Source organism: Sciurus carolinensis, chromosome 9, assembly GCF_902686445.1.
Source record: "Sciurus carolinensis chromosome 9, mSciCar1.2, whole genome shotgun sequence".
Classification (NCBI taxonomy): domain Eukaryota; kingdom Metazoa; phylum Chordata; class Mammalia; order Rodentia; family Sciuridae; genus Sciurus; species Sciurus carolinensis.
In genome coordinates, this window is record NC_062221.1 from 36,814,572 (window position 1) to 36,886,660 (window position 72,089).

Here is a 72,089-nt window from a genome sequence, read left to right on the forward strand (position 1 = left end):
TTCTGGAAATATCATGGAAAGCATTTCATCTTGTTAAAATTTATTAAAAGCATTTTTTTTTTTTTTTTTCAGTACTAAGGATTGAACTTGGGAGCACTGGAGCTCTAAGCCACATCCCCAGCCCTATTTTGTATTTTATTCAGAGACAGAGTCTCACTGAGTTGTTTAGCAAGACTCACTGTTGCTGAGGCTGGCTTTGAATTTGGGATCTTCCTGTCTCTGCCTCCTGAGCCACTTGGATTACAGGTTTGTGCCACCATGCCTGGCTGTCTTTCCCCATGTATTTCCTTTTTAGCACATGGATGGTCTGAACAAATAGGATCAATCCATGAGAAACATGGTATATATTTTGATTTATCGAGCATTGTGGAGCTATTGAGTGTCAGAGTGTGTGTGTGTGTGTGTGTGTGTGTGTGTGTGTGTGTGTGTGTGTGTTTGGCTACTAGGGATAAGAGTAGGAGATAATAGACAGGGAACTTATTTTCAAATCCTTTGCCAACCATTCAATAAAATAACAGACAGATTGCTATTGGGGACATCTAGAATTACTCCATCCTAAAAGTCATTAACTTTGAGGGATCGTCGAACTTTAGGGGAAAGTATTTCAACTGGGCTTACAGAATTTCAATAGACATAAGAGGACATGTAAAAAGAGTTGCCTAGGCTTAGTAAACAGTCGCAAAATACATGGTATTTGGGGACTGATAAATTTTAATTGAGACTTTCTCAGGGAAATTATGATGAATTTGTGGTGGTTATAAAAACATTGTCATCCCTTGCCAAATGTTCTTTCTCAAATAAAGGATTTCCTGTTTACCTTTCAAGGAATATGTCAAAAGACATGTGAAACCACCAAAAGTATAAAATTCTGAAAAACACTCATAAAATAATTTTAAAGGAATAAAAAAAAACCCAAAAATAATAGCTAATGCCATTATCTTAACAGTGTCTTAACAGTTAACAAATGTTATATTTCCTTGAAAAAGAGCAGATTTTTAGCAAAGATTACTGTTAGCATTTGGGATTATATTTAAAGAGTTTAAACCACTAGAGGTAGAAAGTGATGAAGAAAAGAATTTTCCTTGCAAATAAGAAGAATGGGAAATGCACCTTGCTTGGTCTTTTCATGGTTTTTTCCTTACCTGGAGAATACAGAGGGGATAACCCAGATTATTGAAAGTCATGCACTAAAGATGGCAGAGTTACAGTCTTCCTGGGCCCTTCAGTTTATGTGGGGAACATAAATAAAACACTCTTTACCTGGTCTTCATGGTTGAAAAATCTGTGACTATCACATCAGAAAGGATTGAACTTGTGTTGGAAACATGAAATATGTTAGTGTATTGATTAGAACAGAAGTCTGTTCTCACACACAGCATATTTAATTCAAATTGTTTTGCTTTCTAAATAAATACAGAAGATAAGAGTGTGTGTGTGTGTGTGTTGTGTTATGTGTGTGTTTTTTTTAACTTTTTTATTATTATCATTTTTATTTAGCTTTTAATTTTTTATAGACTGCATTTTGATTCATTGTACACAAATGGGGTACATAATTTCATTTCTATGGTGTACACAAAGTAGATTCATATCATTCATGTAATCATGCATGTACCTATGATGTCTCTCATTCCACCATTTTTCATATCCCCTCCCTCTCATTTCCTTCTACATATTCTAAAGTTCCCCCATTATTCTCTCATTCCCCACCCCCTCAACCCCATTATATATCATTCTCCACTTATCAGGGAAAACATTCGGTCTTTGGGTTTTTGGGCTTGGCTTATTTCACTTAGCATGATATTCTCCAATTCCATCCATTTATTTGCATATGCCATAATATTATTCTTCTTTAGGGCTGAATAATATTCCATTGTGTATATATACCACAGTTTCTTTATCCATCCATCTGTTGAAGGGCATCTAGGTTGGTTCCACAATCTAGCTATTGTGAACTGAACTGGTATAAACATTGATGTGGCTGTGTTACTGTACTTTGCTGATTTTAGGTCCTTTGGGTATAAACCGAGGAGTGGGATAACTGGGTCGAAAGGTGGGTCCATTCCAAGTTTTCTTAGAATTCTCCATACTGCTTTCCAGAGTGGCTGCACCAATTTTCAACTCCACCAGCAATGTAAAAGTGTGCCTTTTTCCCCACATCCACACCAACATCTATTATTGTTTGTGTTCTTGATATAAGCTATTCTAATTGGAGTAAGATGAAATCTCAGAGTTGTTTTAATTTGCATTTCTCTAATTACTAGAGATGTTGAACACTTTTCACATATTTCTTAATTGCCTATGTTTCTTCTTCTGTAAAGTGTCTGTCCAAAGTTCCTTGGCCCATTTATTGACTGGGTTCTTTGTATTTTTGTTGTAAAGTTTTGTAAGTTCTTTATAAATTTTGGAGATAAGTGCTCTATCTGAAGTGTATGTGGAAAAGATTTTCTCCCTCTCTGTAGGCTCTCTCTTCACATTCTTGATTGTATCCTTTGCTGAGAAAAAGCTTTTTAGTTTGAGTCCATCCCATTTATTGATTCTTGCTTTGATTTCTTGTGATTTGGGAGTCTTATTGAGGAAGTCTGATCCTAAGCCAACATGATGGAGATTCGGGCCTACTTTGTCTTCTATTAGGTGCAGGGTCTCTGGTCTAATTCCTGTGTCTTTGATCCATTTTGAGTTGAGTTTTATGCAGGGTGAGAGATAGAGGTTTAATTTCATCTGACTGCATATGGATTTCCAGTTTCTCCAGCATCATTTGTTGAACAGGCTATTTTTTCTCCATTGTATGTTTTTGGCTCCTTTGTCTAGTATGAGGTGACTGTATTTATGTGATTTTGTCTCTGTGTCTTCTATTCTGTTCCATTGGTCTGCCTGTCTATTTTGGTGCCAATACCATGCTGCTTTTGTTACTATTGCTCTGTAGTATAGTTTAATGTCTGGTATTGTGATACCTCCTGTTTCACTTTTTCTACTCAGGATTGTTTTGGCTATAGAGGTCTCTTGTTCTTCCAGATGAAGTTCATGATTGCTTTCTCTATTTCTATGAGGAATGTCATCGGGATTTTAATTGGAATTGCATTGAATCTGTATAGTGCCTTTGGTAGAATGGTCATTTTGACAATGTTAATTCTGCCTATCCAAGAACATGGGAGAGCTTCCCATCTTCGAAGGCTGTCTTCAATTTCTTTCTTTAATGTTCTGTAGTTTTCATTGTAGAGGTCTTTCACCTCTTTTGTTAGATTAATTCCCAAGTATTTTATTTTTTTTGAGGCTACTGTGAATGGAATGGTTTTCCTAATTTCTCTTTCAGAGGATCTGTCACTTATGAATAGAAATGCATTAGATTTACGTGTATTGATTTTATATCCTGCTACTTTGTTGAATTCATTTATTAGTTCTAGAAGTTTTCTATTGGAGTTTTTTGGATCTTCTAAATATAGGATCATGTCATCAGCAGATAGTGACAGCTTTAGTTCTTCTTTTCCTATTTGTATCCCTTTAATTTCTTTGGTCTGTCTAATTGCTCTGGCAAGTGTTTCAAGGACGATGTTGAATAGAAGTGGTGAGAGAGGGCATCCCTGTCTTGTTCCAGTTTTTAGAGGGAATGCTTTCAGTTTTTCTCCCTTAAGAATGTATGTGTGGTTTTTATGTCACTCTTCATTACAACTCCAAAATATAAGAATTTTGTAAAACCACAGTGTAATATAATCACTTTAACTTTTGTGATATTTTGGACTTTGCTTTAAGATTATAGAATTTTAATTATTATTCCTTTCAGATGTGCTAATGGGTATATTCTACTCTTACAAACCAAAATATGGATTATTTTGAAAAAAATAATGGATTATTGTATAAATTATGAATTATTTTAGTTTGAAAATTAAGTGTGTCTTTCACACTATTTTAAGAAAAGCCTATTATCTTTATTTTAATCTTTCTGTTTATGTCCTCCAGCAAAAGATATTCTGGAAGAAAATTTAACTTTTTGACTAATCATTTTGCTTGAGAACACATATAATGCACAATTATAGAAATTCTTGGTAAGATGATATTCCAGAAATGAATTGTAGGATTTGGTCTTCTTTTAAATAATGTGAGAATGGGTTAAATTCATCAGGATTTTGCTCTAAATTGATGCTCTCAGAAAGTGCTGGTGATTTTTTTTTTTTTTTTTTTTTGATATCTTAATAGTTTTTCTTAGAAGGTGGGAGTAACAAGGGGGTTAAAACAGTAATTACTAAATTGAGTGAATATATATTACATAAACATATAGATATATATGTTAGTTAGGAATGGGTGTTCAGACAATATGATTGTTTTGTCTGAGCTCAGACATGATTATTATGTTGTTACACTTTTTTCTTTTTCCCTCATGGCCATTTTATGCCTTGTGATGGTTTTGTTTTTTAGAAAGTTTTTATTAGCATCCAGGCATGGTGGTTTATGACTTTAATTACATAAATTCTGAGACTGAGGCAGGAGGATCATCACTGAAATTTAGAGGCCAGACTGGACAACTTAGTGAGACCCTGTCTTAAAATAAAAACTAAAAAGAGATAGGAATGTTGCTTGTTGGAAGAATGCTCCTAAGTTCAATCTCCAATATAAAGAAAAAAATGAAATTTAAAAAATTTTTATAAAGAGGTTTTTATTATCCATGGGATCTCACCACAGCTGAGTTGAGAATCTGAGCAACATCCAGCAATTAATGCCAAGTTGTCAGTGAGGCTCAGTTACCAACTGTCGGGGTTACATTTCTTTCTTTGTCCCTGATATTTTTCCAAGGGTAGATGGGTGAGGATTTAGAGTATTAATCTTTGATATTCAGATCTTCTCTGTGCCAAAATTTTGCTCATTAGGAGGTTTTTCACAGCATGATATTTTTAGTTTGAATAGAATTCGTTTTTTGTATTCATTTTGGTGCATTTGAAATGACAGCAGCATTTAAGAGACTGGACAGAATATTTCACCTAAGTGCAAAAAATAGTTATTAGTCCTTGTGATAGGCCTGAAGTCAGAGGCCTATATTTCCAAATTTATACAATAAAAACTTTCTTTAAATTCTTCTGTGACTTTTCTAGTGATCCAGTCATCTTCTTTTTATTATTTATTTTTTAGCTTAGTCACAGGTTATTCTATGTGACTTGCAATATAAATATATATATGTATAAATAAATATATATATGCAATATACATATATATATGTATATATATACATATATATATATATATATATACACACAAGGTGAAATGTTTGCCATAGCATAATTTTCCCCTTGGCTAGATAAATAGAAATCAAGGGCTATGCATTTGTCCATGACAACTTGCCTAATAAATTCAAGTTGAAATTGGTTTATTGGGTTTCCAGAGCAGAAGTTATGTTTTCATAAGAAGGGCATAGAATCTACTGGGGATATAATATTATTTATCTCATCAGGAGCAAATTAATTATTGATCCTTTAAGGTGGACAGAGTTTTTGAATGGATTTAAGCAGTCTCTGCAAAACAGACTGGAATGTATCTAAACAGAACAATCTGACTCTTAAAGCAAATATAAACCCACTTTTACTTCCCATGGCACATGGGCTAAATTTTTTTTTTTTCTAGTAGGACTCTATTTCTTCAGCACAAACAATTTGCTGATATGAGTTCCAAGTTCATATTTACAGACTAAAGATTGGAACTAATAAGGACAATTTGAGGACTGCAAATGATGTTTCAGTCAACTTTGCATCACTGTAACCAAAAGACCTGACAAGGCCAATTTCAAAGAGGAAAAATTTATTTGCCGCTCAGTTTTAGTGGCCTCAATCCATAGAGGGAAGACTGCATTGTTCTAGGCAGTAGGTGAGGCAGAACATTACAGTGGACAGGTCAGGAGGAGGACAGCAGCTTAGGGCATGGTAATCAGGAAGTGGAAAGAGAGAGCCCCTCAGCGTGAACAAAATAACATCAAATGCACGTCCCCAGTGACCTATCTCCTCTAGCCACACCCTACCTGCTTACAGTTACTACCCAGTTTATCTGTATCAGTGAATTAAGCTACTTATTGGTTACATCTCATAATATGATCATTTCACCTCTAATAATACATTATCTCGCACATGAGCTTTTGGGTGACACCTCATATCTAAATCGTAACAAGAGATATTTTTCTTCTGAAATATGTTAAGGAATTGCTATTGAAACTTCAATCAGGATGGCTAGGTCTTGGATGAGGGATCCAACAACTGGTTAAATTAAAGATATTCACCAAAGGCCATAGCCTTTGAAAGTTATGAAGTGAAAAATGAACACAATGAAAAATTTGCTAATTAAAAGAACATGTCAAAATATAAAACTAGGCATGATTAATGTTTGCATAAGGAGAATTAAGATGATACTGAAGAATCAGAAAATTAATCTTATTCTCTCATCCTTCCCTGAAACTGTTCACCCTTGCAATTGTTAGTTTGTCCTGGTTATCTTTTACTTAAAAGTAGTCAATTTATACAGTGAGTGTGTGAAGAATTTGTAAGAAGAATTTGTTTGTATTTTTCTGACAGAATTGACATTCAGTAGTCAGGGAAAAGTTATGTATGTCATTTTAGTTGGAAATTGTATGTCAAAGTAGAAGAACAACGTGGTTTCACTGTTGTGTCAGTTGTTGACACTAAATGATAGGGTCTTTTCCCTTGCATACATGATCAGTTTTTCTTGATATCTTTTCCAGAAGACTAAATCTCCTTTTTTCAGGGAATGCAGGAGGCTTTTAGGTATCAATTTTTAATATGCAAATTGATTACATTTATATTAAAGTTGGAGATATTATATGGATCTCTGCAAGTATTTTGTCCCATTATCCAGCAATAGAGTAGAATTTTAAAATTCTGAAATGATTAGAATAGGCTGTTTTGACTCAGAAAATGGTATGTGGGGCCTAGGTGTCATTTATCTTATGTTTGTAGGTACTGGCAATATTTTGAGACTTGCAACTCCTCGAATTTTTAAGACTATAATCATAGAATTTCATTACTAATTGTACAGTTTCTAAAGTTTGTGAGTGATAAGGACATTGTATTTTCTGAGTAAATGGTGAAGTTTTATGAAAATTAATAATGAGGTAAACTAAAATCTATTTCTTTTGCTGTAATGATTTGATGGAATACCCAAAGTCAGGAATACAAAATCAGTTTTTCCCTTTGACAACTGCACCCATAGATCTCCAGTAAGGAAAATACCCAAACCATCCCAATAAACAATAATAACCCCATCATTTTTAGAGCACACTGGGTGATACTCACATGGGCTTTAAAAGTTTAGTTCTTGTCCATGTCTTACCTTTGAAGTCTTTCCAGGATTATATGAGAGAAAGGGGAATAAATTCATTGGAAAATACATTTAAAATTATCCCACCAAGTTTGGTTCCAAATTTTTGCCAATTTATGCCTGCTATTTTGGATGTTTTTTAAAAAATAATTTTGCTAGACTCTATTTTCTTATGACAGCTCCATTCCTCAAGGCTCAAGGAGAGGCAGAACATCATGGCAAACAAGTATGGCAGTGTACATGTTGGTCAGGAAGCAGAGAGTCCACTCACCAGATACTAATATATACCCAAAGCCATGCCCCAATTCCCACCTCCAACCACACCCTACCACATCAGTTACACTGAGTTAATCACTATCAGAGTATTAAATCACTATTTGGGTTAAGACTTTCACAATCCAGTTATTTCTCCTCTGAACCTGCTTACATGGTCTCACACGTGAGTTTTGGGGGAACACCACATCTAAGCCATAACACTTGTTTTCCTTCAGGGTAAGGAAAGAGGGTGGCTGAGTTTAAAACAGCAATAGATGGTGATTTTCAGCAGGGACATTAGGAAGAAGAAACACTCTATTGTAGGAGGAAGAACAACTAATGCAGAAGTGGTGTATTCTGTCAATAGAAGAGTCCAGAGAGCATAGAGCACCAGTAAGTTTAGTGGAGATCATCATCCAACAAAAATATCTGAAGCCTTCACTAGTGTGTTAGTGCTACTATCAGATAGGGTAAATATGACTTGTCTTTTGGATTTCATAGAAGACTAAAATAAACAGCAGCTCTTTGATAATTCCTATTTAATGGAGCCAATGACTCTAGATCCTAGTCAATTTTATTCTTCATGAACAAAAAGGGAGAAAAGATTTTGTAAACCAAAGTACTGCAAACAAATATTTTGCTGATAATCTGGACCAGTTATTGTATTTAGTCTTCATATTTTTAACTTGAGAAGAACATAAAATTTAAAATATAGTCATTATATTTTGATAATATTTATATATTTGCACAGTATAATATTTTGGAAGTAATTAAAATTTGGAAATTTCTAGGAAACCTAATTATCATTTCTTCTAATGAGAGGAATGGAGAAATCTTTCTATTATCCAATGATCATTTAGGGCAACTATAGATGATATAGGCATAAAAAATATGTATTATTCAGACTTTGGGCCTGAATTTGGAGAAGTCAACAATAATCATTGGACAAGATATGGCATAATTACATAGATAAAAATATCTAACATCATTAAAATAGCACTGTATAATAAACACAATAATCAAGAGAAACAGTATTTAAAAAAAAAAAAAAAAGAAACACCAATGCTCCTTGATGTACAAAATAAGGTTATGTCCCAACAAACTCATTGGAAGTTGAAAATAGTCATAGGCTAAGACTGCATTTAGTCCACCTAACCTAAGAAGCTTTAAACTTTAGCAACATGATATTTAGTAGATTTTGAGTTGTTCATTGTCATGATCATGGATTGGAAAATGTCCAGCATCACTAGAGAACATTTTATAGAATTTTACTACCCCTCAAAAAATTTCAAAATTCAAAGTTAATTTTTTCTGTATGTAATATTACCAAAGGCATTTGCATGTTTCTTAATTTTAGCCATTGAATAAATATGGTGAATTTGGAAACCGATGCTGTATGTCTATTTCCATATAGAATGTATCCTGTCACCTAAAAATTATGGCTAAATATAGTGTAAAATGAAATTATTTTAAAAATGCCCAGGCCACCCTTGGGCAGCATAAACAGACTCTATCTCAACATAATATAAAGTAAAAAGGACTGGGAATGATGCTCAATGGTGAAGTCCTTGACTAGTATGCACAAGGCACTGGGTTTGAGTCCCAGAAGAGAAAAAAAGGGAGAAAAAAAAAAAAAAAAAAAGGAGAAGGAAGAAAGAAGGAAGAAAAAAGAAATTAGGTAAGTGGGTAAAATAAGAGAAAAACAACAAAAAGTTTTAATAACATTTTTAGCTATATTAGACACTTGCCTGCTTGCATTTTTTTATTTGCATATTCCTCGACTGTAAACATAATGCACGATCTTATCAATTTAAAGTGTTCTTATCAATCTAAAGTTGCAAACAAAGAAAATAATGTGAGGCAGAGCCAACTTCAAAAATATATGAATGTATCACTATAAAAAGCTAACAGCCTTTCTTCTGCCAGAAGAAGGCAAAACGTTTAAATGTAGTAAAAGACCTTATGACATTTAAACAATTTCTCTCTCTTTTTTTTTTTTTTTTTTTTTTGTGGTGCTGGGGATTGAACCCAGGACCTCGTGCTTGCAAGGCAAGCACTCTACCAACTGAGCTATATCCCCAGCCCAATGACATTTAAATTCATAAAAAGTGAAAACACTGGTTGAAATGATGTGAGTCCTTGAAAAATGCTACTAACAGTATGATTAACAAACCAGTATTCATTAATTCCCAAAGTAGAAACTAGAAAGGAGCATCTCATGTGCTAAACAGAATGATTTTCATCCTGAGCAGTTCTCTGTATTTATTTTAAATGGCTCTCAGTAAAACAATTCTGTTCGTCTTAAAACTCTACCAGTTAGCCACTGCGATTTCAAAATGTCTCAATGAATTTGGGCCAATTTGATAAATAAACATGCAATTTAACAAAATAGTAAGAATACTTAAGAAAAAAGAAGATTGGTCTGGAAGATTCAGCCATTTATATCTAAAAGGTAACATAGGAACTATGATGGACTCCAAGAAAAATGCTTCTGTAAACTTGCATCTTTAGAACTAAACTAGCATCAAGTCAACAAACCTGATTATATGCAGAAAACACCAAATGAAATGTTCAGAGCCATAAGGCAAGATTAAGAAATATATTTTCTCAAAATTTCAAAGAACAGAAGACAATGACTTCCAGAGACTTCAATCAGTTTGAGAATAATTTATCAACTCTTCACCGCCCCCACCAGGGTAATTGAAGGAACTTGATCAAACCTAAACTCGCTCCTTCAACCATCTCCCTTTATAAGTTAGAAGCAAACAAAAACATGAGAAAATACACTCAAAAGATAGGTGAACAAACCATATGGACAAATATTAGAGAATTGGGGAAAAAATCTTTAAAAAACAACAGAGATCAGAAAATAAAAATCTCAGAAACTATTTCTTGGCAATCAAACAAAAAAATCAAAATATTAATATTTAATTCAGCATAAGTTTACCATTCAATCTGGGAAGAAACACAAAGATTAGAGATGTATACATTGTTATTGCTCTTGGTCTGTGGCAGCGAGATCTTTATTTAATAGTGATTTTTCTCTTTTTTTTTCCTTTTTTTTTTTTTTTTTTTTTTTAATTCGAAATGGGATCTTGCTATGGTGACCAGACTTGTCTCAAACTTCTGAGTTCAAGGGATCCTTCCACATTAGCTTCCTGAGTACCTAGGACTGCAAACATATACCACCAAGGTCAGATCAAAATGCATCAGAGACGTCCCTATGGTCAGATAAAACTGAATTTATTTTATCATTGAGAAAGGAAAGATAGCCCATCATGGGGATTCATACTACTTCTCATTAAGGAGACTTATGATGAGAGCTGTGCTTGTGTTAGAAAATTCTCTTTATGGAACTAGGAGTTTACTACATTCTGGATGTTGCCAGGAACCAGAGATAATTTTAAATTTCAATCAAGAATCAGAAGAGTTAAAGTTGTTATGGCAAAGAAGCAGAAGCCACTCATATTGGCCAGTTTGGTGATTATTGTAGTTTGCACAACGTTCTTGTATTCCTCTATCATACAAGATTATAGGGTGGTCTTGCTCCATTGTGGTGACAGTTATTCTTCTCATATTAGTGTTCTAGGTTTCTGTGAAATGTTTTTGTGTTCAATCGGAGAATCCATGCATTATCTGTCATTACCAGGCAAATTCCCAGATGTCAGATGTTGCTTTTCTCTTTCTCAGTATTGAAGCTCAAAATAATTTTAATTCAGACGTGATCAATCTTTTGAATAATTTTATTAGATGAATCTAATTGTAACATTTCACATTAAATTACAAAATAAGATTGTCATTGGTATATTAGATTGCGAAGGGACGTTTACCTTCATTTTTGTTTGTGTTTTAGAACAATAACTGCATATAGTAATGGGGTACAAAAGTAGAGTAGAATGGTAGTTGTTAGGATCTGGGGAAATGGTATATGGGGAAAGATGTTCATCAAAGAAATCAATTAGATAGGAGGAAGAGGGTTTAGTGATCTATTGCACAGAATGGTAACTAGGATAAGTAACAATGCATTGTATGTTTCAAAGTTGCTAAGAGTAAAATCAAAATGATAAATTTGCAATTTCCTTTTGCAGATTGTGGAAAATGTATAGGATCTTAGAAAACATAAAATGATGCTTTATTTATACCAGTTACAGATGAGGAGGGTGGTCTTCTTCATTTAAAGCTGTTTGACATCAAACAGGTTAATGGGCATATGACCGTAGGTGATAAATTCAAAAACATTCTGCAGGTTACTTCTCAGCAATGCACAAATGTTGAATTTTTCTAGTTTAATTCATGTGCATGGAGAACAATAGGCAGAACAATGTAATGTGATTCTTCCCTTAAAAGTCATAATATATGTTAAGTGAAGTAAGCTAGACACAGAAAGATAAGTATCACAAATTCTCCCTCATGTGTGGAAACTGAAAAAGGAAGGAACCAAGGGAGGAAAGAAAAAAAAAAAAAAAAAAACGTCCACCTGAAAGCACTGGGAAGAGTGGGAAGGGTCAAGACTAGAAAACTGGATGGCTACCACCAGTGTACAAAGTGTGCATGTGTGGAAAGACCACAGTGAGTCCCATTAGTTCATGGAATTAATATGTATTAATAACAATAAGTCAAAATGCATGTATCTATCCTGATTTTATCTTATATCATTATATGTTGGGTGCATCTCATACTTTTAATGAAGTATTACCTGTTTTCCTTATGAAAATAACTGGAGTTTACTCTTTTATTTTAAAAATTTATGTGATTTTTATAAAAATCCCAAATGTACTTTTTAATTTTTAAACTTTTGTACTTTGGAATCTCTCTACAATCACCTGTAAATTAACAAACCACTCCATGTCTTAAAGCTCAGACTGATTATAATGTTCTGAAAACAGATTTCTATTCTTCATTATCATAAAAATCCTTGTGTTGGTGGTAGATTTCCCTAGAGAACTTTGCTTAATTGACCTTTTAAAATTTCAGGCTTAATAATACTTTCTTCGAAAATTAAATTGTCTCCAATAGTAGAACTCGGAGAGACCTTAAAGTTCATCTAATTCTTGTTTTTCCTTTCATGGATGGGTTTAATTTACTTTTGCAAGGTTACATGGCTAATAAATGCAAAGTACGGACCAGAATTCATGTCTCATCATTCCCAGAACATGTTTTCTGTTTATTTCTCTCCTAAACCCTCCAAACTTTGCTTGTGGGTTTCTGTGTGTGCATGCATACAAGTGTGTTTCTATAAATTAATCAACTCCAGTACAAGTCAATGTCTTTTTATTTGTAGCATATCTCTTTTCCAACTTTTTTTTCAAACTAGTAGTTGGAAGGAATATGTCAAATCCTAAATTATATTTTAGCATTTTTTTCTCAAAAACCATCAATTGTCTTTCTCCATGATTAAGATGAAAGCTATAATCACTAACCCTTCCTTCAAGATCCTTCTAGTTCTGGTCCTTGATCCATATTCTTGGTTCTTCTGATAGTTTCACCCTCAGTCACTTCTTTCCAGGTGCACTACCCTTCTTTTCATCTTCAAAGATGTCAAGTTCTCTTCTGTTCTCTATTTGGAATGTCTTCCTCACCCCACTACCATTCTGTACCTAAATAACTGGTATGGTTTAGATATGGGGTTCCCCCAAAAGCTCATGTGAGACAACGCAAGAATGTTCAGATGTGAAGTGAAGAGATAATGAGGTGTCACCTAATCAGTGGACTAACTCACTGGTTTGGATGAACTGGGTGGTAACTGTAGGCAGGTAGAGTGTGCCTAGAGGAGGTGGGTCACTGGGGGTGTGCCTTTGGGGTTTATATTTTGTTCCTGGTGAATTGAGCTCTCTCTCTATTTCCAGATGGTTATGTTCTGACCTGCTTTCCTCTTCATACCCTTCCGCCAAGATGTTCTGCCTCACCTCTGGCCAGAGCAATAGAGTAAACTGTCTATACTAAGACCTCTGAAACTGTGAGCACTATGTAAACTTTTCCTCCTCTACATTGTTCTTGTCAGATCATTTTGGTCACACCAAAGAATAGTTGACTAAAATAATAACCACTTTATTTTATATCACAAGTGCTTATTCAATTTCTATTTCTTCATGTGACATTTAAAATGTGGTCTTAAGATAATGTTATTTGTTTAGTACAGTGGTGCACTCTAGCAACATGGGAGAATTGCAAGTCTGAAGCCAGTCTCAACAATTTACAAGACACCGTCTCAAAATTTAAACAATTAAAAAGGACTAAGGATGCCACTGTAAGGTAAGGCACCCAGAATCAAAAAAAAAAAAAAAAAGGTTTCTTTTTCTTTTCTTGTGTGTGTGTGTGTGTGTGTGTGTGTGTGTATATGTGTGTGTGTGTGTGTATTATCTTGTGGTGTTCAATAACATTGGCCATAGTACACATGTTATGTCATTTTTGTTTTCTATATTTAAAAGAATTCCCTTGACAATAACAAGGAAAACATCATAGATACATCTGAAGGTTACCATATTTCCTTTTATTATTCTGAAAAGCTAATGAGTATGATAATTATATATTATGAATTGTTTATGTCCAGCATATTAAATCTTTGGAAGTATATAGTTGTGATTGCTTTTGTTCAGCCCTAGTTCAAGTACTTCAAGAGATCTTCTGAAAAGTCGTCTGATTTGTATGGATCTAAGCCAATTCAGACAGCCTCTAATATTGCAGTTTTTCTGTAATGAATTTCAACATCCTCCAATAGTTAGTTAAATCTGTTGTACTTCAAGACAATAGATTTTTTTTTTAATCTATAGCCTTATTCCCATGTGCCAATGAAAGCAAGTTAAAATACAAAACCAAACTTCGTTTATTAGCAGGTATGAATAACATTCACTTTGCTAGCATGGAGAAGTCAAAATTGTGTGTCAGTGAGGATTTTCCAGAGAAACAGAAACAGATACCCTTTTTTTGTATCTATGTCTATCTTCTGTGTATATATTTACCTATCTACCTATCAGTCTATGTAAAACATGCACAGAGTATGGCACTGATCTGTAAAGAAGGTCAGAAAACTGGAAACACCAGTAGTATTTCTATGTTACCATGTTAAGGCAATACTTTTTCTTTCAAGGAAAACTCAGTTTTTACCTTCAAGGTTTCAATTAATTGGTTGATCCTGCCTACATTATTAAAATTGACTTTTATAGGTCAAGTGATTACAAGTGTTAATCACATCTACAATATATTCTTATAGTACCATTCAGACTAGTGTTTGGCCAAGCAACTGGCTACCCCAGTGACACACAAAGTTAATTATCACAGGTGCAAACAGCTTCCAAAATACTTAGCTTAAGGCACATGAAACCAATAATTAATAACAGGATTTAGATAAATATCTAGTAGTAGTCAAATAAGCAAGACCCTTCTGTAATCCGTGACTAAGTTAGTCCATCGTATAATATGCGCCTGTTATATCAGTAAAGGTATAGTCAGAAAGAGAGAAAACATAATTATGTTTGAAAAAGAGGGAATTCAGTGTAAGAATGTGGACATGCATATGTTACAAATGGTAGAAGAACAAAAGGACCACAGAATGGAACTACAGCTGAAGAAAGAAGGAGTGCTTACTGAGATATGTGATTATAAAGATCAGCTACCTTAGTTATAGGTATCACTATATATATATATATATACATATATATAGTTATATATATATATATAATATAATATATATAGTTATCACTTCAGTGGAGGTAGAATGACATGCAGGGGTAATACCAGAGCCCTGATATGTACTTGTTACTTAACCACTGAGTGTTCTTTGGTGGAGCTAAAACCATAGAGGAGTAGTCCTGAAGCCAGAGTTAGGAACACAGTCACTTCCAGAGATGCAACCAAGAGGCAAAGGATGAGAGAGCTAAAGAATAACTTTCATGTGGGGCATGTTACTGTATGTCTGTAATCCAGCAGCTTGGGGGGCTGAGGCAGGAGGATTGTGAGTTCAAAGACAGCCTGAACAATTTAGCAAGACCCTAAGGAATTTAATGTCTCTAAAAATATATAAAAAAAAAAAGAGCTGGGAATGTGGTTAAGTGCCTTGGGTTCAATTCCCAGAACAAATATATATATATATATATATATATATATATATATATATATGAAGGCTATAAAGATATATATATATATATATGAAGGCTATAAAGATACATATATATATATATATATATATATATATATATTTCATCTGCTCATCATTTCACAGTCTCGTCATCCAAACACATTTCCTTTCCTTCCGTGAAAACCTAACAAGGGAGTGGGGAAAAATGGCAGACTTCTAGCTCTAATAATTCAGAAAAGCACAAATGTGGTTCCGATGCATTAGTGGCATATAACTGGAGCACCAGTAATATAATTTAGGATATGAAGACCTGTAAAGGTCTTTCAGTCTTTATGGGAATGACTCGAAGGTAATATCACAAATTTCATCAGTGAAATCTAATTTTGACTTTCATTGTGTTAAAAATAAAGATAGTTGAAGTGTATTTGCTGCCTCTGATACACGATCATCAAACCCTGTGATGTTGTATTCCTCATTAGGGCAACAGAGTGTCTGAAAGGTTTATATGAAAACTCACATATATTTACATTACACTGTCTGCACTGAAGTATTCTAAAATAAATGAGAAAGTACTTATCATTATGACTAGAACCAATTTTAAGTTTACTACTTTACCAGAGGGATAAGAATATAATTATGTAGCACAACTACTGGTATCTCTTTAACAGATATTTGTAAGAGTTCAATATATTTTTCTAATACTTTACCAGTATTTCACCAGCCTTCTCTCAAGAGACTTTAAAGACAAATATCTCATGTCTACTTTCAAATATTTATTTAAATTACAGTGTAACAAATTCCCAGATCCCAAATTTGATATCTGCATTGCATCAAAGCTACCAATATCATATCTGTGATAAAATATATCATTGTTAAGTGACTTCCTATGTCTGGTGAAATATTCAGCTTCATGCTGCAAAATCTATGAATGTTGATATGTATTATTATCCAATGGAATATTAACAATATCACTCTTTTTTGACATTCCATCTTAAGATACAGGCAAGAGCCAATAAAGGGAAATATGAAGGACTGAGGTGTCTAGATATGTTCATTCATGACTTGAATCCAAAACCAAATTTAGTTTAGACTGAATTTGAAATCCCTGATATATTTGTGTCCCTAGCTTGTTGTTCTAGAAAAATTTCAAGTAGAAGTAAAGTTGAGTTGTTTGTGGAATTGGCTATTTTCAGCAATTAATTAAAAATACTAGCCTAATTATATTAGCAGTATGCTCAAAAGAATAAAGAGAAATGCACAATTACTAATAGAAAAATAGGAGACATAAGGACCATAAAACATCAGAAGAAATTGTATATTCTCTCCCACGCTGTACAAATTACCTTTATTTTTATTCTCCTTGTGGAGAAGGGTTAAAGCCAGAATTTGAGGGAATTTCCATGTGGGACTTTTTGTGTTACTGTAAGGTCCAGATGACAAATGCAAAACCAGAATTGAGGAAGGGCCATTAGACCTCTCTACAGAACTCTAATTCAAATGAAACAGGGCAAAAAATGTGGCACTCTGCCCTGGCTATTGTGGTTTCCTTCAGTTTTTGATGATGTCTTTCACACAAGACACTGACTCGGTAGGCAATTGAAAGCCTCCTAGTTTGAACAGCAAAATGGAAGACTATGAATGAACTTGCCCAAGAGTCTTTGGAAGACACCCAATATAGGGTATGATGATGATGTGGATATAATAATAACATCAAAATTAGTGGGACCTTGCTTTTCCCATTTACAGATACAACCAAATGAATGGATTTCCCATGTAGGAATGCATAGTAGATACCAATTATAGCAATTCTAAGAGCTGTATGTCAAACTTCTTGTTTGTTGCTGTGTTCCAAAACAAAATGTTCCATAATTTGTGCACAGAGTGCCTCCTACTGGAATCAAAACCTACTAAATTAATTTATCCTAGACTCTCCTTGCAGAAAAAAACCATAGAATTAGAAATCTGCAGTAAGGTCTCTACAAAAGACATCATTGACGTGCAATGAGGCAAGAAATAAACAATAGTCACTGAAGAAATTAGTCAATCATTATGCCACAAACACATAATAGGATTTTTATTTCTAACCAATTTACTAATCAAATTACCCAATTAACAACTTCTGTAGGAAGATATCAAACTATTTTTGGAACAACTGTAGAAATGTTTAAGGAAAATCTACGTTTTAAAGCAATTTAGCAAGAAATGCTGTTCTTTTCAAGCATACAAATGTGGTCTTTTATTAGAATCTTCCTTGTTTCCTAAACTACTTACAAGACTTTTAAAGATAATTTAATAAGAAATGCTGTCTTTTCCTAGTATATAAATGTGGACTTTTGCTGCAAACTTTCTTATTTTTTTAAGATGACCTATAAGAAATTACTTTATGGATCTTTAAGATTGGTGTTAATTAAAAGCATTAACAATACTGATTTCATCTAAAATAACATTCTTTTCTTCTATTTTAGAACTCCAAACCTTAAGAGAGATAATACAAATACAAATTAATTAAGCTGACTAAGAGTGCCTAGGGAAGTATACCTGGGAAGGGAGTATTTTTTTGTATGAAATTAGGCAAAAGTGATTTTATTCCACCAAACACTCTTAGGAGCATTTTTGTGTTTGTGGTTTCATATGTGAGATAATTATGCATGTGTGTATGTATTGTCATTTGAATTTTAAAAGAGAGAGAGAAAGAGGAAGGCATTTGCATTTATTGACATCCTATCATAGCTCAGATACTGTGATAGATGCTTTACATATATTATCTTCGTTAATTTTAAAGGACTGTCCAGCAAGGAAATGTGGTCTGTCAGTGGTCCAGGAGACTAAGAATCAGTGGTTAACATATTGTTGAAAATGTGTATCTCCCTTTTTTAAATTTCATGAAATAGAATTATTAGTATTCATGCTTTAACCTTAAACAAATCTCCATTAGACAAAATTTTGTATTCCAGGAGGGATTGCTATGAAACCGGATATCTCCTTCATATCTTACAGAAATTTAAATTGTTCCAAAGTGTTTTTGGAAAACAAAGACAATTTGGAAATAGTATCTCATATATAAGATTATGCACATTTTAATTTAATTATTATCTTTCTAGGAATAATTTGAAGGAAATAATACAAACCAGATAAGTGTCTAATTTTCATGTGTAATACAATAAAATTGCAAGCAGGCTTGATATGTAACATGAAAAAATTATTTTAAAAATATATTCTTCACATAAGTTTTAGCATGAAAACTAAAGGATTACATTTAAAAAGTGGTAGTTTTGCAGCCCATGAAACACATGTATCTTATCAATAAAATAATCCAATTTTAAGATTATAGTTTATATACAAAACTTGTATTTCAAAGTTATTTATAATGGTGAAAATATTGTGGCAAATATAAACAAGTCTGTAATCCCAGCAGCTCGGAAGGCGAAGGCAGGAGGATCATGAGTTCAAAGCCAGCCTCAGCAAAAATGAGGTACTAAACAACTCAGTGAGACCCTGTCTCTAAATAAAATACAAAATAGGGCTGGTGATGTAGCTCAGTGGTTAAGTACCCCTGAGTTCAATCCCCAGTTCCAAACAATAAAAAATAAATTAGAAAATAAAATAAACAAGCTTAAAACTTCTATATTTCAAGAATATGCTATAAAGTCCTTTTAAAAAATATATTTCCTGAAAAAACCATTATATTATTATATTTAAATTTAAGATTCAAAAATGCGTTACCCTGACTTTAATAAGCTTATTTTTTAAATGCTAGAAATAATTTATTATAACAGTTTGACTCAACATTGCTTAACTCGACACTTCTCAGATTGATTTGATACAAGTAATTTTTAAAAACTACTTTTGAGTCATGATGCTAAACATGTTTATGAACATAAGCTCAGTTTCATGAAATAATGCTATTCCCAACTTAGACACATATGAAAGTCATATTTCATAAATTTTTGTCCACCTTCTGTATATTCTTACACAAGGAACTAATCCCTAAAGCCCAATCAGTTGATATCATATTTTATTGGATATTTATTCAATTATTGTATGCCATGAGTTTTTGTTCAAGATTCTAAAAAGGAAAATAATAGCTTAGTCTTAGGATAAGAAAATATAAATTTTTAATTTCAAAATATATGTACAGTTCTTTGATCATAAGTCTGTGCCATAAAATATCTTGATAAAATTCTCACTTTCTGAATTCATATTGTAACATCAAATCTTTAAGGATAATATCATTGATTCATATACTCTTTTATCCCTAAATCCTTATACAACACATATAACAGGGCAAGCGTACAATACATTTTGATAAATAGCTATTGCCATATTACATGGTAGAAGGAGGATTAGAAGCAGAGAAGGCATTATTTCTAATTATTTATGCATCTACTAAAACTGTGGGCATGACTAAATTAATTGCTTCTTTTTGTATTCAATTTAGTCTTACATAGATACAGTTGGTGTTAGTTGTTTTTTTGTCACTGTTTTTGGTCAAAATACCTGACAAGAACGATTTACACAAAGAAGGATTTATTTTGACTCACAGTTTCGAAGGTCTCAGACTAGTGTCAGCAGACTCCATTGTAGAAACTTCATGGTAGGAGAATATGGTGGAGGAAACCTGTGAGTTCATGGCAGCTTGAAAGTAGAGAGAGAAGGGAAATGGAGGAGGGACAGATATAGTCCCTAAGACACACCCTGAGTGAACTACTTGCTCTGACCTAAACCCACATGCCCACAGTTTCTATATTCTAATTATTAATCCATCTAATGGTTAATCCACTGATGAGGTTACAGCCTGCTTGATCAAATGATTTCACCTTTCATCATTGCTGTATTGCTAACCACATGAACTTTAGAAGGACATTCCAGATCCCAAACCATAATTATTGTCATAAATCAAAGGACAATATTAAAAGATATTTAAATGATTAAAAAGTTGACTAAGGTACAAGCATTATTTTGATACACCGAGTCTACCACTTAAATGGCTTATTTAAAAACTGACAAAATAACTGTATCTTACATTTTATAAAAGTCAAGTTATTCTACAGTACTTTTCCATCAAGTAAAATGATTTTTCTTAATTTTTACCATTATTCTTTTTATAAATTTATTATTCTGTTGAATATACAGTGAGCTGATCTACAATTGCTTTGTCATATAATTATTTTAAATATTGCAAATTAATTACATGCCTACTGAATGTAAAGTACTTAATAAATGTTAAGTTTTTAACAGTAAAAAATTCCCTTCATTCACTGATTCAAAAAATTCATTACAGGGACAGTTGAATCAAAATGGAGCTGAGATTTGTCTTCTCCAAGACCAAAATAACATTGTCAAAGTAGTAAATGGTTAATTGTGGATTCAACAGACAATATACACCCCAAATTTGTAGCATGCAGTCATCTCAATAAACTCTACTAGCTTAATTAAAGTTGAGAGAGCATTGAGGACTCTGAGCAAATATATTGAATAAATGGGGAGATTTAAATAAGAGAATAATGCAGTCTAATATCACATAGCAGGGGCAAAGTTCTATTTTATAAACTGCAACTGAGCATTTGAAATGCGCCTGGTGTGATTGAAGAACTGAATTTTGTATTTTATTGAACAACATTTAAATTTAAATAGCCACATGTAGCTCATGATTACTATATTAAGAGCAGAGTTTTAGATGCTTAGTCTAATTTCAAAAAATGGAAAATGAGGAAAAGTTAAAGAAACAACTACTTAAAAATTCATGCTGAATAAATTAATGCTTTTCCCATACGTAATTAGAACAAATACTGACACAATATCAGAAACATAAGGGTCAATAATATTAATGTGACTTACCTCTATGTTTTCATAAAAAGTGTTTTAACTTTAATGTAATTTAAAAAGAAAATGTTAAATGCATTCCAAGATATAATAGCTGAATTTTCTTAGAAATAAATATTAAAACAAATCTATGTAAAGAAACTGTATTTTAAAAATCTGATACAAATGTTGTGTTTCTATTTAAAAAATATAATGAAAATAATTCAGATCAAATTTCATCCTATTCATTCTTAAAAGTAGGGAAATGTGGGGAACTAATTTTATTGCCAAAGCACTGAATTCAATAGATACATCTTTGCTATAAGTTAAAATTTTAAGTCTTTATCAATGAAATCATATATTATAAAATAGAGTATATTTTCCTCCTAGTAAAGTTAAATTATATAAAATCATTACACAGTAAATATTACATATCTCATTTTATAAGTAAAATTTATTTGTTTATTTTCTTATTTATTCCTAGATATTATGCATAAAGAAAGGTGGTTTTTCAGTCATAGCTTCAGAGGTTGGATGTCCAAGGATTGAATGGCCATCTTTTGTTGGCCTCTGGTGTGAACCTCTTGGCCATAACAGAACATGGCAGATGGCATCACTCAGTGGAAGTGCATATAAGTGAAATCACATTTCAAGACAGAAAGCAAGGCAGCAAAATGAGAAATCTGAACTCTTTATAACAGCCTTTTGTGAGAGAAGTCAACCCAGTTTCACAGCAGTGAGAACACAACAACAAGAAAAGCAGAAATTCTTACTAAGGATCGCTTTGGCTATTCTGGTCCTCTTATTTTTCCAAATGAATTTCATGAGTGTTTTTTCTATTTCTGTGAAAAATGTCAATGGAACCTTAATAGGCATTGAATTAAATCTATATAGCACTTTTGGTAGTATGGCCATTTTCCAAAATATTAATTCTGCCTCTCCAAGAACATGAGAGATCTTTCCATCTTCTAAGATTTTCTTCAATTTTGTTCTTTAGTGTTCTGTAGTTGTCATCGTAGCAGTCTTTCACCTCATTTGTTAGGTTGATTCCCAAATATTTTATTTATTTTGAAACTAGTTGAGTGGGGTAGTTTTCCTACTTTCTCTTTTAGTTAATTATCACTGATGTATAGGAACATAATTGATTTGTGAGTATTAATTTTATATCCTGCTACTTTGATGAATTCATTTATAGGCTCTTGAAACTTTCTGGTGGAGTTTTTTTTGGGGTCTTCTAAATATAGAATAATGTTGTTGGTAAACAGGGATAGTTTGAGTTCTTTTCCTATTTGTATCCCTTTAATTTCTTTCTTCTGTCTAATTGCTCTGGCTAGAGTTTCAAGGAAAATGTTGAATAGAAGTTGTGAAATAAGAAAAGTGAAGCAAGTTGCATCACAACACCAGACCTTAAATCATACTACAGAGCAAAAGTAAGAAAAATGCCATGGTACTGGCACCAAAACAGACATGTAGACCAATGGTACAGAACAGAAGACATAGAGACAAAGTCACATAAATGCAGTTATCACATACTAGAAAAAAGGTTCCAAAAACATACACTGGAGAAAAGAGAACCTCTTTAATAAATAGTGCTGGGAAACTGGAAATTCATATGAAGTAAAATGAAATTAAACCCCTATCTCTCACCCTGCACAAAACTCAACTCGAAGTGGATTAAGGACCAAGGAAATTAGAACAGAAACCTTGTGCCTAATAGAAGAAAAAGTAGGCACAAATCTATATCATGTTAGCTTAGGAACTAACTTCCCTAACAAGCTCAAGAAGTAAAATCAAGAATCGACAAATGGAATGGAATCAAACTAAAAAGTTTCTTCACTGCAAAGGAAACAAACAAGAATGTAAAGAGCCTAAAGAATGTGAGAAAATCTTTGCCACATGTACCTCAGATATAGCATTAATCTCCAGGATTTATAAAAGAACTCAAGCAGCTTAACACCAAAAACACAAAGAACCCAATTAATAAATAGGCAAAGGGACTGAACAGACACTTCACAGAAGAAATAAGAATTGTCAATGAATATATGAAAAAAATGTTCAACATGTCAGTAGTTAGAGAAATGAGAATTAAAACTACACTGAGATTTCATCTCACTCAATCAGAATGGCAAATATCAAGAACACAAGTAACAATAAATATTGGTAAAAATGTGGGCAATAAGGTAAACTCATACTTTGCTGGTGGGACTACAAATTGGCACAACCACTCTGGAAAGCAGTGTGAAGATTCCTCAGGAAACTTAGAATGGAACCATGATTTTACCCAATTATTCCACTCCTGGGTATGTACCCAAAGCACTTAAAGTCAGCATACTATGGTGACGCTGCCACATCAATGTTTATAGCAGTTCAATTCACAATAGTTGTTTTAGTCAGCTTTTTCCCTGAAGCAACTAAAAGAATTTGACCAATTGTAGAGGAGGAAGTGTTTATTTGAGGGCTCATGGTTTCAGAGATCTCAATCCATAGACAGCTGACTCCATTTCTCAGGGCTCAAGGTGAGGCTGAACATCATGGTGGAAGAGTGTGGCAGAGAGAAGCAGCTCACATCATCAGAAAGCAGACAGAGAGGCAGTCTCCATTCTCCAAATACAAAATAAATACCCCAAAGCCATGCCTCAATTCCCACCTCCTCCAGCTACACCCTACCACTCCAGTTACCACTCAGTTAATTCCTATCAGGGAATTAAATCAATGATTACATTAAGACACTTACAACCCAATGATTTCTCCTCTGAACCTTCTTGCATTATCTCACATGTGAGTTTTTCCCCCGAAAAACTTACCCAAACCTTAACAATAGCTAATCTATGGAACCAGTCCTTCAAGAGATGAATGGATAAAGAAATTGTGGTATATATACACTATGGAATATTACTCAGCCATAAAGAGAAATGTAATTATGGCATTTGCCTGTAAATGGATGGAACTGGAGATTATCATGCTAAATGAAATAAACCAATCCCTCTCAAAACCAAAGGCTGAATATTCTCTGTCATATGCAGATGCTAACTCACAATAAGGGAGAGGGTGTTGGGAAAAATAGAAGTATTTTGGATTAGACAAAGGGGAATGAAGGGAAGGGAGGGGGAATGGGTTTAGGAAAATTAGTAGAATGAATTGGACATTACTTTCCTCTTTCCATTTATGTTCATATGTGAATTCACAATGTGTTAATTCCACATCACGTACAACCAGAAAAATAGGAAGCTGTACTTCTTACATGTATAATATGTCAAAATACATTCTACTGTCATGTATATAAAAAAGAAAAAATAAAATGCTGTAACAAAAAAAAAAAAAGGAAAAAGAAAAGAAAAGAAAAGAGAAAAGCACCTATTCCTCTTAATGAACTAATCATCTCTTAAAGGCTCCAACTTCCAACACTGCCACGTTGAGAACCAAGCTCCATCACAGATTTTGTGGGAACAGGAAATATTCTAAAAATACTGCTGGATTTCTTATTCTGTTTCACTGATGTGTCTCTATTTTTATTTCAGCACCTCACTACTCTGATTAGTTTTGTAATTTAAAATTAGAAATTGTGATTCCTCCAAGTAAGTTCTTCTTACTCAAGATTGTCTTAGTTATTTGTGGTCCTTTGCAGTTCCATGCAAATTTTAGGACTGTTTTCTCTACTTGTGTAAAAAATGTCATTGTAATTTTGATAGAGACTGCATTAAGTTGGTAGATCACTTTGAGTAATATGGACATTTTGACAATAATTCTTTTGAATTTATATATGTCTTCGTCAGTTTCTTTCATCATTGTTTTATAGTTTTCAGTGTACAAATCTTTTAACTCCTTGGTTAAATTTATTTCAGGTATTTTATTCTTTTTTTGGCTATATTGTAAGTGGAATAGTCTTCTGATCTTTTTTGATAGTTCATTATTAGTGTATAGAAACTCAACTGATTTTTATTTGTTGATTTTATAACCTGTAATTTTATTGAACTCTTTTATTCATTTTAACAGATTTTTTAAGAATTCATTAAGATTTTCACTATACAAAACCATGTCATTCTCAGAAAGACAATTTAACTTCTTCCCTTCTAATTCAAATCTTTTTTTTGTTGTTGTTTATTTTTGTGTCTAATCGTTCTGGTTAGGTCTTCTAATACTTCATTGAATTAAAGGGGCAAAAGTGGTTATTCTCCTCTTCTTCCTGATCATCACTGAGTCTGATGTCCATTGAAAGTTTGTCATATATTCTTTAAACATGTGGACAAATTAATGAGTGAGCCTCTTATCCTGGCTTCTTCTCTCTTAGGATGTTTTAGTTACTGCTTCACTCATCTTACTTGTGGTTCTATCTAGATTTCTGATTTCTTCAGGTTTCAGACTTGGTGGGCTGCATGTTTCTAGGAATCCATCCCTTTCTTCAATATTGTTCATTTCATTTGCATAATTGCTGATTCTGTAACAGGCCCTAATGATCCTTCATATGATATTAGTCCTAATGTAATGTAAACTCTTTCAATTCTAATTTTATTAATTTGAATCATATTTTCTTAGTCTACTTAGGTTTTATCAATTCGTTTATCTTTTCAAAAAAAAGGAAGTTTTAGTTCTCGATCTTCTGTATTATTTTCCTAATCTATATTTTATTTTTTTTCCTACTCTGATCTTTTTTATTTACTTCCTACTACTAACTTTGGATTTAGTTTGTTCTTATTTTCTAGACCCTGAAAGTGTACATTTGGATTGCTTATGTCAGTCTTTTCTAGTTCTTTTTTTTTCTTTTCTTTTTTTTTCTTATTGTAAACAAATGGGATACATGTTGTTTCTCTATTTGTACATGGAGTCAAGACATACCATTTGTGTAATCATAAATTTACATAGGGTAATGTTGTTTGATTCATTCTGTTATTGTTTTTTCCCTTCCCCCCAACCCCTCCCACCCCTCTTTTCCCTCTATACAGTCCTTCCTTCCTCCATTCTTACCACCCTCCTTAACCCAAAACCTAAACCAAACCCTAACTTTATGCTAACCCCTCCCACCCCCCATTATATGTCCTCATCAGCTTATCAGCGAGATCATTCGTCCTTAAGTTTTTTGAGATTGGCTTATCTCACTTAGCATGATATTCTCCAATTTCATCCATTTGCCTGCAAATGCCATAATTTTATCATTCTTCATTGCGGAGTAATATTCCATTGTATATATATGCCACAGTTTCCTTATCCATTCATCAACTGAAGGGCATCTAGGTTGGTTCCACAATCTGGCTATGGTGAATTGAGCAGCAATGAACATTGATGTGGCTTCAACTCTGTAGTATACTGATTTTAAGTCCTTTGGGTCAAGGAGTGGGGTAGCTGGGTCAAATGGTGGTTCCATTCCAAGCTTTCTGAGGAATCTCCACACTGCTTTCCAGAGTGGCTACACTAATTTGCAACCCCACCAGCAATGTATGAGTGTTCCTTTTTCACCACATCCTCGCCAACACCTATTGTTGCTTGTGTTCTTCATAATTGCCATTCTAATTGGGGTGAGGTGAAATCTTAGGGTAGTTTTGATTTGCATTTCTCTTATTACTAGAGATGTTGAACATTTTTTCATATATCTATTGATTGCTTGTACATCTTCTTCTGTGAAGTGTCTGTTCATTTCCTTAGCCCATTTGTTGATTGGATTATTTGTATTCTTCATGTAGAGTTTTTTGAGTTCTTTATAGATTCTGGAAATTAGCGCTCTATCTGAAGTATGGTTGGCAAAGATATTCTCCCACTCTGTAGTCTCTCTCTTCACATTACTGATAGTTTCCTTGCCTGAGAGAAAGCTTTTTAGTTTGAATGTATACCAGTTGTTGATTCTTGCTTTTATTTCTTGTGCTATGGGAGTCCTGTTGAGGAAGTCTGATCGTAAGCCAATAATTTGAAGATTTGTACCTACTTTTTCTTCTATAAGATGCAGGGTCTGATTCCGAGGTCCCTGATCCATTTTGATTTGAGTTTTGTGCAGGATGAGAGATAGGGGTTTAATTTCATTCTGTTGCATATGGTTTTCCAGTTTTCCCAGCACCATTTGTTGAAGAGGCTATCTTTTCTCCATTGCATATTTTTGGCCCCTTTATCTAGTATGAGAAAATTGTATTTATTTGGTTTTGTGTCCATGTCCTCTAGTCTGTACCATTGATCTACCTGTCTATTTTGGTACCAATACCATGCCGTTTTTGTTACTATTGCTTTGTAATAGAGTTGAAGAACTGGTATTGTGATACCCCCTGCTTTGCTCTTTCTACTGAAGATTGCTTTAGCTATTCTGGATTTTTTCTTCTTCCAGATGAATTTCATAATTTCTTGCTCTATTTCTGTAAGGTAAATCATTGGGATTTTAATTGGAATTGCATTGAATCTGTATAGCACTTTAGGTAGTATGGCCATTTTGACAATATTAATTTTGCCTATCCAAGAACATGGGAGATCTTTCCATCTTCTAAGGTTTTCTTTAATTTCTTTCTTTAGTGTTCTGTACTTCTCATTGTAGAGGTCTTTCACCTCTTTTGTGAGATTGATTCCCAAGTATTTTATTTTTTTCGATGCTCTTGTGAATGGGGTAGTTTTCCTAATTTCTCTTTCTGAAGATTCATCACTTATGTATAAAAATGCATTGGATTTATGAGCATTGATCTTGTAACCTGCTACTTTACTGAATTCACTTATAAGTTCTAAAAGTTTTCTGGTGCAATTTCCAGGTTCCTCTAAATATATAATCATGTCATCAGTGAACAGGGATAGTTTGAGTTCTTCTTTTCCTATTCGTATCCCTTTAATTTCTTTGGTTTGTCTAATTGCTCTAGTTAGAGTTTCAAGGACGATGTTGAATAGAAGTGGTGAAAGAGGGCATCCCTGCCTTGTTCCAGTTTTTAGGAGAAATGCTTTCAGTTTTTCACCATTTAGAATGATATTGGCCATGGGCTTATCATAGATGGCCTTTACAATGTTAAGGAATGTTCTCACTGCCCAAATTTTTTCTAATGTTTTGAGCATGAAGGGATGCTTTATTTTATTGAATGCTTTTTCTGCAACTATTGAAATAATCATGTGATTCTTAACTTTAAGTCTGTTGATATGGTGAAGGACATTTATTGATTTCCGAATGTTGAACCAACCTTGCATCCCTGGGATAAAACCCACTTGATCGTGGAGCACTGTCTTTTTATTATATTTTTGTATGCGATTTGCTAAAATTTTGTTGAGAATTTTTGCGTCAATGTTCATTAAGGATATTGGTCTGAAATTTTCTTTCCTCGATGTGTCTCTGTCTGGTTTAGTTATCAGGGTGATATTGGCTTCATAGAATGAGTTTGGGAAGGTTCCCTCATCTTCTATTTCATGGAATAGTTTGAGGAGTATTGGAATGAGTTCTTCTTTAAAAGTTTTGTAGAACTCAGCTGAGAACCCATCTGGGCCCAGACTTTTCTTTGTTGGTAGGCTTTTGATGACCTCTTCTATTTCATTGCTTGAGATTGGTTTATTTAAGTTGTGTATGTCCTCCTTGTTCAGTTTAGGTAATTCATATGTCTCTAGAAATTTGTTGATGTCTTTGAGGTTTTCTGTTTTGTTGGAGTATAGGTTTTCAAAATAGCTTCTAATTATGTTTTGTATTTCACTCGTGTCTGTTGTGATATTTCCTTGTTCATTCCGAATTTTAGTAATTTGAGTTTTCTCCCTCTTTCTCTTTGTTAGTGTGGCTAAGGGTTTATCAATTTTGTTTATTTTTTCAAAGCACCAACTATTTATTTTGTTAATTTTTCAGATTCTTTTGTTTTAATTTCATTGATTTCAGCTCTCATTTTAACTATTTCCTGTCTTCTACTACTTTTGGTGTTGGTCTGCTCTTCTTTTTCTAGGTCTTTGAGCAGTAGTGTTAAGTCGTTTATTTGTTGATTTCTACTTCTTTTGTTGAATGTGCCCCATGAAATAAATCTTCCTCTAAGTACTGCTTTCATAGTGTCCCAGAGATTTTGATATGATGTGTCTTTGTTCTCGTTTACTTCTAAGAATTTTTTATTTCCCTCCTGATGTCTTTTGATATCCATTCATCATATAATAGTGTATTATTTAATCTGCAGGTATCGGAGAAGTTTCTGTTTTTTATTCTATCATTTATTTCTAATTTCAATCCATTATGATCTGATAGAGTACAAAGTAGTATCTCTATCTTCTTGTATTTGCTAACAGTAGCTTTGTGGCATAAAATATGGTCTATTTTAGAGAAGGATGCATGTGCTGCTGAGAAGAAAGTATATTCGTTCTTTGTTGGATGGTATATTCTATATATGTCGGTTAAGTCTAAATTTTTGATTGTGTTATTGATATCTATGGTTTCTTTACTCAATTTTTGTTTGGAAGATCTATCCAGTGGTGAGAGGGGTGTGTTAAAATTGCCTAGTATTATTGTGTTGTGGTCTATTTGGTTTCTGGAATTGAGAAGGGTTTGTTTGACTTACGTGGATGAGCCAATGTTCGGGGCATAGATATTTATGATTGTTATGTCTTGCTGATTTATGCTTCCCTTAAGAAGTATGTAATGTCCTTATTTATCCCTTCTGACTAGCTTTGAAGTCCACATTATCTGAAATTTGGATGGATACTCCAACTTTTTTGCTGTGTCCGTGTGCATGGTATGTTTTTTCCCATCCTTTCACCTTTAGTCTATGGGTATCTCTTTCTATGAGATGAATCTCTTGTAGGCAACATATTGTTGGATTTTTCTTTTTAATCCAATCTGCCAGTCTATGTCTTTTGATTGATGAGTTCAGGCCATTAACATTCAGGGTTATTATTGTGATATGATTTGTATTCCCAGTCATTTGACTCATTTTTGTTTTTGACATGATTTGGTTTCTCCTTTATTTGGCTACTCCTTTAGGCTAGTTCCTCCCGTTGCTGATTTGCATCGTTGTTTTTCATCTCTTCCTCATGGAATATTTTGCTGAGAATGTTCTGTAATGCTGACTTTCTTTTTGTAAATTCCTTTAGCTTTTGTTTATCATGGAAGAATCTTATTTCATCGTCAAATCTGAAAGTAAGTTTTGCTGGGTATAAGATTCTTGGTTGGCATCCGTTTTCTTTCAGGGCTTGGTAAATGTTGTTCCAGGCCCTTCTAGCTTTTAGGGTCTGGATTGAAAAATCTGCTGATATTCTTATTGGTTTCCCCCTGAATGTAATTTGATTCTTTTCTCTTGTGGCCTTTAAAATTCTGTTGTTAATTTCTATGTTAGGTATTTTCATAATAATGTGCCTTTGTGTGGGTCTGTTGTAATTTTGTATATTTGGAGTCCTATAAGCCTCTTGTTCTTGGTTTTCCATTTCATTCTTCAGATTTGGGAAATTTTCTGATAGTATTTCATTGAATAGATTGTTCATTCTTTTGGTTTGTTTCTCTAAGACTTCCTCAATCCCAATAATTCTTAAATTTGGCCTTTTCATGATATCCCATAATTCTTGTAGATTCTGTTAATGATATCTTACCATCTTCTCTCTTTGGTCAACTTTGTTTTCAAGGTTAAATATTTTGTCTTCCATGTCTGAGGTTCTCTCTTCCAGGTGTTCTATCCTATTGGTTATGCTTTCTATAGAGTTTTTAACTTGGTTTATTGTTTCCTTCATTTCAAGGATTTCTGTTTGTTTGTTTTTTTTTCAGTATCTCTAACTCTTTATTGAAATGATCTCTTGCTTCCCGTATTTGCTCTTTTAACTGTTGATTGGTGCAATCATTTAATGCCTGCATTTGCTCTTTCATCTCCTCCTTCAATGCCTGCATTTGCTCTTTCATCTCCTCATTTGCTTTCCTGATTGTTTTAATCATGTACATTCTGAACTCCCTTTCTGACATTTCTTCTGCTGTGCTGTGATTGGGTTTTATTGATATAGTATCTAGGTTTGTTTTGGACATTTTCTTCCCTTGTTTTCTCATATTGGTCAGATGTCAGTGGGACTCTGAGATATTGCAGATTTCTTCTATTGGCTTATAGTGACCCTATAGATTTTCAGTGTATCACCTCCCAGCCTTTAGTAGCCAGAAGTCTGGGAGGAACTTGATAATGCAGTGCTTCTGAAGAAAACTGTCCCTTGCCTGCTACTGGTTCCAGGGCTTGTAGCTGGCTCTGTGCGTAAATGCTCTTACTGTGCGGTCTGCTCCGAGAAGCGAACTTTGAAAGTCGCCTCCCACCGGAGGGAGCCAGGCTGCTTGGGGAAGTCCCCGGCCGCCCTGTCCTGGTCCCTGAAGCTGCATGCGGGCCGGAGCTCGCCTCTGGCTCCGGGACTTGGAGCTGGTTCTGTGCAGAAAGGCTCTCACTGGGTAGCCTGCTCCAAGAAGCTGGCTGTGTGGGAAGAGTGCACCGCTGGAGTGAGTCAGGCTACCTGGGGAAGAATCTAGCTGCCCTGCCCTGCTCTGATAAGCTGCCCTTATGCGGGCCTGCCGCCCAGGCCGTGCTTCACCAGTGGGGGAGACTCACCCCGTGGCTCTATTTTAGTCCAAATCTGTCCATGCCTCCCCTTCTTGAATCCTGGGTTCTGGAGTGACTGAAGATGCAGTCACCCTCTAGTCTGCCATCTTGGATCACCCCGTGGAAAGAGCCTGTGGACGCGGGGCCAGGGCCACCTGGAGAAGTCTCTGGCTGCCCTGCCCTGGTCCCAGAGACTGCCTGTGTGTCGGAGCTCTCCTCTGGATCCGGGACTTTTGGCTGGCTCTGTGTAGAAAGGCTCTCACTGGGCGGTCTGTTCTGAGAAGCTAGCCTTGAAAGGTGTCTACCGCCGGAGGGAGCTGGGCTGCTTGGGGAATTCCCTGGCTGCACTGTCCTGGTCCCTGAAACCGCCTGTGGGCCAGAGCTTGCCTCTGGGTCTGGGACTTGGAGCTGTTTCTGTGCAGAAAGGCTCTCACTGGGTGGCCTGCTCGGAGAAGCTGGCTGTGTGGGAGGAGCCCACCGCCGGATTGAGCCGGGCTACCTGGGGAAGACTCTAGCTGCCCTGCCCTGCTGTGATTAGCTGCCCCTATCCAGGCCTGCCACAGGCCAAGCTTCACCTGGTGGGGGAGACTCACCCCGTGGCTCTACTATAGTCCGAGTCTCTCAATGCCTCCCCTTCTTGAATCCTGGGTTCTGGAGTGACTGGAGATGCAGTCACCCTCTAGTCCACCATCTTGGATCCTTACTAGTTCTTTTTTTTTTTTGTAACCATATGTGTGATTGACTTTATTTTTTTTTATTTTTTTATTTTTTGTCTTTCTTTTAAATTATTATAAAAATGGAATACATGTTGTTTCTCTATTTGTACATAGAGTCAAGGCATACCATTTGTGTAATCATATGTTTACATAGGGCAATTATGTTTGATTATTTTTTTCCCTTCCCCCCTACCCCTCCCACCCCTGTTTTCCCTCTATACAGTCCTTCTTTCCTTCATTCTTACTGCTCTCCTTATGCCTAACCCTAAACCTAACCCTAAACCTAATGCTAACCCCTCCCACTCCCCATTATATGTCCTCATCCGATTATCAGCGAGATCATTTGTCCTTTAGTTTTTTGAGATTGACTTATCTCACTTAGCATGATATTCTCCAATTTCATCCATTTGCCTGCAAATGCCATAATTTTATCATTCTTCATTGCGGAGTAATATTCCATTGTATATATATGCCACAGTTTCCTTATCCATTCATTAACTGAAGGGCATCTAGGTTGGTTCCACAATCTGGCTATGGTGAATTGAGCAGCAATGAACATTGATGTGGCTTCAACTCTGTAGTATACTGATTTTAAGTCCTTTGGGTCAAGGAGTGGGGTAGCTGGGTGAAATGGTGGTTCCATTCCAAGCTTTCTGAGGAATCTCCACACTGCTTTCCAGAGTGGCTACACTAATTTGCAACCCCACCAGCAATGTATGAGTGTTCCTTTTTCACCACATCCTCGCCAACACCTATTGTTGCTTGTGTTCTTCATAATAGCCATTCTAATTGGGGTGAGATGAAATCTTAGGGTAGTTTTGATTTGCATTTCCCTTATTACTAGGGATGTTGAACATTTTTTCATATATCTGGTGATTACTTGTACATCTTCTGTGAAGTGTCTGTTCATTTCCTTAGCCCATTTGTTGATTGGATTATTTGTATTCTTCATGTAGAGTTTTTTGAGTTCTTTATAGATTCTGGAAATTAGCGCTCTATCTGAGGTATGGTTGGCAAAGATATTCTCCCACTCTGTAGGCTCTCTCTTCACATTGCTGATAGTTTCCTTGCCTGAGAGAAAGCTTTTAGTTTGAATCTATCCCAGTTGTTGATTCTTGCTTTTATTTCTTGTGCTATGGGAGTCTTGTTAAGAAGTCTGATCCTAAGCCAACAAGTTGAAGATTTGGACCTACTTTTTCTTGTATAAGATGCAGGGTCTCTGGTCTGATTCCGAGGTCCTTGATCCATTTTGAGTTGAGTTTTGTGTAGGGTGAGAGATAGGGGTTTAATTTCTTTCTATTGCATATGGTTTTCCAGTTTTCCCAGCACCATTTGTTGAAGAGGCTATCTTTTCTCCATTGCATATTTTTGGAACCTTTGTCTAGTATGAGAAAATTGTATTTATTTGGGTTTGTGTCCATGTCCTCTATTCTGTACCATTGATCTACCTGTCTATTTTGGTAACAATACCATGCCGTTTTTGTTACTATTGCTTTGTAGTAGAGTTGAAGATCTGGTATTGCAATACCCCCTGCTTCGCTCTTGCTACTGAGGATTGCTTTAGCTATTCTAGGTTTTTTATTCTTCCAGATGAATTTCATAATTGCTTGCTCTATTTCTGTAAGGTACATCATTGGGATTTTAATTGGAATTGCATTGAATCTGTATAGCACTTTAGGTAGTATAGCCATTTTGACAATATTAATTCTGCCTATCCAGGAACATGGGAGATCTTTCCATCTTCTAAGGTTTTCTTTATTTTCTTTCTATAGTGTTCTGTAGTTGTCATTGTAGAGGTCTTTCACCTCTTTTGTGAGATTGATTCCCAAGTATTTTATTTTTTTCGATGCTATTGTGAATGGGGTAGTTTTCCTAATTTCTCTTTCTGAAGATTCATCACTTATGTAAAAAATGCATTGGATTTATGAGCATTGATCTTGTAACCTGCTACTTTACTGAATTCACTTATGAGTTTTAAAAGTTTTCTGGTGGAATTTCCAGGTTCCTCTAAATATATAATCATGTCATCAGTGAACAGGGATAGTTTGAGTTCTTCTTTTCCTATTCGTATCCCTTTAATTTCTTTGGTTTGTCTAATTGCTCTGGCTAGAGTCTCAAGGACGATGTTGAATAGAAGTGGTGAAAGAGGGCATCCCTGCCTTGTTCCAGTTTTTAGGAGAAATGCTTTCAGTTTTTCACCATTTAGAATGATATTGGCCATGGGCTTATCATAGATGGCCTTTATAATGTTAAGGAATGTTCCCACTACCCCAATTTTTCCTAGTGTTTTGAGCATGAAGGGATGCTTTATTTTATTGAATGCTTTTTCTGCAACTATTGAAATAATCATGTGATTCTTAACTTTAAGTCTGTTGATATGGTGAATGACATTTATTGATTTCCAAATGTTGAACCAACCTTGCATCCCTGGGATAAAACCCACTTGATCGTGGAGCACTATCTTTTTATTATATTTTTGTATGTGATTTGCTAAAATTTTGTTGAGAATTTTTGCGTCGATGTTCATTAAGGATATTGGTTTGAAATTTTCTTTCCTCAATGCGTCTTTGTCTGGTTTAGGTATCAGGGTGATATTGGCTTCATAGAACGAGTTTGGGAGGGTTCACTCCTCTTCTATTTCATGGAATAGTTTGAGGAGTATTGGAATGAGCTCTTCTTTAAAAGTTTTGTAGAACTCGGCTGAGAACCCATCTAGTCCCGGACTTTTCTTTGTTGGTAGGCTTTTGATGACCTCTTCTATTTCATTGCTTGAGATTGGTTTATTTAAGTTGTGTATGTCCTCCTTGTTCAGTTTAGGTAATTCATATGTCTCTAGAAATTTGTTGATGTCTTCGAGGTTTTCTGTTTTGTTGGAGTATAGAATTTCAAAATAGCTTCTAATTATGTTTTGTATTTCACTCGTGTCTGTTGTGATATTTCCTTTTCATTCCGAATTTTAGTAATTTGAGTTTTTTCCCTCTTTCTCTTTGTTAGTGTGGCTAAGGTTTATCAATTTTATTTATTTTTTCAAAGAACCAACTATTTTGTTAATTTTTCCAATTGTTTCTTTTGTTTCGATTTCGTTGATTTCGGCTCTGATTTTAAATATTTCCTGTCTTCTACTACTTTTGGTATTGGTCTGCTCTTCTTTTTCTAGCGCTTTGAGCTGTAGTGTTAAGTCATTTATTTGTTGATTTCTACTTCTTTTGTTGAATGTGCCCCATGAAATAAATCTTCCTCTAAATACTGCTTTCATAGTGTCCCAGAGATTTTAATATGATGTGTCTTTGTTCTCGTTTACTTCTAAGAATTTTTTATTTCCCTCCTGATGTCTTCTGATATCCATTCATCATATAATAGTGTATTATTTAATCTCCAGGTATCGGAGAAGTTTCTTTTTTTTATTCTGTCATTTATTTCTAATTTCAATCCATTATGATCTGATAGAGTACAAAGTAGTATCTCTATCTTCTTGTATTTGCTAACAGTAGCTTTGTGGCATAAAATATGGTCTATTTTAGAGAAGGATGCATGTGCTGCTGAGAAGAAAGTGTATTCGTTCTTTGTTGGATGGTATATTCTATATATGTCTGTTAGGTCTAAATTTTTGATTGTGTTGTTGAGATCTATGATTTCTTTATTCAATTTTTCTTTGGACGATCTATCCAGAGGTGAGAGAGGTGTGTTAAAATCGCCTAGTATTATTGTGTTGTGGTCTATTTGATTTCTGGAATTGAGAAGGGTTTGTTTGACTTACGTGGATGAGCCAATGTTCGGGGCATAGATATTTATGATTGTTATGTCTTGCTGATTTATGCTTCCCTTAAGAAGTATGTAATGTCCTTATTTATCCCTTCTGACTAGCTTTGGCTTGAAGTCCCCATTATCTGAAATTTGGATGGATACTCCAACTTTTTTGCTGTGTCCGTGTGCATGGTATGTTTTTTCCCATCCTTTCACCTTTAGTCTATGGGTATCTCTTTCTATGAGATGAATCTCTTGTAGGCAACATATTGTTGGATTTTTCTTTTTAATCCAATCTGCCAGTCTATGTCTTTTGATTGATGAATTCAGGCCATTAACATTCAGGGTTATTATTGTGATATGATTTGTATTCCCAGTCAATTGACTCATATTTTTTTTTGACATGATTTGGTTTCTCCTTTATTTGGCTCCTTTAGGGTAGCGCCTCCTGTTGCTGATTTGCATCGTTGTTTTTCATCTCTTCCTCATGGAATATTTTGCTGAGAATGTTCTGTAATGCTGGCTTTCTTTTTGTAAATTCCTTTAGCTTTTGTTTATCATGGAAGGATCTTATTTCATCGTCAAATTTGAAGGTACGTTTTGCTGTGTATAAGATTCTTGGTTGGCATTCGTTTTCTTTCAGGGTTTGGTAAATGTTGTTCCAGGCCCTTCTAGCTTTTAGGGTCTGAATTGAAAAATCTGCTGATATTCTTATTGGTTTCCCTCTGAATGTAATTTGATTCTTTTCTCTTGCGGCCTTTAAAATTCTATCTTTATTTTGTATGTTAGGTATTTTCATAATAATGTGCCTTTGTGTGGGTCTGTTGTAATTTTGTATATTTGGAGTCCTATAAGCCTCTTGTTCTTGGTTTTCCATTTCATTCTTCAGATTTGGGAAATTTTCTGATATTATTTCATTGAATAGATTGTTCATTCTTTTGGTTTGTTTCTCTAAGACTTCCTCAATCCCAATAATTCTTAAATTTGGCCTTTTCATAATATCCCATAATTCTTGTAGATTCTGTTCATGATTTCTTACCATCTTCTCTGTTTGGCCAACTTTGTTTTCAAGATTAAATAATTTGTCTTCAATGTCTGAGGTTCTGTCTTCCAGGTGTTCTATCCTATTGGTTTTGCTTTCTATGGAGTTTTTAACTTGGTTTATTGTTTCCTTCATTTCAAGGATTTCAGTTTGTTTTTTTTTCAGTATCTCTAACTCTTTATTGAAATGATCTCTTGCTTCCCGTATTTGCTCTTTTAACTGTTGATTGGTGCAATCATTTAATGCTTGCATTTGCTCTTTCATCTCCTCCTTCAATGCCTGCATTTGCTCTTTCATCTCCTCATTAGCTTCCCTGATCGTTTTAATTACGTACATTCTGAACTCCCTTTCTGACATTTCTTCTGCTGTGCCGTCATTGGGTTTTAGTGATGTAGTATCTAGATTTGTTTGGGACATTTTCTTCCCTTGTTTTCTCATATTGGTCAGCTGTCAGTGGGACCATGAGATATTGCAGATTTCCGCTATTGGCTTATAGTGTCCTGGTAGATTTCCAGTGTATCACCTCCCAGCCTTTAGTAGCCTGATGTCTTGGAGGAATTAGATAATGCAGTGCATCCGAAGAAAGCTGCCCCTAGCCCCCTACTGGTTCCAGGGTTTGTAGCTGGCTCTGTGCGGAAAGGCTCTCACTGGGGGCCTGTACTCTGCAGCTGGCCGTGTGGGAGGAGCCCACTGCCGGAGTGTGGAAGGCTACCTGGGGAAGACTCTAGCTGCCCTGCCCTGCTCTGATAAGCCACTCTATCTGTGCCTGCCACCCGGGCCGAGCTTTACGCAGTGGGCAGACTCACCCGTGGCTCTGTTTCAGTCCGAGTCTCTCAGTGCCTCCCCTTCTTAACTCTTGGGTTCTGGAGTGACTGGGGATGCAGTCTCCCTCTAAGCCACCATCTTGGATCACCCTGTGGAAAGAGTCTGCGGCCGGAGTGGGCAGAGCCGCCTGAAGAGCTCTCTGGCTGCCCTGCCCTGATCCCAGAGGCTGCTTGCGGATCGAAGCTCTCTGTTGGCTCGGGGACTTGTGGCTAGTTCTATGTAGAAAAGCTCTCACTGGGCGGTCTGCTCCGAGAAGCTAGTCTTGAAAGGCACCTCCCACTGCTGGGGTCCAGACTGCTTAGGGAAGTCTCTGGCTGCCCTATCCTGGTCCCTGAAGCTGCTTGCGTGCCAGAATATGCTGGGAGTACGCTGCGCTGGCTCCGGACATGGAGCTTGTTCTGATCAGAAAGGCTCTCACTAGGGGGCCCGCTCCGAGAACCTGGAGAAGCTGGGTGTGTGGTCGGGTCCCACCGCCAGAGTGCACAGGGCTGCCTGTGGAAGACTCTAGCTGCCCTGCCCTGCTCCGATTAGCCACCTCTATCTGGGCCTGCCACCTGGGCCGAGCTTTACCCAGTGGGCAGACTCACCCGTGGCTCTATTTCAGTCCGAGTCTCTCAATGCCTCCTCTTCTTAACTCCTGGGTTCTGGAGTGACTGGGTATGCAGTCACCCTCTAAGCCGCCATCTTGGACCGCCCCTTGGAAAGAGCCTGCGGCCAGAGTGGGCAGAGCCGCCTGAAGAAGTCTGTGGCTGCCCTGCCCTGATCCCAGAGGCTGCTTGCGGATCGAAGCTCTCCTTTGGCTTGGAGACTTGTGGCTGTCTCTATGTAGAAAAGCTCTCACTGGGCGGTCTGCTCCGAGAAGCTAGCCTTGAAAGGCACCTCCCACCGCAGGGGTCCAGGCTACTTGGGGAAGTCTCTGGCTGCCCTATCTTGGTCCCTGAAGCTGCTTGCGTGCCAGAGTATGCTGGGAGTATGCTGCGCTGGCTCCGGGACTTGGAGCTTGTTCTGGTCAGAAAGGCTCTCACTAGGGGGCCTGCTCCGAGAACCTGGAGAAGCTGGCTGTGTGGGCGGGTCCCACCGTCGGAGTGCACTGGGCTGCCTGTGGAAGAATCTAGCTGCCCTGCCCTACTCCGATTAGCCACCTCTATCTGGGCCTGCCACCTGGGCCGAGCTTTACCCAGTGGGCAGACTCACCCGTGGCTCTATTTCAGTCTGAGTCTCTCAATGTCTCCCCTTCTTAACTCCTGGGTTCTGGAGTGACTGGGGATGCAGTCTCCCTCTAGTCTGCCATCTTGGACCGCCCCCTATGATTCCTTACTAGTTCTTTACGTAGCTATTTCTATAAATTTCAAGAAACGCTTTCTTAGAACCACATTTTGCTGCATTCTGCAATTTTGATATGTTATAGTTCTTTTTCCATTGGTCACAGGATTTTTTTTTATTCCTATTTTGATTTCTTCTTAAACCATTTGTTTTTCTGAAACATGTTGTCTAATTTTCATATATTTGTTAATTTCCAAATTTTCTTCCTTTGGTTGATATTTAGTTTCATACCACAGTGATCAGAAAAGAAGCCTGATATGATTTCAGTCTTCTTAAATTTGTTAAGACTAGTTTTGTGATCAATGTATGACCCATCATAAAAATATTTGACTTGCACTTGAGAAGAATATTTTGTATTGCTGTTGGATGACACGTTCTTCATTTAACTATTAGGTCTCTTCTGAGGTGTTCGAGCCAAACATTTCCTTATTAATTTTATATGGGATGATCTATTTATTGTTGAAATTGAAGATATTAAATCCCCCTATGATTATTGTAATGCTGAACTAAAAAAAAAAATTTTGTTTTTCCTCTCCAAGAGCAATTCAGTGACTGGCACACTAAGTGTTGCTTATACATGGAAGTGAAGAAAATCACATTAATTTCTGGGAGAAAGTTTAGAGCTTCATCAACTCAATTGATGTTGCTGCTCCTGGCATATCATTTACTGTTTTGAATATAACCAAGTTTGACATTGAAGACATCCTTAAAAAATTTAACCAATTAAATGCTGCTTTGTAATGAATTTGGGTATTATATAGGCAATATGGATTCATTGATATTACTTGTGTCCAAAGTTCTGATCGTCTTACCTCATTTCTCACTGTTATTTAGTGCATGTCCTCACTCCAGAAAGGCAAAAGACCAGTTTTAGCTTTAATCTTTCATGCTTACTTTAAAATGCAAATCATTATTTCTGCTCTTGCCTGTGCTGAGATGTTTTTATCCTATCCCTCTTTATATCGAATTACATACTTAGTCATCAGTTTCTGTAAAAGATTCTGTCTACTGATTTTTTTCTAGGCTGTGCAGGCTGACATTATTGTCTCATTCCCTGTACCCTATGATATTCCTTTGAATTCTGTCATGCCCACATAAAATAGTAGACACATATCTCTAATTGGTTGTAAGCACATAGAAAGGAAGCACTGCATTTAGTTTGGAAAATGAAGTCTTCATGCTTAGAAAAGACTAGACAGTACATATGAAGAGACTCAGGAAATCCCTGTGCAGTGAATGGATGCTCAAACAATTGAGGGGTATGGAAATGTATTCTTTTTACTTTGTCATTTGTGAATATAGAAATGGCTTAGGTTTCATCTAATTCCGAATGCATCATTGCCACTGGGACTAGTGCATTCTAATTCCCATGCTTATGACATTTAATATTTTGTCTCCTAAATTAATATAACATTTCACTACACAAGGTATCATTAGAATATTTTTATCTTAAATAGAAAGAATACTTTATTTTTGAATTTTAAAAGGTCATTTTCCTTAACTGAATAAACCTCATTCTGTTCAAGTAATGTTATTTCCAGTTCCTTCTCCTGGAAATTGAATTAATTGAAGCACTGTTCTTTTTAATATATGATAGGCTTGAAAGAAATGAATACAACTTTACTGCAGCTGGGGGAAAAAATCTGTAAATGAATTTGTGACAGCTTCCCCAGCCAAATATAGCTGTATGTCTTTTAAAATTTTAGTGGAAATTAAAACTTTGTCATTTCAGTGCATCACTCAATTTAACATGTAGAATAATGTTCTCTGGTGAATGATGCAGGATAATGATATAATAACTGGAAAGATGTAATGACAATGCCTAGGATAGAAACTCTCTTTGTTTGAATTAGTTCTTCTTTCCTTTTTAAAATGCAAGGGGCTTATTATAAACAGAGCCTTCTGAATATTTTTCTGTGATAACTAGCTAATAAAAGTAAAGCTCCATCTGTGATCTGAGGATACTTCTGATGAAAAGTTAAAGATCCCTACTCTGCTGATATATATTCAATAATGGAAATAACTCATTAATTTTACAATTTTACACTGAAACTAAACTGGATACTGAATTTACCTGACTGTATCTAAAAAATTAATATCAAAAATTGAGCTGAATGAATCTTGAATCACTTGTGAGAATATATCTCAAAATCACTTCTATTTTGAATATGTTGAAAATTTGGTGTATGTGTGTGTGTGTGGGTACCCTTTCAAAAAGAAAATTTTGATTATGCAAACACTAAATTTAGAATAGTTGGTGGAAAAATCTGTTTAAACACTCCTGCTATGATATCAAACAGAGTTTTGTTTTTTTCTCACCTAATATATCTTGTGAGCTCATCCTGGGGTGTGCATAGGACATTATTGAGTGATAGACTGAAAACCCATTAAGACTCAATATCTTCCTATTGTAAGAGAGATATTCAATTAATATTAATTTTTCACAAGGTCACAAAATTTAAATTGTTGCTGATCGATGATGTTACAGTTTGAAGATTCATTTCATGTGTGGAGAAGCATGTCCTTCCATACTCACACAGTCATCCCACAGGGAATTGTATTATTGTTCTCTTTCTGATTTGCTTATCAATTCTTCTTCTCTCTTCTCACATTTCCCATTTCAATATCCACAGATATTTGTCTTTCACTAATACTCTAAAACTTTATAAAAATTATGTATCAAAAACTAAGAGTGAGTTTTCCTGAAAGATCAAAGTGAGACACAGATGATTACTGTGTTCCCATGTCTTCAGGTACACAAAATGCTTTTGACCCTTTTTACTGCAGAGAATAATATGTCCTTTCCCACTGGAAAGTGATCTGAAGCATACAATATCATATTTTACTCCTATAATGTACTTTACCTGTGACAACAGCTAAGGATCCTAGAGAAACTGTAGCTGAACCACAGTGACTCTTCTTCTGCCTTTCACCTTGGGATGTAATGGTGTATGATGGTCATTTATGTTCCCTACTAATACAGTGTAAGACATATATAATCTCAACACCTGACTGATATGAGACCAGTATTGAGATTCAGCAAACAGTAAATGAAAAAAATTGTTTATAATAAAAATCAGAACATAGAAACATTAAGTTTAAAGAAACTTGGATAAAATTTAGTCCAAATTACTCCAAGTGCGACTTACATGGGTAAAGTAGGTAAATTCTTTCATAAGAGATCATGAAGCATCCAAACCTACACTAAGGAGAAAGTAAGTGTTGGTGGGAAACTGCATGAAAATACGACTGTCTAATGTTGGCTTATGAATATGTGAGCTATTATGAGAAATGCATACTGGACATAAAATTTATTTCATGAGTTTTTGAGTGAGTGAGACAGAGAATGTGTGTGTGTGTGTGTGTGTGTGTGTGTGTGTGTGTGTGTATGTAAGTCATAAGACAAACTCCTATTCAGCACTTTCCATTTGAAAATAACAATCTTGTTGATTATAATATTTAGAAGTCTTATCTTGGAGAAGGGTGGAACTAGAATAATACAGAACACTCTGCCTCTTTATAATTCTAAGTGAGAGAATATTCAAAATCTCTTGTAATTCAGAAGAATTCACAGTAGAAGGCATCTTATAAATGAGATCAAATGATAAGAAAATGGTTGGTGATGAAGAGATATTAGAAAACTTGAGAATCTTATGACACCCAAAGATGCAGCTGGTAACTCTCTAGAACGTTGCTATAAACTCTCATTACCACAGCTTGATGACAATTGTTCACACTCTGAACAGCTGTTTGGATTGCCAGAGCAGCTGTTACCTGCAAAAGATTATTTGAAGAGATTAGTCTCCTGTAGTCTATCTAATAGTGCTATTAAAAAGGGACACATACATGAAATAGAACAGAAGTAAGAACAGATACTAAGTTAGGTCTGAGATGTCAATTGAACATTGGTGATTTATGAAGATGAGAGTTTGCTTTCTCAGACATCTTTCTCAAGCCATCAAAATTTCTGTAGTCCATTGCTTGCTTCCTACAAAGGAAAATAACTTTGGCAATGTTTTAACTAATAGTAATTTGGTAGTCTTATGTACATAAATTGTCTCAATTATTTCATATCTTTATAACTTTTACAACTCAACACTGACTTTTTTTAGGTTTGTGAAAGAAAAATTCTGCAAAATTATTATTAGCTAAGGCTTCAGAAATATTTGTCAATTCTTTAATTTAAGACTTTTATCATTGAACAGATGTTAACAGTCTGCTAAAAATTCACTGGTAATCATCCACCTGTCATGGAACTCTATTTTGAAGAGACTGCAAAAGGCTAATTGTATCTGATAAACAATATTTTTAATTTAGATTCTTTTAGATATTGAATTTATTTGAATGACACTAATGAAGTTCAAAACACTTCAGGCAGTATTATTGTTTGAATAATACTCCCAAAGATTATAGTACATCTTTGAAAAAAATTGTACATAAAAATGTTGAAAATAATACTTACCTGAAAATAGATGTTCTTGAAGTTCTAAAGATGTAAATTTAAAATCTGCTGTTGTAAATAATCCTTTAGACTTTTAAAATTGAATTTACTTTAACTTGTACATAAAGATATAAAAACTGTACATATTAATGTGGCAGCATATGCTGTTTCAATAAATGTACATATTGCATAATGTTTACCTCAGAGTAAATGCTTCAATCTCAAGCATTTGTCATTTTTTATGGTAAAAACTTTTTATATCCTTTATAACAGTATTTTCAACTGTACAGTGCATTATCATTACATAAACAGTCATCCCACTTGGGCTAACTACAGCTCACCAGAATCTATTGCCTCTACCAAAATATAACTTAGGAGCTGGGATTGTGGCTCAGTGATAGAACATTTGCCTTGCATGTGTGAGTCGCTGCGTTCGATCCTCAACACCACATACAATGAATAAATAAAATAAAGGGATTGTGTCCATCTACAACTAAAATAATTAAAAACAAAATGACTTAGAACCCATTGATCAAACCTTCCCCATCCTTCCCTTGGTCTGACATTCCCTAGCCACTGGTAACCACTTCTCTACTCTTAAATTCTATGAAACAGCCTATTTTAGAATATGTTTAGAAATATCTGTTAGAATTAGCTATTTATTGCTGTTTTATAGACACAAGAAAGACAAAGATCTCAATAAATTTTATAATCAATTGAAGTCATGCCTACTATATAATGGTGGAGATATAAGTCCATGAAAATGCATAGTGCATCATTAAATAGGCTTTGTTTTTTGAATAAATTCCTTTTCCAAGAACAAACAGGAAAACAATTGCAATTATCATAATCTTGTATTTTGAAGCTATTTTATTTGAAGTTTTAACAAAGGTTAAGACAGATCATATTATTATTACTTTCTATTCAACATGAATTATTTTCAAAAGGGGACTCTTTTTCTCCCCACCACGACTTTCCTCCTGTGTTTTGACTCTTGATTAATGATAGTTTCATCTAAATCTCACAAGCTTTACTCTTCTCCTTCCCTTTTTCTCTAATTCAATGAATTATTGAATCCTTTTTACTGTACCATATAAATCTTTCTTAGATGAATTCCTTTTTCTCCCTCACCCCTTTATTACTTTCAACCAATTTTTTCCTTAACTTTTAAGATATATACCCAAAATACCTTATAATTACGCTATTTTTTCACAGTGTTACCAGTTACCATTTGAATCTTGTCAGTTTTCCTCTAAAACCTTCAATGACTCTCTACTGCAACCAACATCAAGTTTAATCTTAGTGAAACCTGATATTACTTTCCTTGATTATTGTGATATTTTCTTTAGATGTGCCTATCAAGTTGTTTATTCCACAAGAGGCTTTTAATAAGGAAAATAGTCAGATTTATTTCTGCATAATGGACAAGAAGAAAACTACAATACTTTCTCTCTTCACACCTCACTTTGACCTTTGGCTCCAAAGTAGGCTGACTTCAGAGTCTAGTTTCTGCTCCAGGTACATACAGTAATAGATGTAACATTAGAGAATTTGGCTAGACCATGTCTTGATTGAAACAGGGATTCAGCTTTAGTTTTTATTTCAAAAGTGAACCTATATTTCTAGTCTGATCTCAATATATCACCTGAGTACAAAATATGTGTATGGTCACTGGGTTCAATCTTCTCTCATGCAAGTTCTGAACTGGTAACTCATTTATTACTAGTGCTTTCACTCAAGAAAAGAAAATTTATTATTGGCATATTTACTTATCTATTCTTATGGTTTACACTTTTTAAGTGAGATTCTATTTATTTGACTCACTTAACTTGCATAATGAGACAATCTTAAGAAAATTTGAAAGTGGGATATCTTCATAGCTGACATTAGCTGATCAGATTGCATACTTAAATTTTACTATCAGTTAGAAATTAGCATATTCACTTGTATGTTAGAAACATATTTAGTATCTATTTAATACAAATTTCCAACAGGAATAAATGTGAAATAGTTGTAGGAAGGTAGAAAAAGGGATGCCCATAGCTCATAAATCCTAACCTAAAGATGCATGCTAGTCATCTTTATAGTTTTTGAAGATTTTTATTTCATCTCTTTTTAAAAGACATCTCATATAGTGATTATTGTTTATCCTTGTTAATAGGATATGTTTTCATCTGATTTTAAAAGTTTGTAAATTTTTTTCAGAATTTGTTCTACAGCACTAGTACTGATGGATTGTTATAGAAATAAGAATTTTATAGTGTGAAAGGAAAATTTTAAATTATAAGAAGAAATATTAAAATAACAGCAAAACATTTACTAAAATTGTGGCTGAAATTCTGATTCACATAAACAGCAACCTGTTTTAGACTGGCTCTGCATAGTTTGGTTGCTATTTTATGTTTGCCAGCTGAAGTTGGATCTTAATATGGCAATAGTGTATCTACTGCTTCCAATTTTTTGGTCTGCCAAATTTTATATTATGCAATTAAAGGCGAAGTTTAAAAAAAAAAACTTTTGGAATTGCATCGGTTTCAGATTTGGTGGGAAGAAAGAGAGATATTAGACCTATAACACTTTCAAATACTAGGTGTTCGATATTCTCTAAATGTAGCTGTCAAATATTCCTCTCCTTTTATTTTCATACTGCCTATTCTAATCTAGGAATAGATTTGGTTTCCTATTTTATTTTATATCCTAGTTGAACATGTTCTGACAATTAAAATGGGCAGAAGTGACAGTGTGTCTGTTTAAGGTCAAGTTTCTATGAGATCTGATAGTTTTCACTGGAAAACCATCTATCCTAAAGGAGGAAGAGAGACCTTATAGAGAAAAATTAAAGCTCACTGAGAACATCAACTACCAGTCATATGAATGATATCTTCTTGGATACTCAACTCCAGTCAAGTTCCAAGTTAAGTGCAGACTCATGAATAGCCCTGAAATGAATCAGAGAGAACAAAATTCTCCAGATGAGCAATGCATAAATTATTGACCCGCAGAATTATGACAATTGATATATAGTAATTTAAAGACTCTGAGTTGTGGAGAAGTTCTCCATAGAGATCTGCTGTTCACATAGCAAGTATTTGATCACATCAAACCTATTTTGTCTCTCCAATTAGTAAACACATTATGTTCTTGAGATTCTCTTTAGTGAAAATAGTGAGAAAAAAAAAAATAAGAAACCCAATGTCTATTTCATCTTTTTACTGATTTGTAACATTGTCATTCTTTGAAGTGTTTCTTTGTTTCTCTTTTACATTCTTTTTGTTTTCAATACAGATTTCTGCATTTTGCAGGATATACCCTACTTGTCTTTCTTTAACTTCTGTTTCCGAATTTGGTTACACTCTACTGCTCAACAATTATTTTCTTAATTTACCCCCCCCCCCACATCAAAATCATTCCCTGCTTCTCTATCCTCGCTATGTCTAGAGATGTTAATTATTAATTACACTTTTTTGTTTAGCTTGACTTCTTTGATAATTCTCCCCTTGTGTAAGCAGCGAGACCTTGTTACTTCCATAATCCATCTCAGGAATCATGTGACTACCTAATTAAAAAACAAGTGATTGATTTTTAACCTTTCTGACATTCTTTATATGCACAAAATTTATAGAAACAGTCAACAAACTGTAGAGACTCTGCCCATATTGGATGAAAAAATTATTCATAGAAGCTGGGCATGGTGGTACATGTTTATAATCCCAGTGACTGAGGAGACTGAGGCAGGAGGATCGCAGGTTGAAGCCAGTCTCAGCAACTTAGCAAGCAATCTAGGGAGAACCTGTCTCAAAATAAAAAATAAAAATGGCTCGGGATGTGGCTGATTAAATGCCTATGAGTTCATTCCTGGTGCCAATAAATAAATAAGTAAATAATCATTCATAGAAGTATACCACACTTTCCAAAATAATTTCACTGTTCATTTTGTTAATTCTCTGTAGGCAATAAATTACTTCTTTCAAATCCCATTGAAGAGATTTAATTATATGATTTTGCATATATGCATAGCATATATCCTTTTTATAAACTTGAAACAAAAAGGCAGGTGAATAAATATTGATCTGCTACTGTCTCCCTAAGAGATTTTCATTTGTTTGTCTTGTTATTTTTCAATGTGGCTTAGCTGCTGGAACAACAACACTTATTCATGAAAATCATTTTATTGTATGCAGGTAGGTGATTAATAAACAAATATACAGGATGATATATATATATATAGAAGTATCTTTTAAACAGTGAAAGAAGGATATTATAAAAGCCTAATGATAGTGTTATTGCTCTTATTATAGCTATTTTATAGGAAATGCTAAGTTAAAATTTTAATAAAGTTGACACCAATACAGAAAAGGGGGGGGGCATTTTAGGAACAGATTATTGATGAAAATTTCTAAAACTAGAATTATTTAAAAATAATTAATTATTTAAAAACAATCCTGCTTCTCCAGATAAGAAACAGGAGACTAAGAGAACAAGCTAGGGTGTGTGTATATAGTCTGGCTTCCACATTCACGTAGAATTTCATTCCAGAGAAACAATCTCCAGCTCTAAAATCTGTATGTACTGGATGTCTGTGACCAGTTTTTCATCCTTATCTCCTGTTTATCTACTCCTTACCTATCCTTACAATTTGTATGACCATTTTCATTTTATGGCCTAGATGTTGGATTTGCTAACTGTAGAAATACATTTATGGGACTAAAATAATATGATTTTAAAGACAGATATATGAATCACATTTCAGAATCTGCTACATCAGAGTTCTGCAGTAAAGTCCAAGCAGCAGCATTTTAAATGAGCCCCCTCAAGGGATTCCATGCATGAAAATTTCATATAATTATTTTCCAGAATCTATACAGAAAAAAATTATCAATTTAGGTGGCTATCCCTATGTGACAGAAAAATTAAAGTAAGGAATAATAGTATGAATATACCGCAATGAAATTTGCAAATATATGTATATAATTATAATCCATTAATTAAAATAATAATAGTAGAAGGGAAATTGGTAAGTGGGTCAGGAGAAGTGAGAGAAGGGAAAGGCAAGGTCCTGGGAAATGAGATTGGTCAATTATGTGCATTTGCAAATATGGCATACTGGAATTCCACTCTTATGTATGATTACAAAACTCCACACAAATAATAACTACATTTAAAAATGGAATCAGTAAGGATAAGAATTAAAAGGTTCAATTCATTGAGGATAAAGGGAAAAAATCCTCTGTCTGTTTGACTTCAGATTGCAAGCCTGTAGGATAGACATGCTTAACAGTATCAGAAGGTTTCTGATTTTTGATTCATTTTTATAGAAGAGCGACAGATTCTTTAAAGATACTAGGTTAGTAATAAATCATCAAGTTATTTTTTGTATGATGCCTTGACCTACTAAACTTATTAGAAATGTGTCTTTTCTCTTTTTAGATGTTTATTTTTTTCTATTTTCTGATTTATTTCTTAAAAGGTATACTGAAATTTCCCTGTTAAAAGTTTTCTTTAAGTAATTAAAATTATATTGACAAACCTTATTGGTAAATTTATTTTTCATATTTTCTTCAATTTCAAGAACAGCAGTCATTTCATATATTTTCAATATCTTTCAAAAAATGCCATCTTTGTCCAGGCACGGTTCATGGGCTGGGAGTCCCAGTCACTTGGCAGGATGAGGCAGGAGGACTATGAGTTGATGCCAGCCTGGGCAACTTGGTGATAGGCAAGGTTGGTATGTAAAATTTAAAAAAATACAATTTCTATAAAATGTTTTCTACATTGCCTTATCCAACCCTTCTAAAATGTTCCTTGAACATTACAATTGATATAAAGTGAAATGCTGTTTTCCACCATTCTATATTGTATCATTTAGGGATGCAAATGTCAAGGTTGACCTTTTTAGTCAAAATTAAGGGAACTAAAAAGGAATAGTGAACATGTTGGCATCAGAAATATCCAAGTGCTTAATGATCAGTCCCTTCCATTGTTACTTCCACTTGGATTATAACAAGGTCTAGTCTGAACTGTAGCATTGGAACAGGGTCTTCTCAGTGGAAGATGTGACCACAACAAGAGAAGCAGGTCATTGCTAACATGGTGGCCACATTGAAAGGGGTGGAGTTGGAAGGTGTTACTACCTCTACCTCCCTACTCCCTCAAATCTCATCCTTGTAATTTTCGTTGTTGTCAAAATATTCTACTGTCATGTATATCTAAAAAGAACAAATGGAAAAAAAGAAAAAAGAGAAAGCCAACCCATCATTAAAGGGAAAAAGAAGCTTTAATGGAAAGTTCCTGGAGGGGACTCTTCCAGGACACAGAGCAGATCAGAGAATAACAGTGGATGATTGTGGGAAGGTAAACTGTACATTTCCTGTGTTTACATAGAAGAATGTCAGATAAACAACACAGTAGATACATGAAAATTTTATTAGTCTTTATATCTTTGCAGGGGGATTTAATTCAGTCATAGGTGTTATTCAAGGAAACATAAAGAAGTGGGAGATGCAACAAATAAGAATGCAATCCCAACTTCTGTCCTTTGTCTTGAAGCCTAAGATAATAAGGCTAACCATGATAGAAAGTGATTATTTCTCTAAGGCCCAAAGAAACAAAAGCAAAGGAGTGATCTCACCACCAAATTAGTATATCTTTCAGTCATGGAAATAGTTTCCTACTAGAAGATATAGTCAAATGTGGAATAATCAAAGAATTGCATAATGAATATCCTGGAAGGAGGAATGCTGGAGAGAGCTGACTTCTCTCACCTCCTTCCCTCTACTTTCCAAACCAGAGAATCGCAAATGCTGAATGGAAAATAGATCTGAAGAAAAAAAAAAGAATAATCAGCATAAAAATAAAACCAATTATATGCAACCAGTCCCCCTCTTCAGTGTGAGATGGAGAATCCATTTCAGCAGAATAAATGGTTAAGAGAGACATCTACAATTCACAGAACTGCTAACATTCATAAGCCCTCCATAAGTGAGAAAATTATTTTGTTAAATTGCTAATAAATGTTTCAAATATGGAAAAACATGCATTTTTATCTTTAGTACTATAAAGATTAAATGTTGTGTGATAACTCTATTAATGAGAGTAACAATATTACATGCCATCAAGAATGAAATATAATCTATGCACAGTTAAATTGTTTCATTTCTATTAAAAATTCTGCAAAACTTGCACTGGTTTCTCAGTATCATCTTCGTTTAAAAAGAGAACATATAGGCTCTCCATTTTTTCTCATTTTAAAATAGAACTTAGTGGTATAGTGGTCTTATTGTGACAAACCCACTGTCCTTACTGTGTTTATCTCTTTTTAACAATATGTCCTAATTTTACTGTTTTTTTCCCATATATTTTAACAAGCATTCTTCAGTATATTTAAAAAAATCAGTCTCCACTACTGTTCCTGATATTCACAATTTCCCGTAATTTGTAATGTCACTAGTCCCATCTAGAAAACATGCAAAATTTTACAAAATATGTTTGACTGAAATTTGACATAGAGACTTGGATTCAGGTGTACCAGAGCCGTGGCCTGCACCAGTGATTATGGAAGAAAGAGGCTTGAAGTGAAACAGAACAGATCTGGCATACACAGTGATTCATGACATGACTCAAAAGTAAGAAAAAACGTATAAATCATTCTCTTTCCTTCTAAAAATAAGTGTTAGCAGACTTTTATTGATGCCATTCGAAGCCCTCCTTGTGACATCCTTATCTAGACTTAGAAACTTGATTCCCACAGGTGAAACAAGGGAAAACGGCAAAGTATTTTTCACTGCATTTGGTTCAATGAGCCCAACTGAACCACAGTTTGAACCTTTGGATTTTTTTTTAACAGTCCTATAGGCTGGAAAATGGAGCCCAGCAAGGACCTAGGCTGAGCTCCTGAACTAAGGTACCCCTTAGATCAATATTCTGGCAGCACTTTTCATTTCAGCTTTGGAGTCACCATTCAAGCATTTAGATTTATTTTTCTTGTCTGTGCCCCTGGCTTTTATCCTAGTATTGCTCCTAAATCCATGGAATCTACTGTTTATATAAATCTGCAACTTCAATATTTTACAGGGGGAGATTTAATCATTTTCAGAATGAAGATCATTTTTCCCACTTAAGTAAAATATATATGGAATTATTTGTCTATGCCTAACGTTAAATGTGAGAATCTTTACATTGCTGCTTGAAAAAGAAACTTAAAAAACTGTTGTAATCCACATCCCTATCTATCCATACTGGTCTAAATTCACGAGAACATCTGCCGTCTTAAGATTTTTTTTTTTTTAAATCTCTACAGTCAAAAACTGTGGTGCTCAGTTTTTCAGAAAGCAAGAACAGGAAGGAGAAAGTGGGGACAACTGACTTTGCTTTTAAAGATGTGACTCAGAAGTTGCATACCTGCCCTGAATTTGGTCACATGCCAAGGGTAGCTGTGAGTAGAAAAGGAAGTGTCACCAGTCCAAAGACCATGAACCCTGATAAGTCAGAAGGAAGGAAAGACAGAGTAGAATGGTGGATGGATATAAGATAGCTCTCACACATTCTGCATATGATGACAACAGGTTATTGTTACTCTTTAATTCCATCAAAAAATATAGATACTAATGACCTTATATAAAAACTTATTTTAATATTTACTGAAATGCACCAAATTACAAGTTACATGAATAAAATCTCAGAATTTTACAAACAAATTTTTAAGGGACTTGAATTAAAGTAGTGCACTATATGTTCTTGGATTTTCTGACAAAAACATATGCCAATTGGTATATTCTTTTAATATATCTTTTCTTATTTAAATATATTTTGTATGTATGCATTGAAAATATATTTAATACATTTATTATTATCTCCCTGCTCTGTTACTTCTTTGCATGATGGCTAAAATTTCACAGGAAGTATTTTTGACATGTTTTTATAGAACTTCAACTTAAAATTTATAGAAGAAAGGCTTTTTAATTAATTTGGGGTTACTATCTAAGAGAACATAGGGAGTAGATTATAAAATTAATACTTTTTATAGGTTATATTTTTGCCAATTGAAAAGCTTAAAGTCCAGATCTGATACATTTCTGCTGCAGAAAATTTCTGGTAAATTAAATGTTCTTAGAGGTAGCTTTAAAATTTTCATTTATCACTTGCATAAAGATTCAATGAGACATGGAAAATAGACCTAGGAAAAAATTCCAGAATCATCTTCGGTGTGCAATTATTGAGAAAAACCATTGTCAAAAATACATTCTGCGATTAATAGTATTATAGAGAAAAATGTTTTAGATAATCAGTAGAATAAAAAAAATGTGAAACTAACTTTAAAACTTTTAATACTGGTCCTTGGAATATGACTGTGGCCACCTTTTGTGCCGAGAGAATATTCTATTGAATTGGAAAGTGAGCTGGAGTACTTAGGAACACATTGGATCATGTACCTGTATGTGAGATAGGTACACGTTTCCCATTTTTCTATAAACTTCTCAGAACAATTGGAACAATTCAGGCTTTAAGTTGTGTAAGACCAGAGAAAGGGTTTGGGACAAAAGTAAGAATTTTGGTTTTCTTCCTTTCACTTAGTAATTGTGTAACCTTGAAAATCACTTCGGCTCTTTAAGTCTAACAGAAACACTGAGTGCTTCGGACAAGACTATTTCCAAGGTCCATTCCAGTTCTAATAGCCTATGATTACAGCTGTCTGCAGCAGCTCTAGATTCCAGCATTGATTTTCTTGCCAAAATTCTTTGGTGCCTTCATTTTTCTATGTTCTTTTTCTGAAAATTTCTTTGGATCTTTTATTACATGTACTAGAGAAAAAAATATACTGTCTGTTTCTACCAATGGATTTTCCCAGACAAGAAATATATCTAATTACACTTTCTTTGTATAGGAAAGTGAAAAAATTTCACAGGAACATATGGGTACATTCTTCCTATCACTCTGGATTTAAATCTATTCTGTATAAATTGTTTCTGTGTATTTGTTTTAAACCTCCCTAGAAACATCTTTACATTCCTAACATTTTTATGGCGCTATTTTTCAATTACTTTTTCCCCTTCTTTATTATTTTTTCTTGTGTTTAAACTACATTTTAATAAAAAAAAGTGACTGATTTTTCATTTCAAATCCTTGGTTATCATTAACACTATTCTTCTTCTCCTTCTGAATTAATTAATTTATTTTTCACTAAAAGTAAAAATTGATTTATCAATGAATCATCACATATTAATTTGTTAGCTTTCATCACAGTCAAGTTCCTGTATTTATTATCTTCAGTCTGTGTTAGGTTCGTCATCAACCTGAGGGCTCAATTTTCTCTGTAACTCCTAACCAAGGTGGGCTAGGCCAAGCAAATCCCCCTCTCAGCTGATAGGTAGGTATTATGGGATTACCTCTTGCTATCCCTGCACTGTGCTCCTTCAACTACCTGACTGAATTTCTTTCCCAGATCTTCTTCCCATCACACTTTAATGATGCTCTGAAGCTATAAGCCTTAAAAACAAATATTTATTTTCCTCAAGCAAGCTTTTGATGCAAAATATGAAAAAATAATCTTATAAGAGAATTAGGGATACTCTCTCATAGTTCTAAAATTTAAATTTACTTGTATTTTGATCAGTGCTATATATATCACTCAGTGGATATTTATATTAAATTTTCTGAGGTTAAATTTTGTGAAGATCCTATAGAGTGATAGATCTTTATGTTTTTGAGAGGAAAGAACGTTTAAGCCTTCATTTTATTCTTGTGGGTTGCTAATGCACTAAATTAAATGCAGGAAAATTATAGTTGGCCCTAACAGCATAATTTTCATGCCAATTGTACATTCAAGCAACCACTGGATATAGGTTTCCCCCAGGAAGGTCCAAGAGCTTAGGACATTCAGCCTGGAACACCACAGTATCTGGGAGAATCAGTATGGATAATGGATAACCATTAAAAGGAACCTCAAGAGTCTATCACAATATGAAGGAGATGTTTACTGTGTTTAGAAACAGGTTGTATTTTGTTTGTTTTTGCATACTGGTGATTGAACCCAGAGACACTAATCATTGAGCCATGTCCCCAACTCTTTCTACTTTTTATTTTTTGAGACATGTACTCGCTAAGTTGCTTAGAACCTCACTAAGTTGCTGAGGCTTGTCTCCAACTTGCAATCCTCCTGTCTTAGTCTCCCATTAGGATTACAGGTACGAGTCACTGTGCTGACTTGGACTCATTTCTTTATGAAAATTTCTGAAAGTACAGTAGTTGGATCCTATTGAACTCTTTTTCCTGAGGGAAATTTGTAAGTGGAAATTGGTACAAACCACAGCATCTATCACTGTAGCTGACTTTGAAGACAACATTGATAATTACTTCTTCTTCAGTTTTATTATCCAGCTAAAATTCCCCTCACCTCAGCAAACACCTCTGCTGGTCTTGATAGTTGTCCTGTATGTTAATCTCAAGCCCTCATCTCTGAGGGGTATTGTCATTGTCCCCTATGTCGTGAGAATCGTAAAGTACAGGGACACTTCTGGTTTGACTCATCTTCTCAAAGTTGTGACTTTTTAAGAAAGACATTTGGAAGAGTGAAGGGAAAACATTAATATTTTCAGATTTCAGTTTTGTAGATACTAAGCTATAAAGATATGAAACTAGCATCAAAATAAAAATTAGTGCTAACTGCACAAAATCAAAAAGTCCATATTAATGGAACAGTAAACATTAAAGGGTGTTTAGGTAGCTTTAAAAATGATAGATTAGTGAGTAGGAGGGAGGAAGAAAAGTTAAGATATCAGAAAAGTATTGTGGGATGACTACTGGATTCAATGAAAACACAGATATTTGTCAATTTGATATTCCATTTTAGACATTTGACAATGATTTTTTCATTTATGTCTAAAAAGATATATTTTGTGTATAGAGCCATAGCTAGTATCCTTATTTGCTAGATCAAAATTGTTTTCTGAAGTTTTGTTATTTTGTTCTCTGCCTCCTTGGTGCTAGCATTTAACATTTAAAATGATCTGAATCTTTGTAAATACATGTGGTTCAGAAAGACTTTTAATTTTGTATTCAAGCTTCTAGCAAGGTTAGTAAGTTCTTGAGTATGTAATGCCATCAATGGACATTATTGCTCTAAAATGGAAGGAGTGTAAAGAAATCGTGTGTTCCAAAGGAGGTAAAAGAAAAGTTTCCATTTTATTAAAACATTCATTAGGCAACATCATTTTTTAAAAAAAAACATTACTGGAAGACGCAGAAGATGTAATTGTAAAAATAGCTTAAAAGAATTATGGGGAAATTACTTTGGGAGCAAAAGTTCTACTGTATGATTAGCACATCAACCAACTACTTATAAAATGCCAAGTATAGCACAGGGAATCTGAAGTCAGGGCTTGAGTAAAGAGGATTTGGAGTTCTTTTTATGAATGATTCATATAATGAAGGGAATGTGCCTTTTAAATGGAACATCTAAATGCTATACATACAATTTTTTTTTACATTGTAGGATATTATGCAAATATGTAATATTATAGTGTGCTACAGACTAGGCAAAGTTCATTGTCCAGCTAAATGGACGTTGCCTGACAACTTTCAACATTATAAAGTCAACCAAACAGAAAAGATACAAGAAACAATAGGATATTCATGACATCTTCATACTGGCCAAATAGACATAATGCTTACTAAAGTAAATAATGTTCATAAAATCAAAAGCAAGATTAAACTTTGAGGGAAAAAAAAAAGGACAAAAGATCTTTTTTTTTTGGTAAAAAAGATAATAGAAATCACTTTGTATAGAAACTTTATTATATCCATAGCTATTAAGAATCCCAGAGCTCCTGATAAGCATATAAGTACAGAATCTGGTAAATAGTTAATATCATAAAACTTGCATGATACTCAAATGGCTTTAAGACTAGTAGTTTCAATGTCACTCATGTATCTATCTGGTGAGTGCCTTATCTTCCTGGACCTGCAATGTCAATATATTTGTGTTAATTTCATGTAGTGTCTTTTCTTTCAGTGAATAGAGTATTTTTTAAATTGGTTCCTCTCTAGATTTAAATTTAGTTTTGTATTCATTTATACTTTTGTCTTTTCTTCATTTCTTACCATTTTTACTGTTATTCAATTGTTATTTTTTCATTTCTTCTTGGCAGACTGAAATCAATCATAGGTATTTTCTGTAGTAGAGTATTTTGATGCATTTGATGATGAAAACTTTGATATCATCCACAACCTACTCGGATGCAGGTACATTTCTGTCTGTTGAATAGTAAATGCCCTAAGGTGTAAGTCAACATGTAGGGGTCAATGAAAAGTAAACTCTTTCAAAAATTATATCTGCTGTCTAAGATCACATGCTCATTTTCTCCTGCCTAGTGTTCCCAGTCTCCAAGTTCAACTTGACCTTTGGTTCTGGAAATGTAGAGCTAATTGATGACCTTTGATAAGGGCTAACTAAACTGGAAATTCAGAAAACAGGAAACTAGCCAGCTTCTCAGAAGATTTGGTTCTAAATTAGAATCTAGCATTTTCATGAAAGAGAGAAAAGGTCAAAGGAGGTTTTTGTTTTGTTTTGTAATGAGATCTCTTAAGTATGTTTGTACAGGAGACTAATGTAACTGAGGAGAAAACATAATGATTTTTTAGTGAAAGGAGATGTTTCCAATAGTAATGTCTCTAAGCCTGGATGAAAATTGAGATTTATCAGGACTAGAGGGGATGGACTTGAGAATTTGCAAGGCCAATTTAATCATTAAATGGAAAAGAGAATTGGCAAGGAAGAGAACATGTGGTTTCCAATGTAGTTTTACTTTTTCTTTTCCATCTTTTTTTTTTTTTTTTTGAATCTTCATGTGTCTAGAGGTTCTTAGAGTTTTTCCCAGAGTTGCTTATGTTAATTGCGACAGGTAATTTAGTACAGTTCATTCAGATAATGGACTCCAAAACTGCCTGCTGGCTTCAGGGATGTGTGTGAAGAGTCTTGACCTGAGGTCTCAGTGAATGGGTGCTGTCTTAGAATAAGCAGGTCACCTGCTTCCCACTGTTTCCTCATAGAATGGATAAAGAGGGGAGCAACCATCTTGCCTGTTGATCCTCATTCTGGGCAATCTTCCCAGCACACTGTTCATTGTCTTTAGATGCGATGTGATTTTTCAGTTTGGGATGATATCTACCAAAAGAGAGGAAACGTGGGAAAAGAATATTGACACTCCTGACCTTCCACCCTAGAATTCCTCTCAGTGCATTGTGTGTCACCGTGCTGTGGTGTGACAGAACTTAACAATCACATTTTCAGAATTAAGGCTTACCTGGGGGTGTCTTTTTCTCCAAAACATCTTTCTCCAATTTTCTTTCGCTAGGCTAGTGAATCTGATTTGTGTTGTTCTGAATGTAAAACTTGATTGCAAATTTGAATAGACTGGTTATAATGTTGCAAAATGACCATTTTCTCTTTTAAAATATTGCAATATATTCCTTGCTTCTTTTTCCCCTTTCCTCCTGAATGTATTTTAAAAGTGATTGTGTTTTGTTTCATGATATGCTTTAAAATCACTGAGTTTGTTCACCCTTTCTTCATGTTGCTTTTGTTTGATTCTTTGCTTACATGTAGATATGGCAGCATCTTCTAAGAAATTCATTATTTTTTAGATAATAAGATATAATATGAAAATATCTTTAATATATTCAAAAATTTTTGCAATTGAAACAAAAAATCTGCATTCTAGGTTTTGACTTTTTAATATATTTTTAAAAGCTCAACTGATTCTTTGTGTATGTGTGTAAAATAATTGCTAAGAAGCTTTTTCAAAATGAAGCAATTCTTACCCTTCATTCCCAACAAATGCTAAAAATGGCAACTGTCCCTAGAGTCAGTAGAAGTTTTGCTTTTGTAAACTGCCAAATCAGGTCCCGTGGGTGGAATTTGACAGCTGTATAATGCCAAACTGCAAATTTCTCGACAGCTGAGCACAGGGAGAAATTCCATTTGAAGATTTGAAGGTTCAGGAGAAATTTTAGTTGAGTAAAAGGAAATTTCACAAACTGGAATGTACATGGACTTTTGAAACTATTTTTATTTATTTTCTTGGTAAATTGTCAATGACCATAAATAGTTAAGTTGTTAAATTCATAAGGCAAAGCTTATATTGTTTTCTGACCTTCTAGTTTGGTCACTGAAATAGTTCTTGGTTTCGATAATAATCCTAAAACTCCTTTGTTGTCCAAAATTGATTACATAAGAGAATGCCTTTGTCTTTATATATTAATGTAGAATTTTAGATCTTGGAATATAGGCCAAGATAATGCTCATATTTTGAAGTTAGAATCAAAGTTCCCCCACATGTTCCTGTTTTGGAATGAACTCCATTTGAGCATTCAATTCTTTCTCTGAAAATACTAAAAGCAATTATATTGTTCTTTAATTTGTTAATTAATTATTAAATATAAGCTATCTGTCAGGAAATAGTCTAGACACTTGTAGTGAAAAATCATTAGTAAAGTTTCAGCTGTAGGATTTTGCTTTACTTTTTTATTTAAGGAAAGCTAGGCATTAAACAAATTTTCAAATTAATGTGCCATATGAATTGATACATTGGTACATTTAATTGTGTATTGGTGCAGTGTAGGATTTTTAAATATCAGATAAATCTTCACTGAAATAATAACTCTACCACTTCCAAATGTAATAATTATACCTATTCAATAAAACTTTCTATTAAATGAAACAAGATACTGCTTTTTGTGTGCTTATAAATAAAAGGGCTTCAGTAAGCTTTATCTGTTATCATTAGCATCAGCTATATTTTCTCAGTTATGAACAATGAGCTATGGAGAGACAAAAAGAATACCTATAGTTCTCTTGGAAATCTTGAAAAGTTAGTTATTTCCCTGGAATTTAAAAGAGTAATAAAATATTCCTAAGCATTCATAGGTATAGATTTTCTAAAACTTGTTTTAACCCAAGAAAGGTCTTAGTGGTATTAAAGAGCTTAACGTATTAGTTTAGGAATTACATGTGTTCATTATAGCTATGTTTAACATATAATCAATATGTCAAAGTGTTCAGCAATGAATCAGCAATGTTAGTTAGGATTAAGATCCATTAATTAATTGATATTACATGATTACAGGAAACCCCAGTTACTCTAATAAAAGAAAGTCTTGAACTTCCACTTAGCTACTTAGGGTCTTGAGGCTAAGGACTCAAAATACTAGATTTCATGTAAAAGTTATTTGTTAAAAAAGAAGTTTGGGAAGGAATGTTGCAACAACAAAAGTGAATTACAGTTTATGCAGGAAAATAATAAAGTTTTAATACACAAATTTAAAAAGATAGAATATATTCCTATATTTACATATATGTGAAATAAACAATAAAAAGGAGAACTTTAGGCAAGTTATAAATCTGAAAAATTAACAGAAGACCAAATCTGTGACCAATTTCTTACGAAATTATGAAGTTTTAATTTCAATCATTACTGAAGTCATAGAAAAAACAATATGAATGGAACATGTCTTAAAGGTTTCAGGTACAAAAACTCAAAAGATAATCACCTAATACAAACTGTGAAATAAGTCACTATTAATAAATCATGTCAGAAGTTTGATAGGAGAAAGAGAATTAAACACATTCAGTCAAGTTATCTATGTTTGAAAGAAAAATAAATAAATTTGTCTTTTGTTGGAAACCAAAGTTATTCTTTCTTTGGCATGTCAATAACTTCTTTAGAGTAATAATCAGCATCAAGGGACATTGGGGAAGTATCGACCTCTACATTTTAATAGAAACCATGACAGGTATTGATGATTTGTTTTTGCCAAAAGTAAGAGTATGTTTGTTATGCTTTGACATTGAACTCTTCCAGGCAAAATCATCTATGCTTCTGGTTTTGTTTTTCTTGAAAAATTCTGAGTTCTGTGTTACATCTCAAACTGACTTTGTTTAAATTATGAGTGAATTCTGCAGTGAGTCATGGGTACTGAAATGAAATATAACAAGATTGAATTAAAAGATTTTACTATGTCACCTCAGCTAAAGGTATGGTTATCTATGGACTCTGGGAAAAGTTCCATACTCAGCTGTCTTAGATCAGCTAGTCCTACTTACATCATTGCCAGAGGGATGCTATGCTGTACCTACTTAAACCATTGGGAACTTAGCACTGACACTGGACAAACTTGCCATGTCCCAGAAATGCAACGGGTGCCACATAAATGAAACACAAAACAGAAAGAATTCAGAATTTATAAAGATGCAACAGCATCCATATAGACCTCAATTTTTTTTCTGAAGGAATTTTTTTTTAATGAAAAATATTTCTTATGTAGAAGACCCCAAGTTAGAACTTTCTATCCCCAGAAGTTCATTGTGAGCCTTTCTTAAAGTCAGAGTTGTCTTCTTCCAAGGTCGTTTTCTGAGGTCCGACTTGTGGCAGATGTAGCAGGTATATTCTTACGAAAGTTAGACTGAAAAGTGTTGAGGGCAACTTTAAAGAATCACAGACTCAATCACATCTTGATAACAGCAATTTCTGCTTTGGCAGATTAAAATGTTACCTTAGCCAAGGAGAAAAAATAGGACCATGGGATAGCTGATCTGGACTGTGGCAATCAATCTTTTGTTGTATTTATCATGTTTATTCACAACTTTATTGTTAAGGCGCTATTCCAATATCCCAAATTAAAACTCTGTGTCCTTCTGAAGCAAAGACAAAGGATTTATTCAGGCCAGGGCCTAGGGAGCAGAAAGACAACAGTTCTACAGTCTCTCAACCACAACTGGGGGTGGAAAGCAGCTAAGATCAACAATGACAACAGCAACAAAACAAAACAAAAAATCACAAAGGAGGGGGGGGGATGAGAGAGGCAGTTATAATCACAGGATACATTTTATAAAGTGGAGAGAACATTCTCAGAAAATGAACCTTTTGTACATACTCAGGAAGGTAAGCTTGCATTAGTTCCATAGTTCAAAGACATTGTGGTCAGGGTGCAAGTGGGTGGATGGTAGAAGAGTTACTTCTCTGCAGAATGGGCTCATGAGGGAGGGGGCCAATTTCACACAGGGTGAGATGTCTGAACAAAATGGCGTCAGCTTGGCTTAATTTTCAAATCAGTCCATAACATAATGAGGCACAAACAACAAAATTTTGTTGAGATTCTGATAATCCTCACTATAAATGGCAATGAGAAAACACGTGAGAGGATTTAGATGGTCCTGTTAAATGTACTACAATGAAGAACACATGCCTCATCTCTAAAAGATTTTGCAATTTGACCCTTCAGAATCTTCCAATCCTTTCTTGAAATAGCCTTATTCAGAGGTAAAAAAAAAAAAAAAAAAAAAAAACAAAAAGAAAACACTACATATGCTAACAACCTGTGCAAAATAGAAAATCTCCTTTAATAGGTATTGCTCTCGGATTTTTTTCTGAGAGATTTATAATGGAAACAAATTTATAAACATCAACACAGTTCAGAAAAATTAGTTATTTTCTTAAGATAAGAATAACATAAAGACACATAGTTATCCTGCTGTTTACTCAAATACAATGGACAACAATTGCACAAAGACAAATAATTGAAATGACTCATGAAATCTCAAAAGGTGTGCTTCTATAAGATAGTTTTACTAAAGTTCAAAAAAGAACTTTCACAGCAAGAGAAAAAAAGCGCAAGTACCAGAGGGGTTCAAGGTTTCCTGGTGAGTTTCTTGGATGTGCTTTGTCTTTCTTTGAATATAAAGACACATATAGAAGACACAGTTCTCAGGGGACCACAGTTCTATACAAAGAGCAATAGAAGACAGGGGAAGATTAAAATCAGAGCTGAAATTAATGAAATTGAGAGTAAAAAATACTCAGGATCAATGCAACAAGGAGTTGGTTCTTCCAAAACAGAAGTACAATTGATAAACCTTTAGCCAAACTAACCAAAGGAAAGAGAAGAACCAAGTAAACAAAATTTGAGATGAAAAAGGAGGTATCACTACAGATGCTTCTGAAATCTACAGGATCATTAGAAAATGCTTTGAACAGTTTTACGCCAATAACCTGGAAAATCTGGAAGATATTTACAAATTTATAGAAACATGACCAGCCCAAATTGAACCAGAAAGATATAGGAAACCTAAATCAAGTTCAAAATCAAGAAATAAAATTGAAACCTTTCCTTATCAGAATTTCCTAATTAAATCCGCAGAGAGAGGGAGGGAGTGTTCTTTCAGGATTTGGTAAACACAGTACAATCATGGCTGTGTTTAGATACCTTTTAATGAGTTGAGAAAAGAAAGTGTCACAGCAAGAGAACATGGTTCTATGTCTTTGTTGTAATCTAACATAATAACTATACATATCTCAGAACATCAACTAAATTAGTATGAAAAGTTGATACAAACTACTAGTTGAATTAGCATTTACTTGTTTGTTTTAACAGTACTGGGGATCAAAGCCAGGAGTGTTCTACTTCTGAGCTACATTCCCAGCCCTTTTTCCTGTTACTGTCAGACAGGGTCTGTAAGTAGTGGAGGCTGGCTTTATACTGGGAATCCTCCTACCTCGCTTTCTAAGTAGCTGTGATGGTAGGTATGTGCCATATGCCCAGATTTAGAATTGTTGATGTGTTGGAGGCCGTGTTTGAATTATGGGTTTGTTTGAGCCCCCACAAGGCAGGACGGTTGCTCTTCTGGAAACTCTCAGTGAAATTCCACTGATGGAGACTGCTCAGATTATGGTCACAACCTGCCTTGGCTTGGACAGCCCTAGGTTCAAATGCCTGTAGGTAGAGGAATGAGCATACCCTGCCAAGCCCCAATTTGTTTTTCCCATCTTCATCCTGTTTCCTCAAGGAGCCTTTCACACTGAAACCCTTTGGTGATATTTATAAAAATAAAACACAGGCTCTTGTTCTTTGTTAGACCCAGTCTTCATCAGAGCAGGTCACCCACTGTGTCCCCTCTTTCAATTAGTAAATGAGTCTTCATTTTATTTCTTTAATTTCTGATTAACTTTTCTCAGCCAGTTCACACCCCTGTGCAGTTTACTGATCCCTTGCTGTGTGGGACACAGTGAGATTGATGTATTCAAATAATCTAGAATTATTGCTATAAACTATTTCCCCAGTCAATTATAATATCTTCATTTACATCCAACATAAGTTATGAGTCTTGGTGAAGCAAGTTCTTTAATTCTAAAACATGTCTGTTGTTTTTCATTCAACATACTATAAATAATATGTCTGCAGTTATTTCATACAAATCATCACATAGATCGATTTTTTTAAATCAGAATGTCATTTAGAAAGAATTTAGGAAAGGGAATTTTGTTGGACATTTTGTTTTTATTCTTGAAATAAAATCATAAATGACTAATTATGAATATTGTCTAGCTTTTAAAATATAAGTGCTGCTTCATTGAATATTGTTTCTTGTTCTCTCTTTAAACCCTAGAAAATGGAAAGGAAACAAAATGAATGAAACTAAAGCAGAGTTAAATCACTGAATAAAGTTCAATCAGTTGGTCTAGTATGAATTCAGTATCAAATTATATTAAGATTTTTTCTGAAAAGCATTTTAAGTTGGCTAAAATGACTGAAGATTATTATAAAGAATAAAACAAATTTAAAAATCTATATGAAAAATGCCTCATATAGTATTAATTCTGATAGAAATAGAATTAAAAAATAGAATTTTGCTTTCCTTAAAAGTTATTGCTCTTCATTTAAAAAAATTATAAAAGTCAATGTGAGTTGCTGAATATGCATGATAGATATAAATGAAAATGATCATAGAAAGTATGACTATACTTGCATTTATGCTGCTACCAGTGTTAGCTGTCAAAATTTATTTGACTTTCTCCTTCTAGATAACCACCTGCAAAATTTCCTCATGAATTTGTAGTTAGGTATAATGGATTATAAACATTCTCTTGAAAACTTTTGAGTTCCACAATTTAAGAAAATGAAAATCTGTCATCATAATAAGACAGCAAGTAACTAGTTTCATTCTAGAATATTAAATCTTGTAAAATTCTATATCCTGAGGAAATAATTGACTTTCAGAAAAACAAGCATATTTTAGTATGAAAGAAAATTATCACACCAACCAATATTTTAAAGTGAGCAAAATAATTCCATAAAATATTGAAATTAAATTTCTCTTTGTTTTCTATATTAAAGTGGTATTTTGGTTTTCTCTTCAAGTACATTAATTTCCTTTCTTTTTCTCCTATCATCAAATGTTAAGGTTCTGCTGTGTCCTTGGCATCTGATAGTTGATAATTAGATAACTATTCTGTCTTTCTATGAATCTTAATCATGTGATTTTGTAGCTTAATCTCCTCTGTCAAGCATGTTATAATTATAGCAAAAAAATGACAAAAATTTAAATTATTTTTCCTAGGAAAAAATATGTGAACTACAAAGCAGTAATTATATATATATATATATTATATATGTATATATTTATATATACACACACACACACACACATATATTTAATTAGAGGTCCTTGTGTCCATAAATACATATCTGTGTGTGTTATATAGATGTAGATATAGACACAGATATGAGTCCCAGGAAAGGTATACACTTAAAAAAAAGATACATTGGAAATAACATAGCGCTCTATTATTAACTTGACTGTCTTATGCCTGAAGCTGACTCTGTAAAGCTAAGTGGTGGTGTTCTACAAAGGCCTTTCCTCCCCACATGAGGAACGTCTTGTTGCTTTCACTAGTTTGCTAGCAAAGACCAAATATTCTTTGCCCTCAAGGGAAAAAGCTGATGGGTTTCTGCAGGGAGAGGTGGCTGACTTGTCTCTGATTCCTAATTCTTAAAAAGGGCAGGGATGGGAGGGAACAAGAGAGGAAAAGAGAGATTCGAGGGAGAGATGGAGAGAGAGGAGACAGGGTCTGAGAGTGTGGGAGTCGGGGAGGGTGGAGGAGTACAAGAGTGAGTCAAAGGGAGGCCTTCAGATCAGAAGAGTGAGAATGAGAAACACTGAGAGAACCAGAAATCCTGAGTAAGAAAAGACAGAGAGGAAGAGAAAGAGAGAGAATGGAGAGGGCTGTTAAGAGGATTCTAGAATGAGAGGAGAGGACTTATTAAAGAAAGGAAAAGAAAGGAGTATGAGCAAGAAACCCTGTGCAAGAACTATACAGAACAGACACAGATGCGGAGTGAGCTTACCAGTAAGAGGGAGAGTGTGTTGGGTGTTGAGAAGGTGTGAAGTGAAAGGGGAGAAAAGTAGACCTGGTAGGATATGTGGGTGGGAAAAACAGTCAAAGTATGTGTCAGAGAGTGTAAGAGACAAAGAGAAATACACACCTGGGTGTGGAGAGGGAAGACTTTCATCACATTTGTAATTTACTTGCATTGATGGAAATGTAGCAGATTGCAGCTACACCCATCAGTAAATATAGCTCTGTCAATGTGTGTGTGTGTGTGTGTGTGTGTGTGTAAATACATCTGTGGGGGGTATGTGGGTGTAGGCAGGATTTAGATCAGAGGATGGTTTGTACAAAATATTACTTTCTGTATAGGGAGGAGGTCTGAGGGTTCATCTCTTTCTGAGAAGCCTGAGTTATTTCTAGCATCCTTGTCCTTTCTGTATAACTAATTAAAAACCAAAATAATAAATGTCTGTCTCAGTCCAGTTCTAACCCTACATGTAAGGTCATCACCAAATCTTCCACAAAATTTTCTCCCTAATCTATTTTGTTCTTCTGTTTTAATGTTCTTGATAGCAGATGATGATGATTAGGAAAGGCGAATTCATTATATATGAACATGAGATAGTTTAATGCTGTAGTAGAGGGTGGATGTGACATAGAAGGAAAATCAAATTGTTGAAGATGTAATCCTAAAAATAATAAAATCCAACATCGCTGTGCTCTGGTTGGGATGGCGATTATCAAAATATAAAAGATGACAGGCCATGACACGTGTGGATAAAAGGTAACACTCGCACATTATTGGTGGGAATGTGGATAAGAACAACCATTATTAAAAACAGAGTGAAAGTCCTACAAAAAAAAAAACAAAAATAAATCTAGTAATCCCACTATTGAGTACATATTCAATGGAAATGAAAGCAGCATATCAGAGACTTCTGCACTTCCATGTTTATTTGAGCACTACTCATAATAGCCAAGACTTGGAAACAGCCTAAATGTCCATCAACTGAGAAATGGGTTAAAAAATGCAATACATATACACAGTAGAATACTATTCAGTCATAAAAACACAAGGAAATTCTGTTTTGTGGCAACGTCGATGAAACTGGAGAATATTGTATTAAATGAAATAAGCCAGACATAGAAGGACATGATCTCACATATGTGGAATCCAAAAAATGCTGATCTCATAGAAGTTGAGAGTAGAATGGTGTCACTAGAGGTGGGCAGGAGGCAGGAACAGAGAGATTCAAGTGTCACAAAGTCTGTTAGGTGGGGTCAGGAAGATCTGCTGTTATTGCAAATTAAGGTGACTATAGATAATGATAATTTACTGTATATTTAAAAATTCTAGGAAAAAATATGTTGAACATTTTCACCATAAAGAAATAATAAATATCTGAGAAGATAGATATCCCTACCTGGATTATACATTATATAATGCATATCTACACATAAACATCACATGACACCCCACAAATATGTACAAGTTTTATACTTTATGTGTCTTTTTAAACATTTCAATTAAACATCCCTACCTGGATTCAACAATATATAATGCATATCTACACATAAACATCACATGACACCCCACAAATATGTACGAGTTTTATATTTTATGTGTCATTTTAAACATTTCAATTAAATGATATTAAAATCCTTTATATGAGTGTGGCATCAACAAATGTATCTAATTACTTCACTTTGTTGGTTGTGTGTATGTGTGAGTACTCTTTGAACAATAGTATATATGAATCCATGCATAATCCACTGAAATGCTCGATAATGAAGTTATCCTATATTTAATGATTCCCAACTCCATACACTTTACTTTCTAATGTCTTAGGTATTTTCTTTTTGCTTATGTAAGATATTAAGGGTATTTTCATTACAAGAGGATGCATTTTAAAATTTAATAAACTCTTAAATGTCAAAAGAATCAGAAAATGTATTCTAAAATTTTTTCTCTAAAATTTTTTCTCTAAAATTAACTCTAAAATATAGAAAAAAATATAGATAATGCAAGAATGGGATTTTATATCACAATCAGAATGAGAATGACCTGTGATTATAACTAAGTACAGCACAGACTTTGGTTGTATGAAGATTGAAGATATTTGTGAACACTGAATTAGTTTTGTTTCTTTAAACATCATAATGTGCTAGGTTTAATCAGTCAAGAATTCTGGCTGGGGTATTTTTTCCCCGTTTTAAACATATTTATTACTATTTAACTTAAAAAATGAAAAATCATTCTTTCGAATATATTAAATGCCAAGTTCTTAAGCATTTAAGGAACTACTTTGACTTACCTTATACATGGGGAAAAGTGCCTTTTCATTCAAAACGCTAGTACTTTAACACTTACGTTGAAAATTTCAATATTTTACATTCAATTGAAAAAAAAAATCACTGCTTTATGTTGAGTGCAGTGGTGCATGCCTGTAATCCCAGTTACTCAAGAGGCTGAAGAAGGAGGATCCAAGTTGGAAGTTCAGCCTCAGCTATTTAGAACCTGTTTCAAAATAAAGTAAAATATTCTGGGCATACACTTCAGGGGTAGAGTACATGCCTAGCATGTGCAAGGTCCTGGATTTAATCCCAAGTACTGCCCAAAACAAAGCAGCAATAACAAAAAGTTGTTTCTAAGAATTGCATTTTATACGAATGGATGAGACAGTCAATGGAGTATTTTCTAATATTTCTTTTCATTGATCACCTTCATACTAACACAACCAAAAGGCATCTGACTCTGGGCTTTCAATGAAGGAAACTACCTTCTATGAAGGTTGGCTTCCCTACTGAAGGAGTTTCATTAAGGAGCACTGGTTTGTGCAATAAAGAGGATAACTGATGCACATGTGACAGAGGTGTCTGCCAATCCTATAAGGCATTTAGAAGACGGATGCCCTTGAAGATATGACCTGAAAGAGCCACGGGGGCCAGGCTTTGTACCCCTGGAATGAAATCTCTCCCAAGAAAAGGATTAAGCGTGGGTGTGGCAGCTTCTTTGATCAGGGCAGATCCTGGGGAAGAATTTAACCATGAGTCTTTAATAGCCAAAACAATTTAAGGATAATTTAGTTTTATGTTAATGTAATGTAAAGAACGTTGTACTCTCAAGTGTTTCTAGGAATCTTGTACTGAAATAGCTTTAGGGATACATAAATTAGTCAGACATGGTGTGTATGCTTTCAAGGAAAGGATAATATAAAGGAACCATAAGCCTCTAAGCAAATAAATGCAGTAGAAAATTCCACCTAAATGAGTTATTCCAGGGGGGCAGGTATTTATCATCTGGAGACTTTTAGTAAAGTCTGCAGATACTTTTTACTGCCAAAACTTGGTAGGGTGTTACTGGCATGTCAGTAAGTAGAGGACAGGGTTGGTTCTAACCCTTTTAAATGCACAAAATATTCCCTTAAAACAAAATTCATCTGATCCAAAATACAAAGTGATCCTAAGGTTGAGAAACTGACCTAGATGCTCTGCGTTCATTATTGTGGGGGAAGTGACTGACTGAATTCCAGGCAGAGGAGTAAAGATAAAAGTGCTTGGAAATAGACAACACCCTGGAATGTTTCAGGCAGAAAAGTGGTCCAGGCTGATGTCAGGGCTGAAGTTAGGGTCAGGGAAAAGAGATGCATTTTCATTCTCAATGTCAAACAAAGTCAACCACCAGTAAATCAACCTTTTTTAATCAGTCCTCACCTCTCAGACAATATATGTGCTCATTTGCCTTCTAGGATGTTTGCATATTTTATTCACCCTGTCTTCCTGGCTTTGGATAGGGTGCTGGCACAGTATCTGTTTCAGAGCTCCTCAGATTTGACAGGGATGTAAGTGAGGAAATAAACTAAGTAGTATGGGAGAAACTTTAAATGCAAGAGAAGTTAACCAGTTAATTGTGTAGTTTATACCATGTTTATATATATATATATATATATATATATATACGTTTTATATATATATAATTTTTATATACTGCATTGAAGTAAAGATAGTACTTATCTCTTTAAAAATTGTCTGGATGAATATCATCTCCTTGAACTAAACTTTCTCTGCCACCCCTTAGATCTTCATTTCCCTTGCCCTCTGGAATTGCATATCATTGCTTTTGTCCCTCTTAAATCAGTGAGATAAAAGTGTTAATATTTGAGGTGGACATTTTTCCTCTGAAAAATGATGTGTTATTTTATTATCAGTTGTACATTATCTAAGAAAATATTGCTCCATCAGAAAAGGGAAATCTCCATCTCATGGAGCACTAAATTTGTCCCATTGATTTGTGTGTATCAATAAGCTACTTAAAATATTCACAAATAAGTACAACCTATAGATTAAAAGGTGTATGACTGTCTTAAGAATATGGACATCCAGGCCACCAAAAACCCTTATAGTCCATAGTCAATCTTACTTTTGTAGATCCCACTACACATTGCATAAAACATATAAAATCTATATTCAAATTTATATTAAAGAAATCAATAAAAGTGTGGACAACTATTTTTCTATAAATATATGTATAGTACTATTTTTATTATAAATATTCAAATAATTTTAAAATGTTGATTGCAAAGTGATCTACCTGTGTAGAAAATAATTATACATTTGGCTGAACTTTGACAAATCTATTTTTTTATAATTTCTTAAAAAATTATGAAAATTTAAGCCACAAGTTTTTAGAAGAAATTTCAACATTAAATGTAATTACTTAATTAATTGACCATGTTCCCTCCAAGATAATCAATAACTTCATTTATTGCTTTATGAACTATTAGTTCATAACAGTTAATATGATATAAAATTAACTATAATAATTAACATTATAGTAACTATTTTAACTCTTAGAGTTAACTACTTATTAACTAATTCATTTTTCTCTGCTTCAATTTACATTTTTATAGCCTCTACAAAAGTTTAAAGAAATTCATTGAGTATATGTGTGTTATGACCATAAACATAAGTAAAATGGCCATGAATAAGCCTTTGCCATTAAAAAGTCCACCCCTAGGAATTTGTACTAAAGAGATCAGTATGAATGAGTTTAAGTAATTTTTCTATAAATGTAATTATAGAATATTTATAATTTAATAAGATTAGTATAATATATCAATTTAGAATAACATAGTAATTAAATGTAATCTCTATGGAATTTTATTATTTATGGAATAATAATGGAAATGTAATATGTTAATTTGAAACTCTAGCCAGAGTAATAAGACAAAACCAAAGAAATTAAAGAGATATGAATAGGAAAAGAAGAACTCAAACTATCCCTATTTGCTGCTCACATGATTGTATATTTAGAGGAACTGGGAAATTCCACCAGAAAACTTTTAGAACTCATCAGTGAATTCAGTAAAGTAGCAGAATATAAGATAAATGCTCATAAATCTAATGCATTTTTATACATAAGTGATGAATCCTCAGAAAGAGAAGTTAGGAAAACTACCCCATACACAATAGCCTCAAAAACATTAAAATACTTGAGAATCAATCTAATAAAAGAGGTGGAAGACCTCTACAATGAGAACTACAGAACACTAAAGAAAGAAATTAAAGAAAACGTTAGAAGATGGAACGATCTCCCATGTTCTTGGATAGGCAGAATTAATATTGTCAAAATGGTCATACTACCAAAAGTGCTATACAGATTCAATGCAATTCCAATTAAAATCCCAATGATGTACCTCACAGAAATAGAGCAAGCAATCATGAAATTCATCTGAAAGAATAAGAAACCCAGAATAGCTACAGCAATCCTTAGCAAGAAGAGTGAAGCAGGGGGTATCGCAAATACGAGAACTTCAACTATACTACAAAGCAATAGTAGCAAAAACAGCATGGTATTGGCACCAAAATAGATAGGTAGATCAATGGTACAGAATAGAGGACACAGACACAAACCCAAATAAATACAA